Raw genomic sequence first — 72089 nt, forward strand, 5'->3', positions numbered from 1 at the left:
GACCAGACGGGGAGCAGAAACATTCTATTTTGTGGTAGACGGTGGTGCTATTTTGGTAGCCTCCAAAGTCAGCTCTCCAGGGCTATATTTGAGGGTTAGAAGAAATAGCCCAGACCAGAAAGGTTTGGCTTGGTATCCTCATGCAAAGTATAGGAGGATAAGTGTGAGGAAGTTTAGTTAGGTGGATAACATTTTAACTAAAATCATATCTTGGTGAATATCTGTCAGGAGGGCAAATAATCAGTTTGAATCTGAAGGCTACAAAATTTTAACTTCTGTTCTATTTCTGCTTTTGACAGTTTACCCCCAAGCTGTGCAGTCCCACGGTTCGTTTTTGACTCTGCAGATGGACATGAGGGTTTACACTTCACTGCTGACTTGTCAAAGCAAATCTGCTGATATTTCACAATTATCGATAATTTTTCACCTAAGTTTTTAGCAATATGTTAGGAAAACAGTAAGCATAGAACACAGGTCTTTTTTTTTTGCATTGAGTAATAAATGCAGTTTTTAATGCAGGAAGTGAGAAGGAGGGTAACTCGTGCTGAAGTGGGCACCGGGAATTATGTTTGGAATAACTGAAAAATGAGAAGGCCACTTACAAGGTGCGATTTCAAAATCGGCCACTCTGGTGGGGATGATTTCTTACGCTTTAAGAGTCCATCCTTTTCCCTCTCACACTCACTCAGGCAAATGCCAAGATAAGAATGAGACACCTGTATCACTAGATGACAACACGGAATCATTTATAGTGGAATTAATCCCAGGACAGATCATTTTCCCTTAAGTTACAAATACAGGCTTTTGATGTTTCATAAATGATAATGATGTTGCTCTCAGAAGAGAGTTTCTTTAAGAACATATTCATTGATTCGTTTATTTTTTATTTTTTGACAGGCAGAGTGGACAGTGAGAGAGAGACAGAGAGAAAGGTCTTCCTTTTCCATTGGTTCACCCTCCACTGGCCGCCATGGCCGGCGCGCTGTGGCCGGTGCACCACACCGATCCGAAGGCAGGAGCCAGGTGCTTCTCCTGGTCTCCCATGCGGGTGCAGGGCCCAAGGACTTGGGCCATCCTCCACTGCACTCCTGGGCCATAGCAGAGAGCTGGCCTGGAAGAGGGGCAACTGGGACAGAATCCGGTGCCCCAACTGGGACTAGAACCCGGGGTGCTGGCGCCCACAGGCGGAGGATTAGCCTATTGAGCCACGGTGCCGGCCTGATTCGTTTTTGTTGTTTTGCATCACACTTGTTGCTATTAAATTACACTGAAAGCATTTCATCAAATAGGAACTATAATAACAATAAAATATGTGGCAGAAATTAAGAAATTGACCAATAACATCATCATGAATAGTGTAATATTGGTACTACACACTCCAACTTGGTATGCAATAAAATCTAAAATCTCTGTGCTCATTTCTCCTTGTTTCCATCTCATCTTTGAGAAGGGACCAGCAACATGAGAGTTTAACCAAAATAATCTTCCCCTGTATCTTATGGAAGAAAGTTTTAACTTGCAAAACAGGTCTGCATAAAGCGGCCTTGAAATGTACTCCATTTCAGTGAGTGAAAGTATACAACCACACACCCTGATTGAAAAAAAGATTGTAGTATGATGACATGAGCCCATCTTCCTTCAGCTAAAAGGATTAAGATAGTTAAAATTCTCAATTCTAATATTGGACTTATGTAGGCCAGGGAGAAGATTTATGATGCCTGGTTTTCTTAATCTCCCATGTTTAGTGAAATACTTCAAAATGCCAAGGTATTTAATCATCATATATTGACTTAAGCCTTAGAGTGTTCTTCTAAGAGGGCTTTAGTTCAAGAAGTCTACCGTAAGCAGAGGTCTAGACTGAAGAACATCCTTGGCTGAGGAAATTCATTTCATAGGTATCGATTCTTAACTTTGACATTCAAAAGCCCACTTTCTATATCCATCCAAAACATTTCCAAACTGTACCGAGCAAGCAGTAGAAATAGACAAGAAGTATGCTTTAATTTTTCAGGCATATTTGAAATATGCATCAACCCACATCCTACCAAAATCTTTTAATTTAATGCTTTATTATTAAATATCACTTCATATGAAGGATGAATACTCCAAAAACATATGCAAAGAAGTACTGAATTGTTCTGTCCTGCCTGCAAGAGTCCATCTTTCATTTTCACAAATTACAAGGGAACTTCAAAAAGTTCACAGAAAATGCAGATTAAGGAAAAGCTATGGGGATAGATATTGTGGAACAAGAGATTAAACTGAGACTTGGGACACCTACATCCCATATTAGAGTGCCTGGAATTGAGTCCTGGCTCTACCTCAACTTCAATTTCCAGGTAATGTGTTTCCTGGGAGGCAAACGATGGTAACTCCAGTATTGGCTCCCTACCACTCACTTGACAGACTGGGATGGAGTTCTTGGCTCCTGGCTTTGTCCTGGCTCAGTCCTGGATGTTGCAGGTATTTGGGTAATGAACCAGTAGATGAAAGCTCTCTCTCTCTCTCTCTCTCTCTCATTCTCTCTTGCTCTCTCCCTTCAAAGAAATAAACTTAAAAAAGAAAAATCAACTGTATGTAGATTTCAAAGGTTTTGCAGAAAAATAAACTTATGTTTCAATGCCATTTTCTATGAACTTTTGGAGCATCCTCATACTTGTTGAAAGTTCCTTTTTTAAAAAATTCAACAGGAATGGAAATACTAATGTTGTGTACATTCTGGCAACATGTTCAATACCAATAGTAGCACAGCAAAAAGACTAAGAATATTAGGTATTGAAAACATAACACATTGGGGGCTGGTGCTGTAGCATAGCAGGTAAAAGCCTCAGCCTGCAGTGCCGGCATACCATATGGGCACTAATTCGAGTCCCGGCTGCTCCACTTCCAATCCAGCTTTCTGCTATGGCTTGCGAAAGCAGTAGAAGATAGCCCAAGTCCTTGGGCCCCTGCACCTGCATGGGTGACCTGGAAGAAGCTCCTCACTCCTGGCTCTGGATCTGCTCAGCTCTGGCCATTGAGGTGATTTGGGGAGTGAACCAGCGGAATGGAAGACTTCTCTCTCTCTCTCTCTCTCTCTCTCTCTCTCTGCCTCTCCTTCTCTCTGTGTGTAACTCTGACTTTCAAATAAATAAAATAATTCTTTAAAAAAGCATAGCATATTGAAAGATATTGATGGCATTCATTGCGCACCTGTATAGAATATGAAGGCTGCTATGTTACCCAAGATCTTTGTGCCCCAAGACAGATTCCTTAACTTTGGGGTGTCACTTTCTCTTCTCTAATTCCATGTAGCTATAAGGGTCAAATGGTATGACATGCAGTTAGTTCAAATTTGACAGAGTTGGTACTTGATATCCCTATATTGAGATCCTGCATTATTATCTGTTTATATTAATGTCCAAATTTATACCTATGATTTAATTGCTATTGGTGAACAAGGTATGAAGTAAATAGTCATCCTTCTCCTGAACTGAACACAGCTGAAGGTACAGAAGTCTCACAATCATGATAATTCAGTCATCAGCCAATATAATTCTTTCATTTTATCTATGGAGAAATAGATGTTTTGAGATATGAGAGACTTCCTCAATGTCAGATATTGAAGAAGGATTTGGTAATAAAAACAGTCTTTCCTCTCTGCCACCCATCCAGAAAGATCAGCATGAAAAGGAAGGCATTTGCATAGAAGGAGATCAAATTCAGCCTTTTCACTTTAGGAAGGGCAATTGGAATGACCAAAGATCAGATACCTTTTCAGCTTGCATTGGCACCTGTCTATTCTGAAATCTGTACAACTGAATACATAATGAGTTTTGCATAGCTGGCTCCTGTTCTTGCTAATTTTTTCATCTGTATGCAAACTTAATGTGAGAAACCTAGTATAGAATGAAGATTTCCAGCAGATTCCTGGATTCAAACCTGAATTCCAGTGCAGCACACCATTTCCAGAAGCAGACAGAGTAATGTTTCCCCTGCTGCATTTCCATGTTTACCAGGACTCAACACTGTTACATTGAATTGCATCAGAAAATATGGGAAGAGTTCTGGGAATGGATCCTCCCACATGGTCACGGAGGACTCTGTTCTATCACCAGGGAGTTCACCAGCACAAACAAGCTCAAATAAAGTCTGGGCTGCTGCTGGCAACTGTAGAAAGCTGAATCCATTTCCAAATTGGGATGGGAAGGTTTTGATTATGTCTCAATGAGTGTATATATGAATATCTATGAATACATCAACTGCAACATCAGATCCTCTTTCTTTGTATTCCCATGGAAAGTATTGGTTTCAGAAATGCTTGGTGTAAGCAGAAGCATCTCTCACTTCTCGGAGTACCTTTGAGACATTTGGCCGAGAGGTGGGATTTGTCTTGGCACCTTCCCTCCCCTTTTGGTGCCTCTCCTTCCCCTTCCTGGGCATTTCATTCCTCACCCCATCAGGTTTTAATCTTGCTCTCATTTTTCAAGTACTTCCCATTAGGTGTTTGTGATAATGGCTTAAAACATTCTGACTCCCAGAGGTATTAGTACAGAGGTTTTAGCATTTTAATATGAGGCTCAGAAACCTGAAAAGCCTTCAGAAAATAAATTATTTGATGACCCAGACAAGGCAATAAGAGGAAATCTATGGTTAGGTAGTTCTTGAGGGTTTCTGGTTGCCTACCAGGTCAGAGAGACCCAGTCTACTTATTCATAAGTTTGACTCTGGCTTCTTATGATGACCTCAAGGATACAAGGGGCCTGTGAATGAGTGTTTCCCTCTCCAAAGGAATGAAGATGCTAATGGAACAGTGGACTGAAAGAGCAGGAACTTGCCAAGTTTTGCATTTTCATCTATATTCAAATTTGAGTCATTGTTCTCTTGGGAGGAGTCTTAGATTGCTAATATGTTGAAAAGTAAAATAATATCCCTTTCAACCATAAGCTGAAAAGAGAGTAGATGATTGAGACAGCTTCTTTAAAAAACAAAACTCACTTAAAGTACATAAAAGCACGATTCTGTTTAAAATCTATGTGGTCTTCACAACTTCTTCCTTTCTCTTCCTTGCTTTTTTCCTCTTCATTCCCCACCTTTCTCCTCTCTCCCTCTCTTTCTCTGTCTCTCTGTCTCTCTCTTTCCCCCTCCACACAAATACACACACACACACACAATTCTCTCTCTAGTTTATCATCTAGCATCTGTCTGTCTATATATTTGACCCTTTTTTTCAGTTGTAAATATTTGATATAATCTTGAAGAAAACCTTCCAAGCAATAAATCAGACCATCTTAAGGCAGATTATGATGCAAATGAGTTGTGCAAAAGCCAAACCTTTGTGTCTGTGATTGAACATCTCTTACAAAGCTCAGTGAGCCTTAAGAGGAACTTGATGGAAGTTGCCTTTCTTCTTCTGATTTAAAATTTAAGCGCATGGGCATTTGATTTGGTAGCTCGATGCCACTTGAGATGTCCATCCTATGCCAGAGTGCCTGGGTTTAGGTCCTGGCTTTCATTCTAATTCCAGCTTTCTGCTAATGTAGACCCCAAGAGGAAGCAAATTATGGCTCAAGTAATTAGGTCCCTGCAACCCATGTAAGATACCTGGTTGGAATTCTGGACTCCTGGCTTCAGCCTGGCCCAGCCTGGCTGTTGTGGGCATTTTGGGAGTGAATTAGTGGATGGGAGATATCTCTTTCCCTCTCTTCTCTCTCTCTCGTCCAAAAAAATAAATAAATAAAAATAAAACAAATATTTTTAAAATTAGTAAATAAGTAAAATTAATCATATGCTAGTAAAAGGCATGGACTGATTGCTTACTAAATTCCAGGGCCTATTCTGTGTGCTGGAGCGACAACAACAAAACAACTGTCGATGCTCTTCCTCTCTCTGGAGAGTGAAAGAAACAAATGAGAAAAACAGTCGTGAGAGAAATGTCGTTGATTTTTTTTTTTTTTTTTAGAGAGTGAGTGGATGGTACTAAACCTTTTGACATTCAAGGGAAGCCTATCTAATGTTTCAGCTGTGATCGAATGTCCAAACAACATCGCTCACAGACTGAGGAAGAGCCGGAGCAACCTTCCCAATGCAGATTACAACTTGCTGTGTTGGAGGTGCAGCAAGAAGCCCAATGTGCTGAAGTTTATTGAGCAAAAGAAAGACTGGTGCCAAGTGAGACAGAGGCACAGTTCTGTTGGGCTTGGGTTTTGAAAGGAGAAGCAGCATGGGGCTGATTTTAATTATTGAAGGAAGTGCTTTAAAGGATTTTAAGCAGGGCAGAAGTCCGGATTATGTTCCAAAGACCATTTTGATTGCAATGAGTGGATTCAGCACAGAAGAGGAAAAGCAAGAGCCCATTTTCATGAACATTTCAGAGTTCCATGGAAAAGCTAGTGGAAATTTTGGTTAGGTATGATAAGAAAGGTGGAGAGAAGATAGGTATATTGCTGTCTACATTTTGAAGGTACAGGATGAATTGGTTGGGGGCAGAGTGGGGAGGAGAAGCAAATCAAAGAAAATTTGTATACATTTGGCTTTAGCAATAGGTAGATGACATTTGTGGTTCTTTTTAGTAGGAAATTACAAAATACTTATGATGGAATTCAAGGGAAAATATCAATAGTTTGGTACACATTAAAATAGAGATACCTATCAGGTATCAATACAGATATCATGACGGCATTTGCAGTTCTGAATAGAAGTTAGGACTGGAGCTCAAGAAATCATTTCTATTCATACTCTACTTACATTCAATGAATTGAATGCATTATCTTTCTGGAAAGTGTGTAGATGGAAGGGAAAACCATTTCCCTAGCTACTGGTCAGTTGGAAAAGGAGGAAGCCATACGAAATACTCTGGGTGCACATGTAAGGTGAGACTGAAACAGAAAGCGGTTTTATGGAAGCCAAACAGAGAAAACATTTCAAACTGGACAGCAGTTCTTGAATGCTGCTGAGAAAACAATTCATTGGGCTTGGGTACATGGAGGTCATTCACAATCTTGCAGGAGTTATCTCAGTGAAATCATGGAGTAAAAACCTAAATTGAAGTCATTGTGATAATAAGGTAAAGAGAAGACAAATTCCAAGTGACTGCGACCGTAATTTGAAATGATAATTCCAAGATTAACCATTGAGCTATTATGATCCTCTGCCTTTGAGTGACTCACTTGTTGGTAATCCACAAGCTTTGGAATTCACAAAAATTTAGAGCTTTTAATGAGACTTGATGCAAACATCAAAGGTGTTTCAGTCCATGAAAACTATGCCTATTAAGAGCTACTCTGAACTCTGTGAGATTTTAAATCTGAAATCATATTGAGTTTTCCTTTCCTTCCTCCAGACAAGCCTCCCACCAAATCAAGTCTCCAACAAAATCATAGTCTTCCAGAGAATCAAAATACAATCTGCATTAGCCTTGTACAGATGGAACTTTAAGCCATGAGAAAATGATGAAAATAGGACTCTAGGTAGAAATTCTTGCATTTTGATAAGCTTAATTTTTAAATGGAAATTTTTTTTTATTTTTTTTAAGTTATTTATTTATTTGAATGAGTTATGGAGAAAGGAGAGAGAGAGAGAGAGAGAGAAAGAGAGAGACAGACAGACAGCAAAAGATATCTTCCATCTGTTGGTTCACTTCCCAGATGATCACAGTGGTCAGGACTGGGCCAGGGTGAAACCAGGAGCCAGGTAGTGGGGGCCAAAGCACATGGGCCATCTTCCTCTGCTTTTCAAAGGCCATCAGCAGGGAGCTGGATTGGAAGTGGAGCAACCAGGACACGAACCAATGCCCATATGAAATCTCTGCTTTGCAGGTGGCATCTTTACCAGCTATGCCGCAATGCTGTCCCAAATGGAAACATTTTTATGAGCTAGAAATTAAAGGCAAAGAATGTTAAAGAGATAAATGTAAGAATGCTGATGACCAGAGTTTGAAATGATAAAACAAACAAAATAAATTATGTAGAGAAGAGAGAACATGGATTTATCTTCACCCAATTTTTAATCTTAAAAATAGTTGTTTCTGACTTTTATAAATTACAAAACTTCTGAGGCCTGGGAGACGGCAAATGATGCCTCCATTTTTGGAGTTAATTGATTTTTGAACATGGTGGCTGGATTTTAATTGATGATTATCAGTTATCAACTCTTTTATTAATTGTTCATTTTTCATTGCTGTTTTAGACCTCCCAGAGTAGCTTGCACAAAGGTGCATAGAATGCTGAACATTGTGGCATCATGGTATATCAATGGATTTTGTTCTGATTCTGCAGTACTTTGGAAGTAATTTTTCTGTGGTATTCTCAGGGTTGTAACCCAGTCCCTGGTTGATAAAAACATGCTGTAAAGTGTTGTTGTGCCATCAAGTTTTAAACAAATCCTCATGATTTCTCACCATCTACCTGATCTGGAAATGGGCAGCTTTGCATTCTTATGATGGAGGCTTATGATGGTTAAGTAGCACCTGCTGATAGCATCCAATGTCATAGAGACAGCCCCAGACATTTGTGGAGCTTTAGTCTATCTTGGTCCTAACTATTTCATTTCATGGAAGCTCCAGAGAAGCAGAACTACTTTAAAGATGGTCCATGGGGGCCGGCCCTGTGGTGCAGCAGGTTAAAGCTGCGGTCTGCAGCACTGTCATCCCATATGGGCGCCAGTTCAAGTCCTGGCTGCTTCACTTCTGATCCAGCTGTCTGCTATGACCTGGGAAAGCAGTGGAGGATGGCTCAAGTCCTTGGGCCCCTGAACCCATGTAGCAAACCTTGAAGAAGCTCCTGGCTTCGAATAGGTGCAGTTCCAGCCATTGTGGCCATCTGGGGAATGAACCAGCAGATGAAAGACCTTTCTCTCTCTCTCTCTCTCTTTCTTTCTCTCTCCCCCCTGCATCTGCCTCCCTCTAACTCTGCCTTTCAAATAAATAAATAAATCTTTTTTAAAAAATAAAAAAGATGGTCCATGATCTGAATCGTCCAAAGGAGCTAACTAATGTCCTTAAGTTCCTTAGGAGATTCTCTTTTTTAACTTCTAATTATCTACCTTCTTACTTTTTACTTCATTGCCACAGTCACTGGATTCATTAAAATTCATGAATGCCTTTACTTTTTCTGTAAATAGTACTTGACAAAAATTAATTTCTAACAGAAGAGACATGACTCATTTTCTCAGGGAAAAATAACAACCACTCATTAAACCATGACATCAAATCTAGGCTGTCAATGGGATTATTAAAAGCCACACAATGCTTTTGGTGACTCTTATTTCTATTATTACTGCAATTATTTTTCATTCACAACTAAACTACAATAGTGAAATATGTTTGGAATTCTGTATGACAAGGAAATAAAATCTTGTTAAAAGCAGTTTTACTGGTATGAACCTTGTATCAGGGCTCATGTGTAACCAAACAACACACAAACAATCCCAACAGCCACTTGTCTGATGAGGATATGTTCTATTCAGATGCAAAAACAGACCTTTCTTTAACTTTCTAAATTTGAATTATTATAACAATAATGATAAATTATGAAAAGATTCTTATAAAACTGAGACCACCAAATGTACTCATCTGATTTATTTAGAACCATGTCTAGCCCTCCAACCTCCACTTCCTCTCTATTTACTGCCTGGGATGGAACTTTGTCTTCAAAGCTTGCCTAACACTGGTTCATCATTTCTTCCTGGAACTATTCTCTGTGTCCATATTTATAGAAAGTGCTTGGCAGCAGAACAAAATGGTCCAAGTCCTTGGGCCCCTGCATCCGCATGGCAGCCCAGGAAGAAGCTCCTGGCTCCTGGCTTTGGATCGGTGCAGCTCCGGCCGTTGCAGCCAATTGGGGAGTGAAGTAATGGATGGAAGACCTTTCTCTGTTTTTCTGTGTCTCCATCTCTCTATGTGTAACTCTGACTTTCAAATAAATAAAGAAATTTTTTTTTAAAAGAAAGTGCATGGAGTTCTTGTTTCTGCCCAATGACTTTCCTTCTAGAACCATGATTCTCTAAATCACAAAGGAAAATGCTATTAACTGGACATTAGAAACAGGTATAAACCATGGGAGAAATGAACAATTCATTGGAGCACTCCTAGACACAGCAGTGGACCCGAAAACTTTCTTCAGCACCACGCTGTAGCAGTTGTATTTGGAGGGTGGGAGCAAGGAGGTGCCATCCTGCTTATATGCACCTATTGCAGTGTCACACAGTGACTCCCACTCTTGTCATTGCAGGCCCTGCATGAAGTTAAAATTTGCCACCTCTATGATTTTTGATTATAGCTCACTCCCACAGGAAGTAATCCATCAATAGCCTCCCATTCCTAAAGCTTTCTATTCCAAACTTACTTTCCTTTCCATACTAAAACACCACTGAGCACTTTTGAATAAATGATGCAGAAGTCCCTTCGAGTAGGTAACTCTTAGATGGTATATATAGGTCATTAATTTTTCCATTTCTAGAACTTCCATTTTATTGTCTTGTTCAGTACTCAAATCTTTAGCAATGTAAATAGCTATATTGTGAAGATTGGGCAAAGGTATGGCTTGGTGGCATTCAGGTCCTCAGAAAACAACTGGAACTGGGTTAGAATAAAATGTTTCGCCCAAACTACACTCTGCTGGTGGGCATAGGGTTGCTAATGTGGGCAGGGGCTTTTTAACATCTGCTCCTGCCTGGCCCAGCTCAGCAAAGTTGGAGAGTGCTGCAGCTGATGTGGTCATGCATCAAACTGTGTGCTCAGCTTCTCGGGTGCTAAACCCAGGCTCTATCTGAAATACTGAGTTTTTGGGAGTCCATTGTGAGCCTTTACATTTACCACAATAAGTTTTTTCTTATTGTATCATGATCTTTTGAAATGAGTGTGAAGCTGGGCTTCATTGTTTATTGTCTATGATCTCATTATATGTAGAGGTGGTAAAACCTCATGGCTAATGGCAAAGATCCTGGCGCAAGACTACCTCAGCTCATAGTGAAGATCCAGGCTTAGCAACTGTGTGACCTTGGGCCGGCTACTTCACCTCTCTGCACTTCAATTTCCCTTCAGTTATGACAATGATAGGGTTTTGTGATTATGAATCAAATTAATTAGTAATTTATTCCATGATTTAAATAATTTGTTATTTAATAATTGTAACTTTTTGAAAAATTATTACTTATATAAAAATGATACAAATATTCCACAGCATAGAGTTTACATAATTCACTAAATGTAATTTTTTTACTTGGACTTATTTGATATTTTGATACTACCCATCAGTCAGAGATATATCTGCTTATTGATATTAATTTGTATAAATATCTCTATCTTATCTATAGAAGTAAATACAACCTGGAAACATATTGAATATTTTGTTGAATAAAAGTTTTTCTCCATGTATTTCATTAAAGTGTAAAGTGAAGTTTCTGTGAATGATTTATTCTTTGGGACTGTTATTAACTAGCAGTAATGATTATGATTTCCTGTCTGTTGCTGAGATGTTTGATTATGTGTTCTAGAACTTTCTGAAGGAAAGACAATCTGACTGAAGTCTGCATTTATAAGAGGATATTTAATGTCCTTCCTTTCAATAAGATTGATTTTGTTTGTTCTCTGTTTTTCATGATTCTAAAAATTTCTCATAGTTGCATTGAGATAGATCACATCTCTGTATGCTACAGTGTATTTTGATCCAGATATTCAGGAAGTCATTTATGAAATCACTATTTTCTTTATGTTTTTCAATGTCTTTAGGGGCCAAAGTGCCTCCTTTTGAGAACAACTGATGCACATTGTACTTGCATACAATAGAACATTTTTGAAAAAATACACAAGAAATTGTGATTACTTCTATGCACTGAGAGCCGAGGATGAAGAGTAGCACGTATGCAACCTGAAGTTTTACACGTTCATGAATATGTAAAATGTTTTACAGATGTATTCTAGATGTTCTTCTCCCTGATGATGTTCTTGCACAGTTTTACAAATATTTCTGGTTGTGCTTGACCATATCTTCTTTGTCCCACTTTTGTTACAGTTCCCTTTTTCTTTCCAACCTTGTGAGTGAACAGCCAAGACCTGTGCATTGATGTCCTTGGTTTCTATGTCACCCACGATTGTGGGATTGGTTACTGCATGATAAATGTTTTTTTCTCCTTTTTGGCACTCTAATATTCTCATTCTCTCTCTCTCTCTCCCTCTCTCTCTCTCTCTCTCTCTCTCCCTGTGCCTCTCCAATTAATACTCATTAATCAGACTCTAACGATGGAATTATACCTGTATTTTCAAAATGCTTTTAAAATCACATTCTGAAGTCTATATTACTCATTCAAATATGCACTGCTTCTTGTAGCTGCAGACTTCATATGGTTCAACCAAAAATGCCTTTTAACTGGGCACAGTAGAGCTTCCAGCTGGCGACAGTCAGTAAAATAGCAGTTTCTACTGAGAACAGAACCTGGCGGCGAGGGAACCCCAGAGTAGCAATCCTCCTTTCTAAAAATGGCTGTGATATTCCATTTAAAATATGCAGTGTATTTTTATTTAGAAAATATTTATTTAGCTGTCAGAAGCACTTCAACTAATCACTACTCTTTTCGAGGGCTGGAATCTGGTTACACCCTCAGACATCACCAGAGCTCTGGTTCTACAAAGCTGAGTATGGTAAACTAAAGTTGAAAAACTCTTTATAGTTTCCCCTTGTGGAATTTTCTTGTCACCTACTGTATACACAACAGAAATCTCTAAATCCTCGCATCTTCTAAGGTTCTATTCTTGCTTTGTCTGCACCCCCTTATCTTGCATAGTAAACAGAGACACGCCTTCAACAAGGGGAAGCAGAAGAGATCAAGGGAACCCAGTGACTCAGCTTAATCTCCTTATGTACCCAGACTGAACGATTTCAACAACTAGAACTCAGACATCTCTTAATGGAGGAAATTGGGAAGCCCTGATAAGATAAGTTGAAGGGGTAGTAACTGATTAGGGGTAAGGACCTCCAGAACAGTCTGACCATGAGAAAAATCAATGACCATTTTTGTTTGCTGTCTCCAAAGCAAGTGCCATCCAGGACAGAGGTCAGGATCAGAGCTAAAGCAGTAGTCTAGGAAAAGAAATACTGGTTAGGGGATCCATAATCAACTAGGCAAAGCCAGACCATGGCTGAGTTAATATTTCTTTTTTTTCTCTGCTTTTTTATCTGCTCTACCAGTTTTTGGTTTTGTCTTAGAAAGTGTGCTTTCCAGATACCTGCTTTGACCAGTTCCTCCTAGAATTATTGCACACACACACAATGCATGGTAACACGTGGCAATATATATTCCTATGTGTATTTTTATGCACATTCCCATATACACAAAAACTTTGTCTTCCTATTGCTTTGGCTGTAGTGTACTTTGAGAATCCATTTGACTTAATCATGTTTTTCAAGGCTAGCTAATTCATGTGTGTGTTCCAAGCTCTGGATCCTCCTCCTAGTCCACGTTCTTTTCCCAGCTCTCTTTACCCTCCCCAGTGAGCCTTCTTTTTTGCACTTTGTACGGCCACATATGCTTGCTTTTGCCACAGTCAGGATAGGGCCATGTAATCATAGCGTTGAGTACAAAATGCTTAATTCATCCCCGACCTACTAAAATTTCTTAAGGATATTAGGCAAATAATAATAAAGTTTTAAAAATACCAGGAAGTGTAGACATTAAAACACCCAAAAATCCTTATCCATGAATTGCTAGCATGTATTTCCTCAGACTCATCAGCTATCACAAATTACAAAACTTCTAAAAAGCCTTGCATCTAGATTGGAATAAGGAGTGGCCTAACTTACTTTTTTATTATGAGAGCTTGGGAATAAGACATAAATTTGTCTCTCATAACAAATGAAAAATCTTAATGTTTAGGGCTTGAGAGGTTTTGGTCCAATCTAATCATTTCTTCTGTAAGATCAACCTGATGATCATTTTACATGTGGGTACTAATCCACTGAATAATATGGTCATTGTTATTTTGTAATTCCCAGACGAAAGTGAATTCAACCATCTCAGGGAAGAAATTTATATAATTTGTATTCACCATTGCTGAAGAGCTGCTAACATGCACATTGAAAGAGGTGCTCTTTTGACAATTTGCCAAAGTTGTTTTCTTTGAGATTGATCTTGCTCCAACTGGCCTGATTTTCAGATGGCTAATGTGAAGAGCCCCTGTCTACATCCTTTCTTGGTTCGGCACTTGTCAGAGTAGGATTAGCCTGTTAACATGCTTGGAAAATATTTTTTTCTTCCTTGTTTCAGAGAAATCTTCAATCAGTTGACTGAAGCTGTTGGTAATGGAATTAGCCATACAAACAGTTTAGGCAGTTTATTCTGCCTGTATTGGCTACTTTGAAGTATTAGATAACATTTTGGCGATCTGGAAAAGTGATACAAAGAGAAATGTTGGCTAGCCAATGTGAATGTTTGCTCAAAACAGTGAGTCACATAAACTGGGATTTCCTCTTTGGGCTACTTGTTACTGGCACCTTATCTGAGTCTCAGTATAAGCTGATGCAATAATCCTTGTTTTGAATGTGGGAGAATGCCTTGTCCAGGCCGAGGGGAGGACTCTATTTGTCTTGATTATTCCTACTGGACAGATTACTTTGGATGCATTTGAGGGAATAAGTGATCTCAACCACTACTGGTGAAGCTGTCTGCTTTTCTTCTTCTTCTCACGTTGCTACCCATCCATGACATGTGTTGACACATTGGCTCATGTGTCATTCTCAGAAATTAGTCACTTCTCTGCCTTATTTCAAACAAGGAGCACCCATTTCAGAAGGAAGTTCAAAAAGTGAGCTTCAATTACAAAATACATCAGGAGAGGTAGAGGAAGTGCTTGTCAAAGGGTACACAGTTTCAATTAATTTCGATAATTCCAGTGATCTACTGGAATTATCTATGTTACAGTATGGTAACATAGACAGTAATAATGTATTAGATGGCAAAAAAGTAGATTTTAAATTTCATTGCAACCACAAAATGAATTAAATGATAGATATTTTAATTAGCTTTATTTAATTGTTCTACCCTATATCCATGTATCAAAATGTCACATTGCACTCCAGAAACATAAACCATTATTATTTAATAAAATGAAAGTTTTAGTTGCTAATAGAAGGGCCCTAGACTGATATCTGATGCGAAGAAACAAAAATGAATCATTTTCTCTCTTACAAAAATCAGTGAGATCCATATATTCTGTCTGTTTTCCTGGATTTAGCTTTTTCATAATTCCAATGGTTTCTTTGAATCTCAGAGTTTATAATTTGCTATATTATCATATCAACTGCTTATTGCTCTAGTGTACCTTATCTGTAAATTGATCACCTATCTCATACAAGAATTCAAAGTGATATGATTTGTAAGGTATCTAAGCAAATGCCTATTATAAAGTGAATGACATGTTTTTAGTTGCTATTATAGAGCACGGAATTATTATTTGCTCTGGCGATTCCATTTCTAGGTACAAGTATGCTTCTCAAAGAATTGAAAGCAGGGACTCAAACAGGTATTTGTGCATCCATACTCATAGTAGCCAAAGGTCAAAACAACACAACTATCTATTTGACAAAGAGTGGAGAAACACATTGTGATATGTAGGTATTAGGAATTCAGCCCTAAAAACAAAAGAAATTCTGGCATGCTACAACATGGATGAGCTTTGATGACATTATGTTAAGTTAAATTAGCAGATACAAAGGGAAATTTGTGGTATGAATCTACTCATATGAGATATGTAGTGTAGATAAATACATAGAGAAGGCTTTCAGGATGTGAAAGGAGATGGGAGGGGGAGTTAATGTTTAAAATGGGGATAGAGCTTCTGTGTAAGGCAATGAAAATATTTTGGGAATGGATGGTAATGACAGTAGTACAATATTGTGACTGTCCTTAAAGTCACCGCACTATAGACTTAAATTAGTCAAAAAGATAAAATTTTATGTTATAAATACATAGAAATACACATGTATATACTTCATTATAATAAGAATTGTTTTTTTTTAATTTATTTTTTATTTATTTGAAAGCTAGAGTTACAGAGAGAGGGATCTTCCATCCATGGATTCACTCTTCAAATGGCTGCAATGGCCTGGGCTGGGCCACGCTGGCTGAAACCAGGATCCAGGAGCTTCTTCTGGGTCTCCAGGATAGGTGCAGGAGCTCAAGGACTTGAGCTATCTTCTTCTGCTTTCCCAGGCACATTAGCAGGGAGTCGGATTGGAAGTGTAGTAGCCAGATCTTGAACTGGTGCCCATAAGGGATACTGGCATCATAGACACAGGCTTAACCTGCTGTGCCACAATGCCAATTCCAATTCTTATAATGAGTAAATTTGTTAGTCATCTGTAATCAAAAACATCCTATTCGTATGAGATGCTCTTACAATCCCATATACTTCATCGTGCTTGTTGCATTATTGATTGTTAATCACTTTTGATTCTTTGTTGTTCAACCATAGAAGAGTATGTGGTAACAGAGAAAAAGAAGCACATTAGTCTGTAGGCCTACACAATAAAGTGCCACAGACCAGGAGGCTGAAACAACAGAAGTCTGTATTCTTACATTTCTGGAGGCTGGATGTCCAAGATCAAGGTGCCAGCAGGGATGGCTTCCTCTAAGGGCCCAAGCGAAAATGAGTTTTAAACCTTTCTCCTTGGCTTGCAGGTGGCCTCTCTTCTGCTGCCTCATCACAGCGTGGTCTCTCCATGCACACACTTATGATAGCTGTCCATGTATCTAGACGCCTCCTTTTTTTTTTCTAAAAGAATTTATTTATTTATTTGCAAGAGTTACATAGAAGAGAGGCAGAGAGAGAGAGAGAGGTCTTCCATCCAATGGATCACTCCTCAGTTGGTTGCAACAGCTGGAACTGTGCCTATCGGAAGCCAGGAGCCAGGAGCCAGGAGCTTCTTCCAGGTCTCCCAGGCGTTAACCCATTGTGCCATAGCGCCGGCCCCAGCTTCTCCTCTTAAAAAGACACCATTCAGATTGTATTAAGGCATACCTCAATGGCCAACATCTTAACTTAACCATATCTTGTTTTTGTTTTTGTTTTTGACAGGCAGAGTGGACAGTGAGAGAGAGAGACAGAGAAAAAGGTCTTCCTTTGCCGTTGGTTCACCCTCCAATGGCTGCCACGGCTGGTGCACCGCACCGATCCGAAGGCAGGAGCCAGGTGCCTCTCCTGGTCTCCCATGCGGGTGCAGGGCCCAAGGACTTGGGCCATCCTCCACTGCACTCCCTGGCCACAGCAGAGAGCTGGCCTGGAAGAGGGGCAACTGGGACAGAATCTGGTGCCTCGACCAGGACTAGAACCCAGTGTGCCGGCGCCGCTAGGCGGAGGACTAGCCTGTTGAGCCATGGCACTGGCCCTTAATCATCTCTTTTAAAAGCTCATCTGTAAAAGGTTCAAATACAGTCACATTCCGAGGTACTTAGAGGTGGGATTTCAAGCCTGATTTCTTTTGTGGAGACATAATCTAATTCATAATAAGAGGTGGTAATAAGAGCATATATTTTACTACAACTTTAAGAAAGAAATCAACCTAATTATTCAGTAATTTATACGGACTCACTAATTTTTTTCAGAAATAGATGTTGAGAGTCTACTCTGTCCTAAGCATTCTTCTAAGCACGCTCCATGACTATTTAATAAGATAGAGATAGACAGCAGCCAACATAGAAATATAATTCTGGGTAGCGATCAGTGGAATGAAAACAATTGACATAGGGTCACGGTACTCTTGGTAGAATGGTAAAAGGATAGCAGTTAATGTGGTTTAGGAATATCTCTCCAAGAAGTGTTATTTAATGGACCCAAATGAAATGAGGGATAGTAATTGCAAAAATCTAAAGGAAGAAGATTCTAGAGTCAATGAACAACATAGGAGGAGTCTTTGAGGAGACACAAATTTGACCTATTCTAGAAACAGAAAGAGGCCAGCAGTGCAGAAAAGTCAGCAAAGGGGAGGAAGGTTGGGAGATGACTTTAGGGAGTCACCAAGGGTCAGAAACTTTAGAACCTGGGATGCTTGGCATAATCAGATTCTTGACATAATTTGATGTGTAGGATGAGATAACTAGACTGTCAAGCAAGCATGTCTGCTAACAAAATCAAATCCTCTGTGTCTTATCATCACTTCCTTAAAATTTAGTCCATGGAAATTATTTTTCCCTGATTCTAGATGAAAACTCTGACAGGCAAGCAACACTTCTGCTCATTTTTTGCTGTAGAAAGTTTCATTATTAGGTTCAGTTGTAAAAAGAGCTTTAAGAGAATGTGCGATTCTGTGTTACAATCAAAATCCTCAATTTGACCTGGTGGTCAGTCTCCTTCTCTCTCTCTCCACCAGGAGAGAACCTGTGTGAAGCCTGCCCTCATGCGAAAGGGGACAAAATGGACTTCTCTCCCAAGATCTAGCACTGTCCCTCCATGCTGTTGTTGCAGATGGACAAGTCTTGGCCAGTGGCTTTCCATTCTCTGAGTCTTAAACATGATTAAACAGAAACTTTCTCCGTGAGATATCATTGTATTTCCTGTGTACCCTTTGACTTACCTATTTTCTTTCCTAATTCAAATAACCTTCAAGAAATTCTGGTTAGGTTCCTCAGCACCCGGAGGTGCACATTCTGGATCTTTATGTTGAAAATTTCCTGTCCTGGAGAAAAGGCAAAGACATCTTTTGTTCCCATTTTTCTTCCAAAATTTTTCTTCTTTTGGAGTCTTTCTCAGAATGAGCGAGGGAGATTTGGGATCCTTCGTACAGGTTCTTGAGTACTTCTTTTTAAATTTTGCTACTGATGATTTGATATTTGAAAATAACACCTCAACAAAACCAAGGCAGAGAGAGTGTCTTCTTTATATTATATCGTGTATCTCCAGCTTTGTGCAGAAGACAAGAGAGGAAGGAAAGAGGCCAGGTGGGCAACAGTATCAGTTTAGTCTAAGCCAGAAGACATTCTCTGAGCAGCATGAAATTTCAGACTACGGCATCTACCCTTCAGATATGGATGTGTTAAAAGGGAGATTTATGAATCAATTGTTCCATTCTGTGCATTTTATGTTTTAGAGTTGGATTTATGAGTCTGGAGTTCAGGGAGGGCTCAGGACTAGCGATATACATTTCAAACGCATCAGCACATAGAAGATCTTTGCATTGGTGTAATTGGATGAGATTTCTTAAGAAAAAATTGATATTTAGTAAAAAGAGGAAATTCTATGGTTAAATCCTTAAGCCCTAATATTTAGAGTTTCATAGAAGGCAGAGCAATGAGGAAAGTAGAATGAAAGGTTATGTTCTGTGCAATGAACAGTACACAAGCAAGTGTAGCAGGTGGAGCATGCCAAAACCCAGTAACAAGAAGCCAGAGGATTGGTTTGTGGAATTGGCAATGAGCTATGGATGATTATGTCAAGAGTGGTTTCATTGGAGTGTAGAAGCAAGTGGCATGGGAGTGGGTGACAGAGAGAGGGAGAGAGAGACAGAGATAAAGAGGAGAGAAATTCGATATGCTAAGTCAGTTGAAGATTTCATCAGTTTTTTTTTTTTTTTTTTGCTTTATTTTCATCTGTACTCCTGATAAAAATGCTCAATAGAACTAGCTGGCCATTAGAGGCTATTACAGACTCCCTCTTGGGTGGCAAGGAGTAGAGCTCCATGTGTATCAATGCTTTTAGCCCTCTTGCTGAAAACAAGTAAAAGTGTTAAGAAAGAAATCTGGCAAAACTATTTCATGTCATTTCTGAAGCTATACTGTTTTGTTTTGTATTTCTTTGTAAGATTTTTATTTATTTGTGAGGTAGAGTTACAGTCAGAGAGAGGGAGAGGCAGAGAAAACAATCTTCCATTTGTTGCTTCACTCTCCAAATTGCCCCAATGGCTGGAGCTAGGCTCATTCGAAGCCAGGAGCCAGGAAAATCTTCCAGGTCTCCCATGTGGGTTTAGGGGCCCCAACACTTGGGCCATCTTTCACTGCTTTCTCAGGCCATAGCAGAAAGCTGGATCAGAAGAGTAGCGACCAGGACTTGAATGAGCTCCCATATGGGATGCCACCGCAGGCAGAAGCTTTGACCACTATACTACGGTGCTGGCCCCTGTTCTTTTTTTTAATAAAAATAATTATTAATCCTAGACATCTATTAAAATAACAAAAACACAGATAATAGCAAATACTAGCAAATATGCAGAACAATAACAACTCTTCATGGTTGATGTTAATGCAAAATAGTAGAGCCATGTTGCAAGACAGTTTGGTAGCTTCTTGAAAAATTAAACATACTTTTACCACATGAGCCAATAAACTATGTCCACACAAAAAAAGTCCATGCTTATGTCGATTGCAGCTATATTTATAATTGCCAAAATTTGAAGCACCTAAGACTCTTCATTAGGTGAGTGAATAAATAAACAGTGGCAATCCAGATAATGGAATGCTATTTGTGTTAAAAAGAAAAAAAAAAACTATTTAACAAACTATGAGAGGGCATGGAAAAAATTTGAATGCATATCATAAGTGAAAGAAGCCAATGTTTAAGGCAACACACTATAGAATTCCAGATACATGACATTCTAGAAAAAGTAAATATATGAAGACAGTAAAAAATCAGTGGTTTCCATGGGTGGGCAGGAGGGAAGAATGACTAGGTAGAACATAGGGTATTTAGGCTAAAGGGATTATTCTGTATAATTACTATAATGATAGATACAAGCCATTACATATGTGTCCAAAGTCATGGAATGTGCAGCACCATGACTACAGCGTAATGTAATATATGGGCTTTGGATGTTAGTAGGGTGTTCATTTAGGTACATCGGTTGTAACCAGGGCATCAATCTGCAGAAAATGTCAAAGCAGGAGGCTGTGCATGCAGTCTTAAGGGGTATATGGGAACTTTCTGCATTTTCCTCTAAATCATATTGTGAAACTAAAATTGCTCTAAAAATAAAGTTTATTTAAAAATTAGCAGTATTTAAAGAATGGATGGAAGCCGGCACTGTGGCACAGCGGGTTAAAGCCCTGGCGTGAAGTGCTGGCATCCCATATGGGCACCGGTTCATGTCCTGGCTGCTCCACTTATGATCCAGCTCTCTGCTGTGGCCTGAGGAAGCAGTAGAGGATGGCCCAAGTCCTTGGGCTCCTGCACCAGCATGGGAAAACCCGGAGGAGGCTCCTGGTTCCTGGCTTTGTATCGGCGCAGCTCTGGCCGTTGTGGCCAATTGAGGAGTGAACCATTGGATGGAAGACCTCTCTCTCTCTCTCTCTCTCTCTCTCTCTCTCTCTGCCTCTCCTCTCTCTGTGTAACTCTGACTTTCAAATAAATAAATACATCTTTTAAAAAAAAAGGAATGGATGGGGTGAACAGATATTCAGCTTGCTGGAATTTAAGTCCATTCATTTTGACATTGCCAAATTTTGGAGATGAAAATACTGTACATAGTTCCAACAATTTCATTTGAATTATCCATTTGTTTTTGCTTAAATTCAGTGATTCAAATATATGTTAAACCTCAGTGCAGAAAACCTTTTCCGTTCTAATATAATTTTCTCAGTTATTCAACACTGACATATAATGAAAATTAAGTAACAACTAAATACTTGGACATTGAATGTTTTTAGGCATTATGAATTGTGCTATAGACTCTTTAAAAATGCAAAGTAACTTTAAGTAAAAAAATACAGAAAAGGAAATGACTGTCACTGTAGAGATGTACAAATCTAGATAACAACTTGCAGAAAAATAAAAATCAGCGATATTTTCCCTCTCTGTGTTACTATTGCTACATAGAATTTTTATATTGGATTTTTTAAATTAAATGACTTGTTCTGTTGTATTTAGCTGATTTTGTTTCTATTGAGAAGTAACTGTAGTCACTTTATGGTTAAAAAAAGAGCTCACTGTTATGAAAAATTTGGGTTACTTGCAAGTATTTATATGTGGCTCTCAATGCACCAGATATTCACTACATACACGGATGGCAGGTGCACAAATACTTGGGCCATCCTCCAGGCACGTTAGCAGGGAGCTGGCTGGGAAGTAGAATGGCCAGATCTCAGACCAGCACTCTGATATGGATTGCCAGAGACACAAACCTACAGAGCCACAGTGCTGGCCCGCAGCACATGAATTTTTAAACCCTTCTTGTGTTAATCAAACCCCTCCTCCCAGAATTATTAATTGCTTCTATTGCATTCATGTCCTATGCTATAACTATATTGATAGATTTTACTTCCCTCAAACATGTCTCACTGATTTTACTCAAAACATTTATGCTATCCCTGCTGCCTGGAAGACCCTTTTGCACTGGGTTTCCTCCACCCTCTAGCTCCACATTACCTTGACCAACACATATGCAGTGTTCAATATTTGGTTAGAAACCAACTTCTAACGTTTTCCCAGTCTCTGCTGAAGTTAATCGATTACCTATCAATCTAACATCTATGTTTTAGGTTTAAGCTCTGTTCAGGCTGATCCCCACGTGCTTTGTGCAGTGCTACATTCCATGTGCCTCTCACAATGCCTGTCATAGATGCTCAAAAATATTTTTATTGAGGGGTTGACATTGTGGTTCAGCAGATTAAGCCACAGCTTGGGATACTGACATCCCAAATGAGTACAGCTTTGAGAACCAGTTGCCCTGCTTCCTACCCAGTTTCTTATTAATGTGCCTGGAAAAGAAGCAGAAAATGGCCCAAGTACAGGGGCCCCTGCCACTCGTGTGGGAGGTCTGGACAGAGTTCTGGATTCCTGGCTTCAGCCTAGCTCAGCCATGGTTGTTGTGGCCATTTGGTAGTGTACCAGTAGATGAAAGATCTCTCTCTCTCTCTCTCTTTGTCTTTTAAATTTATCATTTGAAGGACAGAGTTACATAGAAAGAGGGAGAGACAGAGAGAGAGAAAGATCTTCCGTCTGATGCATCACTCCCTGAATGGCCACAAAGCCCAGGGATGGGTCAGGCCAAAGCCAGGAGCCTGGAACACCACCCAGTCTCCCACACGGGTGGCAGGGTTTCAAGCACTTGGACCATCTTTCACTGCTTTCTGAGCACATTAGCAGGGAAAGGAAGTGGAGCAGGCGAGACTCAACTGTTGCTCGTATGGGCTGTTGGCAGCACAGGCATTGGCTTAACCTGCTGTGCCAACAGTAAGCACTCAGACATATTGCCTAGAGAGGTCACCACAAAAAAACTGGTGGACACTTCTATTATATATGTTCAAGATATCTGTAACCATATTCAATCACACGTGCACTTAGACTTAATTTCTTAGCACTTGTTATTTCAACTCAAGATGTTAACTGATACATTCCAAAAGTTCCTTTTTTGAAAACTTATTTTCCAGCTAGAATTTTCTTCATGAATTCACCATTGCTGAATCTAATAAAAATAATTTATCTATTTTGGAGTTCAACTTGGAGAAATTTCTGGAACCCACCAGATTTTAGCTATTTCTTGAATACTATCGATGTCTCACTTAAAACAGAACAAAACAAAACAAAACACAAATTACACTACCATATGTGCTCTGTTCCCATGAGTAGGTTTCAGGGAAGTTTTAACAGCTAAGGTTGGTTTTGTCTTCCGTTTGAAATCTAGCATGTAGGTTTAGTGCTTATTAAAGTGAGAGACTGAGTGAGGTGCCTTGATTTAGGATTAGAAAAAGGAGCTGCACTAAAAGCTTAGTTCCACAACTCTGCCAAGAGCCCTTCACTGCACGACTCTCAGGCTTAGTGAAGATTGCTGATACGTCATTGTACAATGTTTTACCATTAGGTCACGTAGGCCTATGGAAGCTCAAGCCATCATTATTCCCATCAAGAGAGTTGTGTTCAAATGCTATTAAATAAGGGTCTATTGAAAAGATGAATATGTTTACTATTTGAATCATTCATTCCCTCTTTCCATGACACAAACCCTCTGAAACTACCAAATGCAAGCCTTTAATTTTTAAAAATCCAAACTGTGTGGCAGAGTACACCCAACTATTAAAAACATAAACCAAGTAGCCACAGACATGTTGTGCAAACAAATCTATGTGTGAAGCCTAGCACGGCCCAGCCACTCTTCGTAACTAAGACAATATCTTCCTGAAAATGACCTAAATCATTCTTTCTTAAGAAAAACACTACACTAATTATTTTTCATGACATCAGAAACTACCCAAAGATGAAACATTTTCCCAGACAGTTTAGGGAGACATTCAAAGAGAATACTAAAAATAGTAATGGTAGGTGATCTTTGGACGTGTTGGCCAAAAATAGGAGGATGAGTTACTTGCGTAACTTGTAGGAAAGAACAGGGCTCTGTGGCTACAATGAAGACTCTGTTCATCAGATGACAATACCCCCTGACTACGTGACTGTGAAGAAGGGTAAAGGGTCCCACAAAAACAAAGCGAAACAATACTGGCACCAGAATGATCCGAAAACCACGTGCTCATAGGCCAAATCTGGCCCACTGCCTGTGTCTAGTATAAATAAAGTTTTGTTAGAATTCCATCACACTTTTCTGTGTATATTTAGTTCATGGCTGGTTTTGCACTACAAACAGTAGTGATAACAGAGATTGCATGACTTGCAAAGCAGAAAGAAACTACTTTTCATCTGACTTCTTGCATAAAGCATTTATCAACCTCTGCTCAAGACTAAGAATAGCCAATCTTTCCAATTATGTTCTCATGCTGTTCTAGTTTACTTGCTATCCAGGGGAAAAATATCAGCTCACATGAGGTAGAGTGGGAATGAAGAAGCCTCTAAAAATATATTCAAGTCAGGGCAGGTATTTAGCTTGGTGGTTAAGATGCCACATCCCACATTAGAGTACCTGGGTTCAATCCCTGGCTCAAGCTTCCTGCTAAAGCAGTTCCTGGGAGGCGGTGGTGATGGCTCAAATAATTGGGTTGCTGCTACTCATGTGGGAGACTTGGATGGAGTTCCCAGTAACTGGCTTTGGCCCCAGCCCAGCTCTGCTTATTGCAGATATTTGAAGAGTAAACCGGTGGATAATCTGTCTCTGTCTATCTCTTCGCCTCTTAAATATATAGATAAATAAATAATTTTCTAATAATATATTAAAGTGGGAAGCATGTATATGGTGGTGGTGGTAACCACATCAGATGATCCCCAAAATTGCCCCACAGAAAATTTTTGGTATATGGGAATCACCAAAAAGGTTGCAAAAGTTGGCACATAGAATATGAACTGTGTGTCAAGGACTCACTAACTGTTACCCCTCATCTTTTTACCCCTCTTTCCTCCTGCCATAACATAGCTGTTCACTGGCCAAAATTCTTCCTTGTTCCCATGGAAACAAATTGGGACTGCTGGTTTTCAGGGCTGTTCTAAGTCCCCGCTCTGTGCCTCATAGGTATTTTGCCTTTTATTATTTCACTCTTCTTACTGCCTAAGGTTTTAAACTGGGATTTCTTTCTAACTTTTTAAAAAAGATTTATTTAATTTATTTGAAAGAGTTACAGAGATAGAGAAGGAGAGACACAAGAGAGTAAGAGCAATCTTCCATCCGCTGGTTCACTCTTCAATTGGCAACATGGCTGGAGCTGGGCCAATCCAAAGCCAGGAGCCACGAGCTTCTTCTGGGTCTGCCACATGAATGCAGGAACCCAAGGACTTGGGCCATCTTGTACTACTTTCCCAGGTGCATTAGCAGGGAAGTGGATCAGAAGTAGAACAGCCAGGTCTCAAACTGGCACCCATATGGGATGCTGGCACTAAAGGCTGTGGCTTTAACCTGCCACACCACAGCGCTGGACCCTTAACTTTTTATACACACAAGAGTACTTCAAAATATTCATAGAAAAGTGGAACTAAAGAGTATTTTGGTGTAAAAAAGTTTTGAAGTCAATAGAGAGTTTTTCTATAATATTCATTTTTGGTAAACTTTTGAAGACTTCCTCAGGTGCATGAATGTAACTATTTTTGCAACAATATAAACTTAGCTTTTCATTTCATTTTCCATGAACTTTACTAAGTACCCTAATATCTATATGTCTATCTATATAGAAAATGTATTTATATATATATATTTTTTTGATAGGGAGAAAGAAAGAGAAAGAAAGAGTGAGAGAAAGAGCACTCTATCTTATGGTTAATTTCTCCAATACTCACACAGCAAGGGCAGGACTGGGGTCAGAGCCAGATGCATGGAACTCAGATCTCTCAGGAGGGTGGCAGGAACCCAACCACCTGAGCCACCATTGCTGCCTTCTAGGGTATGTTTCAACAAGAACTAAAGCTGGGAGTCGAACTCAGATACTTTGCTGTGGGACACAATCATCTTAATTGCTACACTAAACACCTGCCCTAAAAAGTATTTCTAAGAGTGTTGTTACCTTTCCTACACACACACACACACACACATATAAAGAGCCAGCATCTTTTAAAGTAATACTCTATATGTGCTTCTCCACAAAATCTCTATTGTTTCATATGAAAAATTCTAGGCAGTAGAGACATTAATTTCTGTCTGTGCTTATAATTCAAAAAGGTATCTAATAATGCTTTTAGTGTATTTAAATGGGTGGGTCAGAGTCTTATTCTTTAGTACTAATGAAAGATGACCAAAGATGGTGAAGAACAATGCTTCCATTTACTGACTATAGGTAAAATTTTAGCTTTTCTGCATCTCAGACTCCTTACCTAATTCAGCACTGGTCGAGCCAATGAATGAGAAAATTCACATAACAGTCTTGAAGCATTCTGAGAGATATTAACAAACTATTATTAGCTATTTTATTACAATGATCAAGTCACTTTCACAACTTTAAAGTTCAGTCGTATGACAAGAAAAGAACATCAGGATATTTGCCACGTAACTGTGCGTCAGTATAAATGGAACATTTCCCACCAAAAGTGAAAATAGCTCAGTCTGGCATTTCTCTGGGTTGGGAAGGAAAAAAACAATCATTTGTCAGAGACACTATTTTATGAGGATTTAACTGAGCACAAATTGAATATGTGGCTTGGCCAAGGAGAGAAATATTTGTACAACATCTCAAAGATGACGGGGACATCCACATTGCTCATGGTAGCAGTTTAAAAATGATAACATTTCATGGGGCCGGCGCTGTGGCGCAGCAGGTTAATGCCAAAGCCTGAAGTGCTGGCATCCCATATGGGCACCGGTTCGAGACCCGGCTGCTCCACTTCAGATCCAGCTCTCTGCTATGGCCTGGGAAAGCAGTAGAAAGTGGCCCAAGTCCTTGGACTTCTGAACCCACGTGGGAGACCTGGAAGAAGCTCCTGGCTCCTGGTTTCAGATCAGCAAAGCTTGGGCCGTTGTGGCCAACTGGGGAGTGAACCACTGGATGGAAGACCTCCCTCTCTCTGCCTCTCCTCTTTTTATGTAACTCTGACTTTCAAATAAATAAGTAAATCTTAAAATCTTTAAAAAAAGAAATAAAAAAGATAACATTTCTGAGGAAATTATAAATATTTGAGAGAGAGTGAACCCCCTTTTCCTATTATATACATCTCCCCCCCTCATCTCTCAAAAAGTTCTGAGTGATCAGAGTCATGTTAACTCTTTCTCAGCACCACATGGGAAACTCTTTTGTACGTAATAAAGTGGCTTGGTACAGCAAAACATTCTTCCTGCTTCAGGTTTATTGCCTGAACCATTCTCTCAGGTGTTCCGTTTCAGTGCCATGTCAAGTTTACTTTTAAATAAAGGGATCTTCCTTGTCAAAAGAAAACATATCCAGTAAGTTAAAAAATTAAAGCCAGGGTATTCTTTGGCATGTTTCATAGATTGTGTTGGTATAAGAAAAACATAGACTTAAAAGAGATTTGTCACTATTTCTATTAACAATGAGATGCATGAAATTTAGGCCAAAAGTGATCAAAATCTTAAAATCACTCCAGTCAAGTTCAAATGAAGGTTGCTTATGGGAACGTCAGGTAAGTTGGATCTTAATTTACCGGAACTGGTTTCCCCAGTCCTTTTGTTCTCATGATCTTTAAAGGATATTTAATTCACAGTGACTGGACAACACAATATTTTGAAATAATCCATCACATTCATGTGTGCCAGGATGTATTTGAAATGCATAGGACACTTCCTAGAGAAAACAAAGGTGTTTTGTAGAGAAGATATCTGACTACGTGTCAATTTTGATATGCTTCCAACTAGGTCCAATAACATTGCTCAATTTCTTGAAGATGGATGTTTCTCCTTTTCTTTAAAAAAGAAAAATAATAAGACTGATAGTATAATTTTAGCCTCATTTTACTGATAGTTCAAGACAGATAGACCTCAAAAGTATGCCAAATGGCAAAAAGGCAGGTGTAAATGGCTACATCTTTATATGAAATGTCTAGAATAGGCAACTCCATGGACACAAAAAGTAGAATAATGGTTACCTGAAACCGGAGATAGGAATAAGAATTGACCTCAAAAGTTCATGAAGAATCACTTCAGGGGTAGAATGTGAAAACATTCTAAAGTTGGACTGTGGCATTGGTTGTATAATGTAATTTTATTAAAAATAAATTATACCTCAATAAAATTGCTAAAAAAAGAGAACTTGATAATTATGGGGTACTTACCTGAGCCAGGAACTAGCTACTAGTTACATTTGTGTATTTCAATTTCATATTCCAAACAACCATCTTTGACAGGCACTATTATTCCTTTAGTGAATCAGAACTTGGTCATTTTTTCCAGGCTTTCACTTAAAATTAAGAGTAGTGGAAGTATTTCAAGTCAGGAATGCCGATGTCAGCTTCTCTAGATTGTGTTGCAATTCAAATTTCCAGGGTAGTAAAATGTGTGTAGTAAATTCACTTCAGAATTCAGTGGTAAATATTGAGTCTGCTCTATGTTTAGCACTTTAGCACTTTTTGGAGAGGGAGGGCTTATAATATAGGATAAGATCTGCCCTCAAAGAGTTAACATTTTGGAAAAGTAATAAACAATTAAAAAGTACCACAATAAGTCCTGCAAGAATTCAGAGGATTGCTAGTGGCAGAAGCAATGAGTAAAGACAAAAGATTTGTGAAGATATACTGAATTTGTAGCACCGAAATAAGGGGTAAGGCTTCCCCATGGATGGGCAGGAAACAATTCAGAGTCACATTGAAGCCAAAACAGAGATGGCAGCAAAGTTTGTGTTGGCACAAGTACACCCAACTTAGATTTATGAGATAGAATGTCTGGTGATGCCCACAGTAGATTTGTGGAAGAAAGACTAAGTAGGAATGTATTGCAGAAAATAAAGGACAGAATTGTTGACTTCATGGGGACAAATAGGAACAGCTAAATCAAAATATAAAAGACAGACCAAATATTCACTATTTAATAATAATTTATTTAATTTGGTCCTTTCCACATCTTCCAAGATAGGCACCTGAGAAATAGGAAGACTAAGACTGTGATGCCCAACCTCATACATTGTAGAAGCTGCAGAGTTTGCCTCATGATTTCAAACCTAGGGAGCTTTGTGTATGGAGATGCAAAATCAAAGTTATCTAGGAGTCAGGCTGCCAATGTAAATAAGCAAAGAATATTAGGTCGAAGAAAAAATGCTATACACATGATGAACTTGGCCACTGACATTTGACTCTATTTATCAGGAATATTAGGGAGTAGTGGGGACTGTGGCAAATGTCTCAGCTGGAGGGAAGTCACTATTAGGTCCCCAAAGGAGAAGGTCCAGACTTTCAGTTATGAATGCCAAACAATCAGTCAAAATCGTGGACACTCTCCCTTCAAAATCGAACCAAAATGTGATCATATTCTCACAGTGTCTCCACTGCCTCCACGTCACCATCTTGTCTCACACATAGAGTATTACAATATTGCCCTAGCTGTTCTCTTTGGTCTTACTCTTGATTGTCTAGGGTTTCTCAGATGTAATTTTGCAGGTTTATCAAAAAAGCACTGACTCCTCATGTGGGATCTGTCCTTAATGTGTTGTTCAATGTGAATTAATGCTATAACTAGTACCCAAACAGTATTTTACACTTTATGTTCTGTGTGAGTACAAACCGTTGAAATCTTTACTTAATATATACTAAATAGATCTTCTGTATACAAAGATAATTGAAAATGAATTTTGATGTGAATGGAATGGGAGAGGGAGCGGGAGATGGGAGGGTTGCAGGAGGGAGGGAAGTTATGGGGAAAAAAGCCATTGTAATCCATAAGCTGTACTTTGGAAATTTATATTTCTTAAATAAAAGTTAAAAAAAGCACTTAAAAAGTAAAAAAAAAAGCCAGCCATGAACTGGGAGAAAATATTTTCATCACATGAATTAGAAAAAGAGCTCTTAAGTAGATTTTTTTTAATTACTATGATTCAATAGTAATAATAATGTAAGGTAATCCAACTGAAAATACAGACAAAATGATTGAAAAAAAAATCTCACACTAAAGATAATCAATAGCCCAACATATCAAAAGCAGCATTAGCTAAATGCAAATTAAAACCACACTGAAATAACACCGCATGTCCATCACTGTGACAACTTACACAATTTTTACTGCTTGTATATTTTTTATTGATACATAATACATTATGACATTTATTATCTCAGAATTTCCATGTGACAGGAGGTTGGACATGATCTAGCTAGATTTTCAGCTTTAGAATCTCTCAGAATGCTATCATCAATGTTTCAACCAGCCCTAGCATGCTGTGTAAAAGCTGGACATGGATGAGGTCTGGCTGTAAGCTCACACAACAATTGCATTCCTCAACTGATGTCGTATCAAAGACTTCGATCACCTTCCGTCCTTTGCATGTGATTCTTTCAAGCATGAAAATTCATAAAATTGGCAAGCTTTTGCCCTCTGTTGATTGGCATGGATCACACCAGCACTCACAGAAGTGGCTAGATTGCACAACTGTGGGACTATAAAAAGGTGAGCATCACTGTGGATCCTCTTCAGAGCTGCATACCACAACATGGTCTGGCCAAGGACCTATATCCAGAACATCAATGAGTTTCTACCACCCAACAATAGAAAGATAATAACTCAATTAAAAAACAAGAAAACCACTCAGGTAAGCACTTCTCAAGAGAATATATCTGATAACTAATAAGTATATAAAATGTTCCACAACATTAGTCATCAAGGAAATTCAAATTAAAAGCACCAAGAAATTCTACCACAAATCCACCAGAAAGGCTAATTTTATGACAATACAAACTATTGTCAAAGAAGTTGAGTGACTAAACTCTCCTTACTTTTAGTAGAAGTGTTAAATGGTCCAACCACATTGGAAAACACCTTGGCAATTTCTAATAAAGTGAAACACATACCTACCCATGAGCCAACACTTCTACTTGTAATTATTTCTTCTCTATGAGAAGAGAATACATGTGTTCATATGCACAGAAAAATAATTCAGGGGCCAGTGTTGTGGCATAGTGGGCAAAGCCACAACCTACAATGCTGGCATCCCATAGGGGCACCAGTTAATATCCCAGCTGTTCCAGTTCCAATCCAGCTCCCTGCTTATGGTCTGAGAAAAACAGTGAGAGATGGCCCAAGTGTATGGTTCTCCTGGTTTCAGCCTGGCCCAGTGATGGCCATTGTAGCCAAATGAACCAACAGATGGAAGATCTCCCTTTCTTTCTCTCTCTCTCTTCCTCTCTCTCTCTCTCTCTCTCTCTCTCTCTCTCTCTCTCTCCATTTCTCTCCGTAATTCTGAATTTCAAAATAAATAAATGTTTAAAAAATTCATCCATAGGCCGGCGCCACGGCTCACTTGGCTAATCCTCTGCCTGCGACGCCAGCACCCTGGGTTCTAGTCCCGGTTGGGGAGCTGGATTCTGTCCCAGTTGCTCCTCTTCCAGTCCAGCTCTCTGCTATGGCCCGGGAAGGCAGTGGAGGATGGCCCAAGTGCTTGGGCCCTGCACTCGCATGGGATACCAGGAGGAAGCACCTGGCTCCTGGCTTCGGATTGGCATAACACACCAGTCATAGCAGCCATTTGGCAGGTGAACCAATGGAAGGAAGACCTTTCTCTCTGTCTCTCTTTCTCTCACTGTCTAACTCAGCCCGTCAAAAAAAATACATATATCCATAATAGATCCAAATTAGGAAACACCAAATGTCAGCCAATAGAATAGAATTTTAAAAGTGGAATATGTATGTGAAACACTATACAATTTTGAAAAGACAAGCCAGTGATAGATACATCATCAATTAATTTTAAAAACAGTAAGCTGAGCAATGAAAGCCAGAAAGCAAATAAACTAAATTCAAACTGAATAATTCCATTTTTGTGAAATCGAAGAACAGGGTATTTTAATAGGTGGTGACAGAAGTCGATAAAGTGGTTCTGTCTGGAAGGGGGGTGAGAGAGAAGTTGCTGACTCAGAACAGGAATATGGAATTTGCTAGGTAGGAGGGGAGTGTTTTATAGGTTCATCTGGGTGATGGTTGTACAGGTGTATGTGTGCATATGTAAACAGTCACTTAAGATTTCCACATTTTCCCATAAGTTTATTTTAGCTCAATAAATTAAAACAGATTGAGAAACACACTTTAATGTGCATTCACATCACCTGGGGATCCTGTTAAAATTCAAAAACTGATTTAGTGGGCCTGAAATACGGTTGGGATTCTGCATCATTAACCAGCCTCCAGGCGACATTGATGCCGCCGGTGTTGTTGGCACTTTTAGTAGCGTGGTCCTAAAACCTATTTCTCACTGTTCCAATTACTGCTGCTATATAACAAGCACCCCTAGGCTTAACGGTGGAAAATAATCATTTTATGTTGCTACAGTTCTGTAGGTCAGTGATTTGAACAGCCACAACAGGTGTTATAGCTCTCTCTTCTCTATGAGGTGCCATGATATCTATGGTCTCAGATGGGAAGAGCCAAAGGCGGGGACTTGACACCTGGACTGGAATCACTTAACTATGTTTTTGTTCACATTGCTGGCACCTGCATTGGGCTACCAGGATGCAAAAGTTAGGACAGCTCCAGGGAGTGCCTCTAGGTGGTCCCGCTGGGTGTCTTAGATCTCTTGTTCTCAGGCCTGCAAACAGGTGGATAAAATGGTGGATAAAAAGAAAGAAGCTGTACTGCGTTTTCTGACCTAGGTTTGGAAGTCACAGAATTGCAAACTTGCCCAGATTTGAGGAAGGGGAAATAGACACTGTCTTCCAATCACAACAAGCTAATGCCATACTATAGCAAAGTATGCGAGACAGCAGGTACACCTAGAGTCCTACTTGGGAAATACTATTTTCCACGTCCATGGAGCCTTAACCTAAGTCCAGCCGAGTTAACTCTCAGTTCAAAGTCTTAGATCACCCTCCTATTCCACTCTGATTAAATCCCAAAGCCGTTTTCAAGGTCTGAAAATGCTGGCTTTTTGGGTCTCAGGCTAATTGCACAGTCTTGTCTCTATTCCAGGGTCACTTGCTAGAAAATATTCCTTTCATATTCACAGTGTTTATCATCAATAGTATATATTTTTCTGTTTGTGTGTTTATTGATTTCCACTGAGAATATACATTTTGTAAGAAAAATGATGTTTTTCTTGTTGAATCCTTAGACTCGGGAGCTATGTATAGCATGTAAATACTCAAGACATATTTATTCAAAAAAGTGATGATTGGATGGTACAAAATTTTAGCTTTTGGGGCAGGCTCTGTGACCTACCATTTAAAGCTTCCTCCTGTAGTGCCAGCATCCCATATGGGCACTGATTCGAGTCTTGGCTGCTCCACTTCTGACCCAGCTCCCTGCTAATGTGCCTGGGAAAGCAGTGAAAGATGGCCCAAGTGCTTGGGCCCCTGCACCCATGTGGGAAATCCAGAATAAGCTCCTGGCCTCTGGCTTCAGATTGGCACAACTCAGTCATTGTGGCCTTTTGAGGAACAAACCAGAGGATGGAAGATCTCTCTCTCTCTCTCTGCCTCTGCCTTTCTGTAACTCTGCCTTTCAAATAAATAGATAAATCTTTTGAAAAATTAATGAACTTAATGGCATAGAATTTTAGCTTCTAATCTATTGACATCTACTCAGGAGAGAAGATTTCAAGATTCCTGCTGCCACACTTGTGCCGTTACATCACAATTAAAAGCATGATGTGGTTCTGATATGTTGTTGTCAACTGGACTATACATTGTAATCTCCTCCAGGTCTTGTTAAAACTAGGTGACTGGGCTGTATCCTGGAGAGTTTCTGATTCAATAGATCTGGGGTGGACCTGAGAAGCTTCACTTTAACAAGTCCCAGGTGGTAAAGCTGCTGACAACTACCAGTAATGTTGACGTACTGTCAAATGGAGTCGTGACATTGATGCTGTTTTTTTTTTTTTTTTTTTTTGTCGCTTTTGCTATTGTTCTTTTCTTTCCTGATTATCAGATGGATTGTTTCTTTCATTCTGATCTCTTGGAGTTTCTTCTGGAAGCCTTCCTCAGATGATGTCCGGCGATCCTGCAGTGGACATTCATATTTAAGGGTCGAGGCTTAATAGATAGAAAATGGATATATCTGTGTGTTTGGTGCTTTTCTGGATACAGATGGCAAGGCATACAGGATCAGGTTCTTCAAAAAGCAGTTCTAAGAGCAGGGTCTTAGGAAAACGCTGTACTAAGTCAGTGCCCTGGTGACATCACTATAGGAGGTAGTATGGCAGAGAAGGGGAAGAGGCCATGCCAGGGTGAGATCCCAGGCAAAATCCAGCTCCAGTCCAACTGCAGGTGCAATGCATGAAGTGGCCTCTCACCTGCCCTCTCTGTCAATCACTGCTCAAGGGCCACTTGAGGAGGTGATGAACTCCCGGACACCTCCAGTTGTCTCTTTGGAATGCGAGATAAAGAAGTTCTAGTAGCAAGGAGCACACTCCAAAGAGTGTCCCAGGCACCAGCTCTTAGAAACAAGAGTACAGAAGACTTGGGGATGGGTGCGCGGATGGGATAAAGGAGCTGAGGAGGTGGCAGGGCAGGTGAACACTAACCAAGTCACCTCTAGAGGTGCTGGGAGGTTTTCCTGGTGGAGTTCTATAGGAATTTGCTCAGCATGAGCATGGGAGAGCTGGGCAGGGGCGTAAATTTTAGTGGTCACAGTGCAGAATTCCCTTTAGTCTCCTGGTCCTCTACTGTGTCTGGAATTGAATCTAGAGACTTACCTTTCTATTTTCCTATAATATAAATCTTTTGGCTCCTGCTGCATATTGCCTGAGTTTAGTGGTTTAAGTAGGGATAGAGCAGGCCAATAACCCAGTGGTTTGGAAGAGAGGAAAGAACAACCTCTTCCACGCCAGAGGTTGTTGAGGGGATGGGAAAAAACCTGGTCTTAGCAAAAGCCCTGGGGTAGATTGTCTTTGACTCACAGCACAGGGCCCAAGGCACATTACCTAAGTGGAACAAGCTTAACAAAGGCTGAGTCTCTTACGTGATGAAATCTTAATTTGTGGCTTCACACAGCTCTGTGACATGAACCCGGACCTGAACTTGGCAAGGCACAGTCATCCTATCTTTTTTTTTTTTTTTTTTTTTTAAAGCTGGGAAGGTGTTTCAAGGCCTAGAGGTCAACTTGGATGCTGATTGTTAAGCAGAGTTTCTACTGTGGGTTATAAAGAGTGAACTGGAAACTTGGTAAGGGATAGACATGTTTTCCCTCTGGCTCTCTGAAAGGCTGAAACATGGCTAGCTCATACAGCGAAAGCCTCTTGCTCAGATCCTCCTTCAAGTTGTGGCTCTCTGATTGTTTTTGATGGTTTATTTTCTTAACTTGATCTTTTTGGCTTCCTATGTGAATAAGCCACTCTTCTCAATAGCTGGAAATTCTCTTAGTTGGAATAATTATTCCTTAAAATAGGTTACATGATTTTTCTCTTAACAAAATATGCTATTTGCTGGAATTTGAACAAAGATATACTTATTGGATAGATTAATTAATATTATTGATATAATAGTTTCCTATATGAAAAAGTATGAAGATTCAAATCAGAGTTAACAGTTATGCCATTTAGGCAAGGTATTTATCTACGAAATGGAAATCATAAAACCACCCTATAGTACTGCTAAATAAGGCAATATTTGTAAAACATGAACTGTAATGCCAAACATGTTATAGGCACTTAATAAATATCAATGCCCTTTTCTTAATTCAACCTCAAATCTATCCAGAGCACTAATCTCTAACCATCTTTATTGCCCATGAAAATTGTTGTTCAAAGCATTTGTCTCATAATTCTATAAGAAACTAGGTATCATCAAATATTATATGATATTTATAAACTACCATATCCTTTTGGTTAATACCAGAAATCAGAATAAGTATAGTGCAGTCAGAAGAACAAGAAAGAATACATGTAGTGTCGAAATATTATCCTCAATATTTTAAAAAATAATCATTAAAATAAGTTCAAATTTCTCTATTTCTCTTAGGAAATCAAATGTATTTCATAATGATGTGATCATCCTGCTCATGGGACATTTATGAAAAATGAAAATCTTAAGTTCCCCTTTTCTGGTCTTGTTAATACCTTCAGGTTGGCCTCCTCTCTGCTTTTTGCATTTTCCAGAAATTTTTGCTGTTTTCGAGAGATCAGGGCTGGAGGCAGGGTGGGAGAAATCTCCCTCCACATATGTGGGCACTCAAAGTAAAATAAAAACAAAAACCCCAACATCCGCAGTGAGTAGTCACTCAGCAATTCTAAAGGAGTTTTCACAGAAAGAGAGGGAAGGAAGACATCATAGCCAAGATAACCAATGAGTGATGGTGAGGAACAAAGGGAGGGTTAAGAGATTATTGTCCTCAAATAGACAGTTGCTTATGTGAAGAGAAGATTAAATTTGGGGATTAACATGTCTGAGAGTGAAGTTGCTGGTTGTTGAAATGTGTTGTTTCTTTTTCAAAATAATATTTTTTTCTTAATAGCAAAGGATTTTGTTGCAAAATTGAAGACAAGTCAATAAAAAATTACACAATCCAAAAATCATTGGTGCCAAAAACTTTCTATAACTTTTAGGCCTTGTATTTTGTTGTCATTCAGGGTCCTGGCTGGAAACAGAGACATTCACAATAGGGACACAATCCCTAATACATGAGAAGTTTCCTTTTCAAAGGTACTTATTACAAAGGTTTGCTGAATGTAAGGGAGACACAGGGCAAACACTTGGGCTGACTGGGATGGGCAGTTGCCAGAGGAGAGGAGAGGAAAGGTTACGGGAAGCCAGGAGGGAAAGTCTTATAGAACAGGATGCGTTGTAGGGGCATTAAGCCCTCTGACCTTCAGAAACACAACAGGCTTAAGACGCTTTCTCATGGGACTAGAACCAGGATTATGAATCTTGAACTCTCTTTTCTATGTTACTCCAGTGTTCTGTAGCACTGTCCCATTGCTTGAAGCAAGCAGTTAAGTCAGAGGAAATACGGGCCCATTAAGATCATCTGGGGAGCCTGAGAAGTCCTCAAGATGACCTTCACATGCACAAATTTGCTAGGCGGACTCGCAGAATTGAGAAGCTGCTAGTTCATGATTCCAGTTTATTTCACTAACAGAGTGCAAGTCGATATCTGCAAAGGGAAGAGGTACTTTGGGAATGGCCTAGGAGAGGCCCCAGTTGGAGATTCTAGTTGTCTTCTTCCAGTGGAGTCAAGTGAAAGGCATTTATTCCACTTCACTATGATTCTTGACAATATGCAGATAGAAAATATTGTTCAACAGGAAATTCCTCTGAGTTATGGCTTCCAGAGCTGATATTAAACATTGCTCACTTAGATGCAGCTTCTGGCCCATGTGTTGACTTTAGACTCCAGTGTCCCTATAGGTTGAGCTGATACTGTGTGGCCCAAGGTACCCACATCAATAACACTGCTACCATAGACTGTCTGTCACAACCCAAATGTTCCTGGGGTAAGCAAAGATGCTCTTATCAGGTAGGGCATACCAAGGGCTTAGAGGTTACCTCCCACGAGTTGGGGACAAAAAGGGACAAAGCTCCTTTGCATATATTCTTTACTGCACACACCTATAAAATTTAGCACCTTTGGCTGGCTGCATAAATTCTGGGGTCTTAAGCAATAAAAGTCGTTGACTGTGGCAGAGATAAATAACTAATCTTCTTAAAAGTAAATGCATAGATCTTACTAGAATGCCGGATTTTGCATTGTGGGAAATTTTGTATGACCCTAAATATGGGAAAAGAAATTCCATAATTAATCTAACCTACCAATCTCTAGATTGTTCTTTTGTTTAATCCATTTTTTTTGTGACTATTGCTTTTCTGTACATACAGGTTATATGAAGTTACTGTTGCCTCCAGGATTTAAAAAAAATACTTCTTCTAGGAAACCAAAGATTACCAGGTACTACAAGTTATAGGATTTCTTTATGGTATGAAACAGAGAGCATCTGCATTTTGACAAAAACAACTTAGAATCATTGAATTTAGATGCTGTTATATTTACTATGTTTATAGGAGCATTTTATTTTGAGAAATAGCTATGTAACATCAATTGATAAACTACTGATCTTTTATAATGACATATTATGGGACCCATCCTAACACTATAAATAGTGATCTGTTCAAATTTTATTATTAAAAATATATAAAAAAATTACACCCAGTACTCTACAACCTCAGTTTCTTTAAAACTAATGAAATCATCTAGTGATTGTTTTATTTTGTAATTGGACTTTAATACAATATGTGACTTCTTTTACTATCAGATTTTGCAAGAATTTATTCTAGGGTTGTGTTTATTTGTCTTTATCTGCTTCTGCTGTTGTTTTACTTTCTTGCTTGTATGGGTGCTTGCATGCTTTGAGGTTGTGTGAGGGCATGAATGTTTTTAAAAAACTCCTCAGCCAGGTGTTTGGCCTAGCAGTTTAGATGATAGTTGGGACACCTAGCATGCATCTCATATTGGAATGCCTGGGGTAAAGTCCTGGCTCTGCTTCCAGTAGCAGTTTGCTACTGAAGTGCACCTTGGGAGGCAACAGGTAACATTTCAAGTAGTTGGGTCCTTGCCACCCATGTGAGAGATATAGATTGTAGAGCTTTGGCCTGGTGCCAGCTCTGCATGTTGTGGGCATTTGGGAAGTGAATTAGCAGATGGGAGCGTGTTCTCTCCCTTTCTCTCTCTCCTATCTTCTAAAATAAATGAGATCCAAAGAAGAATTCTCTTTGAGAGGATTGTCTTCTACTCAGCATCAGGGTCACCCTCAGACCCCTGGTGAAGCCCAAGATCATCAAACAGAGGACCAAGAATTTTATCCAGTACCAGTCCGACCCACAAGTCAAGATTAAGTGTAACTGGTGGAAACCCACAGGCATTGACAAGAAGGTACACAAAAGACTCAAGGGTCAGATCTTGATGGCCAACATTGATTACTGGAACAACAAGAAAACCAAGCACATGCTGCCCAGTGGCTTCTGGAAGTTGCTAGTAAACAATGTCCAGGAGCCGGAGGTGCTGCTGATGTGCAACAAGTATTACTGTGCAGAGACTGCTCACAACGCTTCTTCTAAGAACTCCGGTAGTGGAAAGAGCAGCTCAGCTGGCCATCTGAGTAAACCAACCACAATGCTAGACTGTGTAGTGAAGAAAATGAGTAGATAGCTCGAGTGCACATTTTATTTGTGCTTGAATAAAACCTTGAAAACTGCCAAAAAAAAATTCTCTTTGTGAGACTTGGAAAGTGACAGAGGATGGTTTGTTAGGGAATTACTCCAACTAATTGTTGAAAAAAGGTGAAAATAGTTTTGGTCTTTACCTGGAATACCAGCTATAATGAAAAAAAAAATGACACCTGAATGCAACCTTTCTGAAGAAGGTATTTTAATGCATAAGTAGCATTCCTCTTACACAGTCATACATATTCATACATATTGAAAGTAGGTTTCCATCTAGAATATACATCTCCCATTCAACTAAAGTAAGGCATTTTAATCTTTTATTATATGTATCCAAATTGGTCCTAGGTAAATTCTATGTAAGTACAAATTATTACTACTTTATAATTCACTATACACTAATTTTTATAAGTGAAACCTTATTTATATTGCCAAAACAAACTCAATTTTGAAACTAAACTTAAGCACATATATAATTTATATTATATAAATTTAAATTAAGATTTCTTTTAAAATTTAAGTTAAAAGCTTCACTTAATTTAAATTGAATATGTATAGATATATCCCCAGTTTTCCATTAAAATGGTCTACATGTTTATATATGAATAACCTAAGAGAAGTTGAAGTATTTGCCATTATTCCTAAATTCAATATGATGCTTACTTAATTTTATAATGGCATAGGCTTCTTAAATTTAATACTTCTCTTACTTTAGCAAAATGATGCATTTCCTTTTATTTATTAAATGTGGCAAAGGCTTCCCAAAATGGAAGGTGTGATTCAAAATTTGGATGTTGAAATCAATGTTGCATAATTTGGCTTTATTTGGTTCCTTTCTTCTCCTGGAAATTACCTTTCCTCCCCCCTCACTCTGGTAGATCAGTTCTACCAATGGCTGAAATCCACTGGCCTTCCTTGTTTCTCTGCCCTTGTCCTTATATGCTGCAGTTCTCCACTTCTTATGTGAGCCTGAACAGGTGCCTTGCTTTGGCTGATGGAATGATTGCATTTGTGCTTATATCACTCTTATTCTTGTATCTTTTCCACTGACTGAAACAAATTTCTATGCTCGAGAATGGGATACAGATAGGATAGACAACAGTCAACCCACCCTCCAAGCTCAACAGAGGCACTCAGGAACCTTTTCCAGACTTGAGTTTCTGTGGTTGTTAAGAGTATGAGCGTCATCCTGACCATATGGCAGCATCTCCACACTCACCAAATGCCATAGTTCAAGAAATTAATTATATTTGCAGCTTGGACAGGTTGGCCAATACCTTTGTGAATTGAGACTGCAGAGAAGATACTTTTACCTTCGATTTCCTCAGTTGTGCGATAAAACAATCAAAACACATCAGCTTCTGGTTCTGTCTACATATACAATGTTTGATGGACTGATTTTTAGGGCAATGATTTATTTTTAGATGCCTTAAGCAAAAATAAGTGTATAGTTCTCCATTGCTGGCATAAGCCTGAGGTATTTGGGATGATTCTAGTTTTCATTTCACTAAAATTTGCCTACACAGAACTCCCTACTCCAACACTTGGTGTATAACTTTGATCTCATAGATAGGCAGTTTTAATGGTAGGTAAGCTTGCTTCCTCTAGAATTAAATGACCTTTCTTCACTGCTCTCCTCTACAACTCAAAGTTATTTAAATTTTGGCAAGTCAGGTCAGGTCTCACTACTAACACTTTCCTTCGTGGTTTGCTTTCTTAACCTGTTTGAGCTCATCTGTTGAATTTAATATATACATTCAAAATTATAGAATGGTGCCTGGAACACCTAATATAATTACACCTTGGTTATTGATCCTTTCAATTCCCTTAGCTAAAGCATCTGGCTAAGAAATACAATAGCTCCATGTCTGAGAAGAAAGTGGGCACTTTCCATAGCACCCCAGGAAGGGCAGCATGCTAATGATTGATGGCTTATTCTACCAATGATGAAGCCACGAGGCATTCCCTTGATGGGAACCATCACAGTAGAGATTTCAAACATGCCACTACCCCATCTCCCCATGTAGACAGGAGGTAGTGTGGCACAGTTGAAAGAGCAGAAGGAAAAGTAGTCAGAAAATTTACATTTTACTCAGTTATTTCTAACTATAGTCATGACCAGTTACATATATATTTCTAAGTTTTCCCCTTTCTAATATGAAACGGATGCTGATGTGGCTTTGGACATACCCTGTTTGAACACTGATTTCATCTCCTGTAAAAATGGCAATGAGGGAGCTGTGGTTAAGGTACCACTGAGACACTGGTAAACTCCCATCTGCAAGCCCTGTGCTGCTTAAATCCGGTGTCCATAGCATCTTTCAGATTCATGGTAAAAATACAGCTTGTGCCAGAGAGCCCAGTGTAGTGAGTCTCTGCAGAGGTGAGGCCATCTGCATGTTTGACAAGGTAATTAGAATGTGGGCTGAGGGCCACACTATGGGACTTACTTTGCTGCTTCTCTTCTTTGCTAAGGAGGAATAACACCTGCCATTCCTTGTAGGACATAGCAGTGTGTGCATCCAAAGAGACAATATGTGGGGAGGCATTTTATGTGCAGCAAGACATGAGAAACTTTTATCAGTCGTCTTGTTAAATAAACAGTGCCTCAGAACTCCCTTATCCTAAGAGCATTTGGGGTTGTGTGGAATCCTGATTCCCCACCTCATAAGTAACAAAGCTTTGGACTGTTTCTTAAGCAGGTGGTTTATGAGCTGATGGATGCGTTCTTACATGGCCCGCAGCGGCTACATGAAAAGGAAACTAAAGGCACCAGCAGGTTCTGCAAGAGCGTGTTTTCCCTTACGGGGTCTCTGATCACATCCTTGCATCCACCATTCTGAACATGCTCACAATCATTATGTTACCTGATCAGCCTCTTGGTAAGTGCTCAGTTCCAACTTGCTTCCAAATACCTTTGTGCACCATATTTCCTGTTAGGGAACAGACAAAGCAAACGAAGCAACACCAGACTGGGTTGGATCCCAGGCTATTTGCATAGGTTTGCAAGGGCTGTGGGACTTCACTCTGGTGAGCCCAGGCCAGTTTTAGTTGAGCAAGTTAGGATGAAGCAATTAACACAGCTCCATCAAAGTGGGAGCTCACACCCAGCAGAGTCTGGCTGCGGATGGCACAGGCACATGAGGAGCTGGGGGTTCACGGGTGTTGTTCTCCACCCTTGGCTCTGCTCCTCTATCTCCGTTCTTCCCCTTAAGGTCTCTTGTTTTTGTGCTCTGCTTTCTTGTCCTCACGTCATCACCCTTTTTCTGTTTTAGGTTTCCTGGTCTTCCTTCAAATCTATTTTAAGTCTCCGGGCTTGCCTCCTTCTCCACCCTGTCTCACGCCCCCTCCCTCCTCCTGCCACCGCCCCCTCAACTCTCCAAACTCCCTGCTGATTTTATAGCTCCCCTGGATGGTCTGAAGTTTATGGTAGGTTGAGGGAGGGCACCTCCACCCTCGGGTTGGTGTTTCCTCCGTGGGGTTCCCCAGCCATTACAGAAGGGGCAGACAGCTTGCTGGCTCCCGTCTCTAGAATCCCAAGCAGAGCTGCTGTGGGTGTCTAAAAGCCACCTTTGGGCAAAAAGGATAATAAAAAACGCTCAGGCAGACATTCGAGGCAGCATTCCAAACTGCTAGCTGCCAATTCCCCAGTTAAGAGAGGCCTGGTTCCAAGCCTCTCAAATTAACCCATTTTCCTCTGGATCTCCATGGAGGTTGTTCTACTGTGATGCCCAGGACTTAGAGGGGACAAGTGAAGATCTTTGAGATGAAGGAGAACTTCAGGCAGAATCCAAAGTCCCATTTGCACAATTTTATTCCATTTGGACAACTTGTGCTTCACTAAGTAAAATGCTGTGAAGGGAAGGTAGTCAATGTGTTTGAAAGCAAAGTGCCATAGGTGCGACTCAGCTTTCCATGGCTTTTTAACAGCCATGAACTCTTTGATATTTTTGGCTTGAATATATATGTGAGTGCGTGTGTGCGCGCGTGTGTATATTTTTTTCTTTTTAAAAATATGAGGTATTAGGCTCTCTCCCAAAGCACATTCAAGTGAGGCTGCCTCTGAGCCACAGTTCTCTATTATGGCAATGTTTCCTGTAAAATGGAAAAAAAATAGGAAGGAAGGAAGGGGACTCCCTTCCAATGACACATTCACCTACATCCTGATGGTGTCTCTGCTTATTGTCCTCTGTCCTTCCAGGTCAATCCATTTAGGCTGATCACGTTTGGAATGCTGATATTGTGGCATGAGCCATAGCAAAGACCATAAACATGATATGATCAGAGAACCCAATTTGAAAGAGGTAGGTTTTGAGATCGAAAAATAGAGCTACGGACTCAGAAATCACGTAATGTTCAACTTGGTTTGCCATCTGCCTAATGGCCTGAAGTGGAATCCTATCCCTACAACATTCTGGCTCTGTTATTTAATTCCCATTTTCTCACAAGTTAAATGGTGTTAATAGTAGCAACTACTTAGCGGAGTCCTTGTGAAGACTAAATGAGATTATACATGCAACAAGTATTTGTAGAAGTACCTGATGCAGGCTGGTGTGGATAAACAACTGTTATTTTTAAATGCTATTTATTTTTACAGCAATTACTTTTTATCAAGGTTGTTAGAATGAGTGGTTCGTGGGTCCCTCAGAAGCCTGTTGCTACAGAAAGGAGTCGAGATTTCACTCCAACATGTTACCAGGTTGTTGTTCAGCAGAACCCTCCCCTCGTGCCTTTGCACAAATGTTTGCCTTCACCTTCATTCCAAAGAAGACGTGGACATCAACAATGAAAGCTGAAGATGCAGTGATTATATAAGAAAGCTGTTAGGGCCAATGTTGTGGTGCAGAGGGTTAAGCCTCTGCTTGTGATACTGCCATCCCTCATGAGAGCACTAGTTCATGTCCCAGGTGCTCTGTTTCTGAAATTAGAACTTGAAGGGGCCAGTATCTAATCATGGCGGAGTGGGCTAAACCGTCACTTGTGACACAGGCATCCCATATCGGAGGACTCGTTCAAATCCCTGCTGCTCCACTTTTGACCTGGCTCCCTACTAATGTGCCTTGGAAAGCAACAGAAGCCACTGCCACTCATGTGAGAGACCCGGTTGCAGTTCCTGGCTCCTGGCTTGGGCTTAGTTTGGCTCTGGCTGTGGCAGCTATTTGTGGAATGAACCAGTGGATGGAAAATCTTTTTTCTTTCTGAGTCTCCCTCTCAGTCTGTCACTCTGCTTACTAATAAATAAATAAATAAATAAATAAATAGGGGCCGGCGCCGCGGCTCACTTGGTTAATCCTCCACCTGCAGCACCGGCATCCCATATGGGCGCCGGGTTCTAGTCCCAGTTGCTCCTCTTCCAGTCCAGCTCTCTGCTGTGGCCCGGGAGTGCAGTGGAGGATGACCCAAGTGCTTGGGTCCTTGCACCCACATGGGAGACCAGGAAGAAGCACCTGGCTCCTGGCTTCGGATCAGCGCAGTGCCGGTTGTAGCGGCCGTTTGGGGAGTGAACCAATGGAAGGAAGACCTTTCTCTCTCTCTCTCTCTCACTGTCTGTAACTCTACCTGTAAAATAAAAAAAAGAAAAATAAATAAATAAACATCTTTGCAAAAAACCACCCCTTTTATATTAAAGGAGAATATGTCCATTAAATTATTGTAACATAGAATGAGCTAACTATGTAGCAATATCTTATTAAGTATTTTCTAGAGAATAAGAATGTTAAATGTATGCCTCTATCTGAACCCTAACTGATTATTCATTTTAATATAAGTCTGGTTTATGTTCATCCCACAAACATCTCCTAAATGCCCAGGACTGTCATGCTGGTATTGAACTTTCTAAGACCATAATTTTGTTCTCTACTTGTTCCTAAGGCAATGTTTTTCAGTCTTCTTAACTATTTTTTTTTCCTTTCAATTTATCTGGCTTATAAGCAAAACAGTGATTTGAAAAAGACATTGGCTTAGTGTTTTCTTTGAATATTAGTTTTCAACAGATTAAAAAAAAAACCCTTATATTTAGTAACTGATTATAAAAGTGAGAGCATCTAACATCAAATTGGGAAACAATAGGTATTTACACAGATTTCTAGTTGGTCCCACAGTCTTGCCACTTGTGATTTTTAAAAATTGTATTCATTAATTTATTAATTTATTCATCTGAAAGGTAGAGGGAGACAGAGGGAGAAGAGAGAGACTTTCAGCATTCTATCAGCTGATTCACTCCTCAAATGCCTGTAACAACCCAGGCTTTGCCAAGCTGAAGCAAGGAGCCAGGAATTCCATGAGGGTCTCTCATGTGTGTGACAGAAACCCAGGTACTTGGGGTATCATCTACTACCTCTTAGAAGCACTAGCAGGAAACTGGATCAGAAGTCAGGTTGGAACTTTAGCCCTGGCACTCAGATCTGGGACGTGGGCCTCCCAAGTGGTGGCTTAATCTATAGTGCCATCATACCTGCTCTCTTGCCACCATTTTAAATAACAAAATATTTAACCAAGAAGCTGTTTATCTTAAAAACTATATTTATCACCTTGCCATGAAACTAGAAAAATCCAGACCACCAGCTTTTTTTAAAAAAAAATATTTTTTTAAAAAAATATTATGTAGGATCTCTGTCTTTAATGTGCTGTACAATGTTATTTAATGCTATAACTAGTACTCCAACAGTATTTTTTCACTTTGTGTTGTTATATAGGGGCAAACTGTTGAAATCTTTACCTAATATATACTAAACTGATCTTCTGTATATAAAGATAACTGAAAATGAAAAAAAAAATTGTTAAATCAACAACAGGAGTCACTATGAACTTACTCCCCATGTAGATCCTCTGTCCTTAATGAGTTGTATTATGAGAATTAATGGTAAAACTTGTCTTCAAGAGGTACTTTATACTTTGTGTGTCTGCATTGGTGCAAACTGTTGAAATCTTTACTTAGGATAGAGTTGGTCTTCTGTATTTAAAGATAATTAAAAATGAATCTTAATGAAGAATGGGATGGGAGAAGGAGTAGAAGGTGGGACAGGAATTGGGGTGGGAGGGCAGGTTTGGGGGAAGAACTGCTATATTCCAAAAGTTGTACCTATGAAATTTATATTTATTAAATAAAAGCTTTCTAAAAAAATTATTTGAAAGGCAGAGGGACAGAGAAACAGATAGATATGAAATCTTTCATCCACGGGTTTACCCCCTAAATGCCCCTAGCAGCCATGGCTGTGATAGGCTACATCCAGCAGCCTGGATCTCAGTCTAGGTCTCCCACCTAGGGGACTGGGACTGAAGTACTTGAGCCATTCCTTGCTGCCTCCAGGACTGTGCACTAGCAGGAGGCTGGGTCAGAAGTGGAATAGCTGGGACTCAATCTGTGCACTCTGATAAGGCATGCGGGCAGCCCCAGTGGCATCTTAACCACTGCACCACGTGCCTGCCCACAGAGGACTAGGCTTTTGTCAATAAAATGTAAGCAGATCTCTCTCCTTCAAAGAGAATGAGTATGTCTTTCTTCTATGTCTCCTCCTTCTTCATGCCTGGAATATGGATACAATGGCTGGATCTCCAACACATATCTTGGAGTTCAATGACATTCTGAGTATGTTTTTTTCCAATGATATATGACTTCACAGTAAGCCTCTCCAAGCTCAGTAATGTCAAATAGTATCTATCTTATAATACTTGATGTTTCTTGATGGCTAGAATTTCAGAGAGATCAGTGGGATGGCTTGTCTCAGTCCTATAAGGTTTCATAATGTCTGGAGACTTGGCTGTGAAGATTTGCATGGGTGAGCACTGGGATTACCTGGAAGCATATTTAACAAAATGTCCAGTGCTATAGGATGGTTTAGAGATAGAGTCAGCAAGGACAATTAACCAGGACACCTACAGGTAGCCTCTCTGTGTGCTTGAGATTCTCACTGTGTGAGTGTCAGCTTCTGAGTGGAAGTTTCCCCAGAAAACTAAACAAAGCTACAGGGTCTTTGATGACCAAACTTCGGAAGGTATATGGCATCTCTTCTGCTCTGGTTCATTTTATTGCTAATATGGAAATCCTTGAGGCCAGCTTGGAGAGAAGGGGGCAGATGACTTTTCTCCACCTCTTTCTTGGAGATTGGCAAGGACGTATTGCAGAAGAACATGTGGTATGGAATCACAGTCACGTCAATCAGCCAATGGAATGGGATAAAATGACAGGAAAGCAGGTCTCTAATAACCCTGTAGAGTCATCATAAGTGTCCTAAATTGCCAGGCCAATGCACAGGTGTGTGTGTGTGTGTGTGTGTGTGTGAGAGAGAGAGAGAGAGAGAGAGAGAGAGAGAGAGAATTTTATCTTGTTTAAACTACCATTGATTTTTGTAATACGTAGACAAACAAATACTAACTTATACAGTAGCCAGTGACCTCAGATTTTATCATATCAGTAGTGCATCTGTGTACAGGAGCAGTTTAAATATCAGCTACCAAGAAAATCAATGTAAAATAGTAGACAAAAATTTAATACAAAATCCACTGCAGTCACTAGATTAATAGCATTCACTTTTGCTCCATTGATTACATTTTTTTATCCCAGATATTTATCTTAGTGGAGAGCAGCAGTAACCTCTCTGTCTAAATGGCTTGGTGGTATTTCCCATCTAATGGTGTTGCCGATGCTACACCAGCACGTTCTGATCCCATTTTTGGAGCTGGAACAACCTAAACTTGTATAGAGAAAGCCTTCATGGGTTTTTGTTGGCATGGGAGAAGTCTAATTACACAGATCCAAATACATGAGAGAGAAATGGAAGGTTTTTCCCCATTGACTTGGAAAAGTTGGTGATTTTGACCTACAGTGCTTAAATGAGAGATCCAGCCTAATTGGGGATTGCATGTTTAAACAGTTATTTCTTACAGAATACTCACTCACATTTGTAACTCTGATTTTATGTTGAAACTGTGGTTTCCATGGACTTTCTGCACAGAGTTCTTTCAATTCAAGAAGGCTCATCTGCGTTTTTTTAAAAATATGAATAGTCTTGAATTATATATGTGTATGTTTTGATAGACTGAAAGCCTTGCTTTGCATTTATTTTTAAAACTAATTTCTTGGTTTATTTTTAAGATATCTTAAAGATAATCAACTGCTATTTTAATATTTGAATCCAGGCTGCTCCACTTCCAATCCAGTTCCCTGCTAATGGCCTGGGAAAGCAGCAGAGGATGGTCCAAGTGCTTGGGTCCTGGTATCCATGTGGGAGATCCAGAAAAAATTCCTGGCTCCCGGAGTGGCAATTTGGGGAGTGAACAGTGGATGGAAGACCGCTCTCTCTTTGTGTCTCATCCTCTCTCTCTGTAACTCTGCCTTAAAAAACAAAAATAAAAAAAAAAAACCCACAATTGTTCTACTTGCATGTGTATTTGGTAATTTATAGCTCAAATAATCATAGTGCTGAAAAGTGTCAGTGCTTTTTTTAAAATCAGGATATAAATATGGCTACAACTTTGTTCATGTTTATGCAGACATGTAACAGAACTGCAGCCATAATATCTGCCTTAATGATAGCAGTGCCATTCAAACAATGTCTTTGTTTTAATATATGACAACATGACCCCAATTCAAAGTGAAGAGGTAGCTCTTTATCGACACATAAAAATCATTAACAAGATATATTTAGGTGCATAGATAGATGATAGACACATAGTAGATGGATGATAGATAAGTAGATGACAGATAGACAGAAAATAGATATGGTGTGTTCACTGCAGAAAGGAGTTTTTAAATGTGCATTTTTTCTTATTTGAATTTTCTTTCTGATTTTTAATCCTCCACAAACTTTTATCAAGAAACAGAGAAACTGGTAAAGTTAAAGGAACTAAGACTTTAACTTCTTGCTCAGAGTCAAAGAAATTGAACACAGTATTTCCTGATTCCAATTCCAATATATTTTATGACAAGTCTACATGTTTTGCAAACTAACAGCATCAAGATCAATTGGACATTTAATTGAATTTGATTTTCTGTACCTGGGTATCACCCCAGGAGTTCCAAATCAAAATGAGGTTGGGAGGGAGCCTTCCTTAGTCTGTGTTTTTCAAGAATTCATGTTGATCTTCATTCACCATCTTTAAAAGATAGTAGTCTAGTGAGTATGTATCAAAAGCAGAACAAGTGGTATGAAACAACTTCACGGATGAAAACCTAATGTAGAAATATATCTAATTTTCTGGAGCTCTACTTATGTAGAACCTTGCAGTTCCAAATTCCCAATTGAGAGTATAGCAGGCATGGAAAGCCAAGATATCACGGAACAAAAAAAAAAAAAAAGACCTAAATGAAAGATCTCTGTGAGTGAGATCCCAGTGGAAAGAACGGGGCCATCAAAGAAGGAGGTACCCTTCTCCGAAGGGAGGAGAGAACCTCCACTTTGACTATGACCCTATCGGAATAAGATCAAAATCAGCGAACCCTAAAGGCTTCCATAGCCCTGGCAACTCATGACTAGAGCCTAGGGAGATTACTGACGCCATGAACAGGAGTGTCAAATTGTTAAATCAGCAACAGGAGTCACTGTGTACTTACACCCCATGTGGGATCTGTCCCTAATGTGTCGTCTAAAGCGAAGTGATGCTATAACTAGTACTGAAACAGTATTTTTATACTATGTGTTTCTGTGTGGGCACAAACTGATGAGGTCTTTACTAATTATATACCGAATTGATCTTCTGTACATAAAGAGAATTGGAAATGAAAAAAAAAAAAAAAACAACCTGGTGTTAAAATGGAAATGGCATAGAAAATTAATTAATTTGAAAAAAAAAATTATGTAGGATCTCTGTCTTTAATGTGCTGTACATTGCTATTTAATGCTATAATTAGTAATCCAATGGTAGTTTATTCACTTTACGTTGCTATGTGGGCAAAATGTTGAAATCTTTACCTAATATATACTAAACTGATCTTCTGTATATAAAGAGAATTGAAAATGAATCTTGATGTGAATGGAAGGGGAGAGGGAGCGGGAAAGGGGAGGGTTGCGGGCGGGAGGGAAGTTATGGGAGGGGGGAAGCCATTGTAACCCACAAGCTATACTTTGGAAATTTATACTCATTAAATAAAAGTTTAATAAAAAAAACAACATAGAATTTTAAGCATATAATAAGTCTAACTTTTTAAATATATGTGGTAAATTATTCGATTTTTTTTCCAGTGGGAAAGAAAGAGAACTCTTCCTCTCAAAAATTCAGAGTAGTATATAAACTACTTTCAAGTTTCAGCAAGAATATCATTGCCTTTAAAATGACATTAAAATATTTAATATAAAGAATGATGGGGCTGGTGTAGTGGTATAGCAGGTAAAGCCACTGAAAGGTTTTAATTATGACCTCAGAGTGGCCTTTTTTTAAAAAAAAAAAAAAGATTTATTTATTTATTTGAAAGAGTTACACAGAGAGAAAAAGGAGAGGGGGAGAGAGAGAGAGAGAATCTTCCATCTGCTGGTTCACTCCCCAACTGTCCACAAAAGCCAGAACTGGGCTTACCCAAAGCCAGGGGCCAGGAGCTTCTTCTGGGTCTCCCACGTGGGTGCAAGGGCCCAAAGACTTGAGCCATGCTCTACTGCTTTCCCAAGCCATAGCAGAAAGCTGGATTAGAAGTGGAGCATCCAGGTCTTGAACAGGTGCCCATATGGGATGCCAGCACTGCAGGTGGCGACTTTACCTGCCACACCACAGTGCTGGCCCTAGAGTGGCCTTATAACAATCACAATTAAGGAAAAAAAAATTACATCTACAGTGTGAAAATTAGTTAAAAAGCTGATTTTGTTGCATGAATCACTAGTAGTAAGGACCAGTTATATTTTCTTTCTTTTTAAACTTTTATTTAGTGAATATAAATTTCCAAAGTACAGTTTATGGATTACAATGGCTTTTTCCCCCCATAACTTCCCTCCCACCCACAACCCTCACATCTCCCGCTCCCTCTCCCATTCCATTCACATCAAGATTCATTTCAATTATCTTTATAAACAGAAGATCGATTTAGTATATATTAAGTAAAGATTTCAACGGTTTGCACCCACAAAGAACATAAAGTGTAAAATACTGTTTCAGTTCTAGTTATAGCATTAATTCACATTGAACAACACATTAAGGACAGAGATCCTACATGAGGAGTAAGTACACAGTGACTCTTGTTGTTGACTTATCAATTTGACACTCTTGTTTATGGCGTCAGTAATCTCCCTAGGCTCTAGTCATGAGTTTCCAAGGCTATGGAAGCCTTTTGAGTTCACCGACTCTGATCTTATTTAGACAAGGTCATAGTCAAAGTGGAAGTTCTCTTCTCCCTTCAGAGAAAGGTACCTCCTTCTTTGATGGCCCATTCTTTCTACTGGGATCTCACTCGCAGAGATCTTTTTTATTTAATAAATATAAATTTACAAAGTACAACTTTTGTATTGTAGTGGCTTTTTCCCCCATAACTCTCTCCCACCCGCAACCATCCCATCTCCCACTCCCTCTCCCATCCCATTCTTCATCAAGATTCATTTTCAATTATCTTTATATACAGAAGATCAACTTAGTACATACTAAGTAAATATTTCAACAGAGTGCACCCACATAGACACACAAAATATAGAGTACTGTTTCAGTAGTAGTTTTACCGTTAATTCTCATAGAACAACACATTAAGGAAAGAGATCCTGCATGGGGAGCAGGTGCACAGTAACTCCTGTTGTTTATTTAAGAATTGACACTCTGGGGCCAGCGCTGTGGTGCAGTGGGTTAACACTCTGGCCTGAAGCGCTGGCATCCAATGTGGGCACTGGTTCTAGTCCCGGCTGTTCTACTTCTGATCCAGTTCTCTGCTATGGCCTGGGAAAGCAGTAGAAGATGGCTCAAGTCCTTGGGCCCCTGCACCTCAATGGGAGACCTAGAAGAAGCTCCTGGCTCCTGGCTTTGGATTGGCTCAGCCCTGGCCATTGCGGCCAACTGGCGAGCGAGCCAGCAGATGGAAGATCTTCCTCTCTCTCTCTGCCTCTCCTCTCTCTGTGTAACTCTGCCTTTCAAATAAATAAATAAATATTTTTTTTTAAAAAAAAAGAGTTAAATTATCTTAACCTAAAGTAGTTAATACATTGGGCTTCTTAAAAAAAAAAATGACACTCTTATTTATGACGTCAGTAATCACCTGAGGCTCTTGTCATGAGCTGAACTGCCAAGACTATGGACACATCTTAAGTTCACCAACTCTGATCTTATTTAGACAAGGCCATACCAAAGTGGAATTCCTTCCTCCCTTCAGAGGAAGGTACCTCCTTCTCTGATGGCCCGTTCTTTCTGCCGGGAGTTGGGGATCTCATTCATTCAGGTTTTTTTTTTTTTTTTTCCATAGTGTCTTGGCTTTCCATGCCTGATAACTCTCTTGGGCCTTTTAGCCAGATCTGAATGCCTTAAGGGCTGATTCTGAGGCCAGAGTGCTATTTAGGGCATTTGCCATTCTATGAGTCTGCTGTGTATCCTGCTTCCCCTGTAGGATCATTCTCACCCTTTTAATTCTATCATTCATTTTTTGGAGACACTGAAAGGACCAGTTATATTTTCATGAACAGTGAAGATCTTAGTCTTGTTTCTACTTCCATACTTGTAAATTAGCCTGCCACCAATTGATGATGCTGGGTGGGAAGAGGCACCCAACTTTTAAAGTCAGAGATGAAAGACAGTTCCTAGCTCACAGAACTGATGAGTTGGCCAGTGCCACAGCTCGCTAGGCTAATCCTCCACCTGCGGCGCCAGTACCCCAGATTCTAGTCCTAGTTGGGGCGCCGGATTCTGTCCAGTTGCTCCTATTCCAGTCCAGCTGTCTACTGTGGCCCGGGAAGGCAGTGGAGGATGGCCCAAGTGCTTGGGCACTGAACCCACATGGGAGGCTAGGAGGAAGCACCTGAATCCTGGCTTCGGATGGGCCCAATGCACTGGCTGTAGCGGCCATTTGGGGAATGAACCAACAAAAGGAAGACCTTTCTCTCTCTCTCTCTCTCACTGTCAAACTCTGCCTGTCAAAACAAACAAACAAACAAACAAACAAACACCTGATGTAGTCATCCTATCAGCAGTTTTGTACTAGTTTTTTGAACTTCAAATCACAAAAGAGTTCACAGAGAAAGCCAGACAACCCATTCAGTGGGTCGGATTACACGTGAAGGATTCCGTGTTGAGGGACTTTAAAAAATATTATGTAGGATCTCTGTCTTTAATGTGCTGTACACTATTATTTAATGCTATAACTAGTACTCCATCGGTAGTTTTTTCACTTTGTGTGGCTATATGGGGGCAAACTGTTGAAATCATTACCTAATATATACTAAACTGATCTTCTGTATATAAAGAGAATTGAAAATGAATCTTGATGTGAATGGAAGGGGAGAGGGAGCGGGAAAGGGGAGGGTTGCGGGTGGGAGGGAAGTTATGGGAGGGGGGAAGCCATTGTAACCCATAAGCTGTACTTTGGAAATTTATATTCATTAAATAAAAGTTTAATAAATGAAAAAAAAGAAAAAAAAAAGAAGTGAAAAAAAAAAAAAGAGTTCACAGAGAAAGCCAGACAACCCATTCAGTGGGTTGGATTACACGTGAAGGATTCCGTGTTGAGGGACTCTGAATATTTTATAATTGGCAATAAGCAAATCTGTTTTTTGCTGCAGAGAGAGGCATTATATTTATTGTACTGGACAAACACAAACCTGCCCAATGCTACACACAAACCTGCCCAATGCTCCAGTGGTGAACATCATCTCGGTATTCTGACTGCTCTCTGTGCATACGTGCACCCTTGGAAAACAGTTCAGAACAAAGTGCCTGTGCTTGCAAGACATGAAGAAATGTGAGAGCCATGGAAAATTGCCCTCCAACACACACCAGTAACATTCTTTCTGATAACTAATTGTTTCTCTATCATGATACAACAGATTGTTTCCAGAGACAAATAAGCATTTATAAAACACCTTTTAAGACAGGGTAAATAGTTCTTTCAAGCCCTCATATGCGTTCCAACAATTGAGGAAGGAGAAAAAGTCATTATAATTCCAAAGATTGCACTTTTATGGAATAAAAGAAGAACCTCATGCTTTACATTAATTATTTTGTTAAGGATTCATTTCTCTCCTTTCTTCATTTCCTTATAAAATAATAAAGCAGGAGATACAACACTGACACGTTAGATAATGAAGAATTTTGCAAACAACAGCAGTGTCAGAAATGAGAAAGCTGGGTTTTTGAATCACAAATAGCTCAGCTCAAATTCAAACTTAGATATTTCCTGGGTAGGAGTTAGTAAAGTTTACTAATCTGCAAGTTCAACATCTTTACTAGACTTATGATAGCATCTATTTTGTCATATATATGAATTCTGTATGCAAAACAGTTATCTAATCGCATTACATCTCATGCTCAACAAATGATAGTATTCCAGGAAGTGCATAACAGATGTCATTTCTTCACAGACAGGATTGGATGAGGCCACTCCAATCTATTTTGTGTAATGTAGATAAGAAAATGGATTTACAGAGAAGTTAAAGGGACTGTCTAATAATGAATTAGAGTGTAAGTCTTTGGAACTAAGAGTCTATCTGGACCACACATATACCTTACTTGGTTTTTCCCTGATGAATTATTTATGTGCCAAGGACTGTGGTGTGACTCAAACTCTGTACAATGTCCACACCAATGTGGGAGAGCAATTAAGGGGAACCCATGAGGCAACCTGTGAACATGAGCCAGTACAACAGGATGCTAAGCCAATCAAAGAGTTTGTGGTACTCTGTTTTAACTGACCAGACTTTAAAGATTTATCCTTAAAAAAAAAAAATAAAAACAGTTCAAAACAAAGTGCAACAGCTTGAAGTTGATAAAATCTAGGTATCTCAAAATAAGCTCCATGATTTTTAATTGTCTCAAAAATTAGGAAAGAATACATCTAATCTTTCTGAAATAGTTCCTATTTTATTTTCTCTGTTTTTACTCTACCCTCTCACATACATACTTTTTAATGAATTTGTGCTTGTTTTATCTTAAGTAATGTTGGAAGTGACACTTTGAACGGCAGCAGGTTTCCAGGAAGTTTTATCCCTATTCCCTTGCATTAAAATTGTAGTAATGTGTTTGTGCTAGTTTGTGCATATCATAGTTTTAGTAGCCATAGTAGAAAGGGTATGTATGTGTGTGTGTGTGTGTGCCCGCATACACTCAGCTGTCCACTGCCTGCTAGTTGAGACTCACTAACGTAGGGTAGGCGGATTTTGGCACACTTTCTTCTAAAGAAAACATAGCCTGGTTTGAGGAGTGCCTACCTCTTACAAGGCCTCGATTGTGTGAGAATGCCAAAAAAGAAACAAATGCAGTTTAATTGCGTCGGATGCTTAGTGACTAGTTCACAAATCTTTTATTTGTTTTTAGAAGTGCTGCAGTGGCACTAAATTTTGTGTGTGTTCAGGGAGATGCAGACATAACTTACAGTAGGACTTAGAAGCCAGCATAATTACCTGGGCTCCTGTCAAGCTCATAAACTAATAGAGGGCTTAAATAAAATGAGGAAAGGCCAAGGATTTGGGAAACTTAAAGAAGGACACCAGACATTGAGTCCTGTTATGTTTCCTAATGCATGTATTTGAGAGGCCAATGGCCCCATAGAATATGGACTATATATGGAAAACATTAACACAATTTTAAAAATATCTTTGTAGGGGGATTTGGGGGCTTGAGAATCAATGTGCTCCTCTTCTTATATTTTGTTCTGGTTACATAGAAACCTCAATAACACCTTTCCCATGGAAAAGGAAACCATTCAGGTTTCTTCATCATAATAGGTACAATGCCCTTGTCCATTTAGAGATACCCATGGACCCAAGTGTATTTGCAATAATAGGAAATAATAGGAAAATCTAAGAAAATCTGATACCTGTGCATAGGTATTGAAAATAATCTTTTGATACAATGAAGAATTTGCTTGGGTTGTATTCTCCCTAAAGTTGGAAGCTTATGGCACATTTCCCATATGATAATATCAGCTTTCAAATAAATTATTTTATCTATTTGAGAGGCAGATATACATAGAGAGGAGGTAACAGCTCTCATCCACTGTTTTATTCCCCAAATGCCCACGACTGATAGAGCTGAGTCAAATCAAAACTAAGAAACAAGAACTCCATCCAGGTTTCCCAAAAGGCAGGAACCCAACCTCTGGAAGCCAGCACAATAGCCTCATGGGGTGCGTGATAGCAGAAAGCTGAAGTAGGAAGCAGAACTGAGTACTGAACCCAGGCACTTCAATTTGGGATACAGGAGTGTTAACCAGCATTCTAATCATTAGGCAAAATGCTCCTTTGCAAACATATTTTCTCTATTTGGGATATATTTAAAACTTTTAGCACACAGCATTGACAACTATTCAGTATTCTTTTTTTTTTTTTTTGACAGGCAGAGTGGACAGTGAGAGACAGAGAGACAGGGAGGAAGGTCTTCCTTTACTGTTGGTTCACCCTCCAATGGCCGCTGTGGTTGGCGCACTGCGCTGATCCGAAGGCCGGAGCCAGGTGCTTCTCCTGGTCTCCCATGGGGTGCAGGGCCCAAGGACTTGGGCCATCCTCCACTGCACTCCCTGGCCACAGCAGAGAGTTGGCCTGGAAGAGGGGCAACCGGGACAGAATCCAGCGCCCCGACCGGGACTAGACCCCGGGGTGCCGGAGCCACAGGTGGAAGATTAGCCTATTGAGCCGTGGCGCCGGACAACTATTCAGTATTCTAAACATGGTTCCTTAAATGTAGCTTGAAAAGAAGCCTTTTAGGAAATTGTGCAATGGCGTGGAGGAAAGGGTACATAAATGACTGATTGCACAAGTGTATATATTTGTCCAAGTGAGTCCAAACATCAGCTTCTCATTGTTTTTCTGACTTGCACTGTCCGTGTCACTAATAACCAAGCAAAGTACACATGAGAAATTTCTTATATAGAGAATATAACGAATCTATTTAGAGGGAAATTCTTAAATCCATTTGTTTAATGCAGTTGAGATTGAAACTGTGGTATATTTTTGTCTTTCTCCATTTCCCTTTTTGGTAATAGCATCATTTATCCAATCACCCATTCATTCAGTAACATTTAAGTGATTTGTGCATATGTCCTAGGCAATATATTCAGTATTGGGAATAAAAATAGCAACAGGATGTAGGGCCTTCCTTTGGAAATGTCGGTGGTTAAGAGGAGACTCTCAGGTATAAGTTGATTAATTGAAGCATAGTGTCAATAAACACATTTCCAATATATGATGGAAATTGATAGAGAAATTTCACCCAAGCATGATGTAAACAAGACTTCACTGTAGAGATGATCTATCGATTAGCTTTTGATTTACCAGTGCACGTTTGCCAAAGGAAGAAAGGAGGAAACTACATCATGCACACAAAATTGGAAAGGTTCACTGTGTTCAATGTGTGTGAACTATTTTTTGAAGATGCATGATTATGCCTAATTGATTTTGTGTCTCTCATATACACCACTATGTGTACCATTACAGCAGGAGCTAAGAAATGATATGTTCAGTGAAGGAATAAAAGAATGGGAGTTACATATCGCTCATATTTGTATATAGGAGGGGTTTCTATTCAGAACAGAAAAATGATTGGGTATGTGGCTCAAGTGTAGTTTTGAAGCTTTTTGCTTAGCAACTAGGTTGGTTTTCTGTAGAGTGTAGCTTTGGGGAACTAGAAACAATGGGGAATGAGGTCTTTTGTTTTTAACAAAGGATTATTTATTTATTTATTTTATTTGATAGGTAGAGTTACAGACAGAGAGAGAGATAGAGACAGAGAGAAAGGTCTTCCTTCCGTTGGTTCACTCCCCAAATGGCCATCACGGCCAGTGCTACGCCGATCCAAAGCCAGGAGCCAGGTACCTCTTTCTGGTCTCCCATGTGGGTGCAGGGGTCCAAGCACTTGGGCCATCCTCCACTGCCCTCTGGGGCCACAGCAGAGAGCTGGACTGGAAGAGGAACAGCCGGGAGTAGAACCCGGCGCCCATATGGGATACCGGTGCTGCAGGCGGAGGATTAACCAAGTGAGCCACGGCACCAGCCCTGGAAATGAGGTCTTACTCCAGGAGTATTTTAGCTTTGCCATTGAAATACACTAAAGATTGAGTTAATAAATATATATGGGTTCTTTTACATTTTTGAAATATGGAATCTAGAAACAGGATCTCTTAAAGTATACAGGGAATGAAAATTAATGGAGATGTTTTCATCAATATTCACTAAATTAGTGCAAAACCAAATACAAAATTGCAAATCATAAACAGTGTCCCTTAGCATTCCTGAAAAACTTTCTGGAGCTCTCTGATTAATCCCCTCATTCATTGACTGTGCACGAGGCAAATGAATTGTTCTTGTCACTACGTAGAGTGGGGCTGAGCCATCTAGCCAACTTAGCCAGCCTAAAGTACACTTGGAGTTCAGAATTTTGCCAAGGTTGTAAGTGAAAGTATCCAGGATAAAAGCCATATATAGGAAAGAAGTTTTTCATCCAAATTTCATGTAAAACCATAGATCATTAAAGCAAAAGGAATTTTAAAATCTAATTTGCTTTTCACAAGGGATTGGGAAGCCTGGCAGAATTCTGGGTTCTTCGAGTGTCTTGAGTTATTTCTTAAATATTTTGGGTTCAATAAAATCCAAAATGCATTTTGCCCTGAGCACTTTTCCCCTTAATTTTGAAACCCATGTGTAATCTAAAGGAAATGTAATCCATATGTTTCTGATTCATTTACACTTAACTCATCAAAATATTTTTCTAGGAGCTATTTGATGTTGAAGAAGCATTTTGAGACTTTTTAATAAGCTTTTTAAAACCTCCTCCCACCCCTTAAAACTGAAGGCCATGTTTTGCCAAAGTGAAATAAGTCCCAATACCAAAATATTTGGGTTCAATTCCAAACTCTGAACCACAGAACTTAAGGTGGGTTCTCAACTTATGCAGTTCTTGGGTCCCACTTTCTGGATCAGATTCAGTGTGTAAAATCCAGCAAAGTTGCCTAGGATGAAAATGGGGCTCCCGTGACTTTGCCACACGGTGAAGCTGAAAGATTAAAGCAGGGAGGTAGCAAGGTTGTGATGTTAATACAAAAAAATTAAAGGTTGCCTCACATCGGCTATTGCTTCATTCACAGGACAAATGAAGAGTTGAGACAAGAGACTTCAGGAAGAATCACACTAAAGGTGACGAAACCTGGTCATGTTGGAGTAAAAATCATCAGTGATTGTCCAAAGATTCCACAGAAGAAAGGAAAGTTTCCTGAGCAACTGGTCTTTGCCATAGATTGATCCTGTTCTCCAAATTCCCCATCCTTGGTTGCAATGCTTGAACATCTGGAGTTTCATAGTTCCACATTCAAACCCTGCCGTAGCCCCAGCCCACAGTGCACTCTGGCTTAAGTGCCTGTTGATATCTATCACAATCACAACTTCAAGATCATCAACACCTTCTTCCATCCCTTCACCAAATGCTGATCAATGCTGCATTTGCTCATGCCATGCTTACTACCTTCAGTCCAGTTGTGTGCATGCATGGAAGCTTCCTTTGGCCACCAGAGGAAGATGTGTTCCCAATTTTGACTGCATCATTTTAGACCATGATTTCTCAGCTGTGGGGAGGATTGATATTTTGGGCCAGATTCTTCTTTTCACCTTGGCATTCTAGTTGTCAGTCCTCTGCGTCATAAGATTCAGCATCCTTGCCCTCCTCATCCATTAGGAACATCACAGCAGCTGAAAATATCTCCAGATATTGCCAAGTATCCCTGGAGACAGAGAGTAAAATTGTCCCAGTAGAGAACCATTACTCTGGAACTTTGGTATCATTCTTATTCACGATCATGGCTGTCTTCCCTGTAAATGAATCAGCTGGAGTGTATTTTAAACTTCCAGAAGGCAAGAGCATGATCATGCTCAAATCTGAGCCAAGCAGAGTGCATTTATCAGTGATTTGTATCAACCCTGGTTTTGTGTACTCACTATTTGTTGCATAAAGTGCTACAGAGAAAAAAAAAAAGAAAGCAGCACACAGCCTTATTACTTTCTGGCTTAGAACAGTAACTGAGTTTTCTTGAAAATATCTAAGTGGTAGTCCTGCTCCCGCAAAGCTCCTCTTCCTACTCCTGCTTTGCTGAGTGATTATCTTAAAGTTGACTACTTCAGGCCTTGGTTATTCTGTGAAAACCACTTCCTGGTCTTCATTCCCCCAAGATGTTCTGCAATAAAGGAAGGAAAAGTATAAAACATAATAGGTGCCCTTTGAGAAGTTAAAATCTAAATGATTTGCAAAAACTTGAACAATATACAACTAAAGAACAGAGAGTAAGATGGATGTTATTGGTAGGGTTGCCAGATTCCAGTACAATAAAATGAAGGATGATAACTTAAATTTGAATTTTGTTATTAATAACTAATGCTTTTATTAGCATGTCCCATACAATATTTAGGAGATGTGCATTATAAAATTATTCACTGTTTGCCTGAAATTCAAATTAAACGGATTGTCTTGTATTTCATTTGGCAACTCCAGCTATCAGTGTAGAATTTCCAAGAAGGGCTACAATAAGGACAGCAAGGTACAGGGACAGGAAAAGCCATGGTTTTCTTGTAACAATTAGAGATGGAAGTGTGCATTTGGCTTGGCAGTTAGTTCAGACCCTCATGAGTGCCTGGGTTTTGATTCCTGGCACTGGCCTCTGGGAGGCTGCAGGTGATGGCGCAAGTGACAAGAGTTCCCTCCACCTAGGTGGAGGGTTTGGGATTGAGTTCCCAGCTCCCTGCAATAGCCTGGTCCAGTCTTGGCCTTTGCAAGCAACTGCAGAATGAACTACAAGTAGATGGGAGCTCTCTCTGTTTTAATTTCTTGTATCTCTGTCTCCAAACTGCAAGAAGGAAAGAAGGAAGGAAGGAAGGAAGGGAGGGAGGGAGGGAGGGAGGGAGGGAGGAAGGAAGGAAGGAAGGGAGGGAGGGAGGAAGAATTAGAGATTTGAGATTAAGAAATAATATAAATATAATTACCTCTAGAGGGTTAAGCCTTGTACTTGAAACACATGCAAATTCATTTACATCTGACAGAGAAAACTACAGGAATCTACCAAAGCATATTTCTCTCCTCTTATTCTCACTGTCTATGGCTTTTCATGTGCTGTTCCCCTCATATGCACTCTCTTCTCACAGCCTCTAGATGCCACACCTTGTATCATATATTTGCACTTGTTCATTATTTATAAATTCTTCTCTACTTTTAAAACTTTATGAAGGTATAAAAGGCAAATTAAGATTGTGTATGTTTATGGTAGATAGTACAATGTTTTGATATGCACTTACAGAAGCATACTTCATAGAAAATATAATTAAAAATAAGTTTATTTTGATGCAAAAAATTTGAAATCCATGCATTTTCTTTTCTTTTTTTTTCCTTTATATTTGGAACTCGCCACCTCCTCTCTTATTTTTTCCCAGAAAACTTTTATTTAAGGAACACAAATTTCATGTATTTCATAAATACAATTTTAGCCCTTTTTGACCCCCTTTTGGCCTTTTGCCTTTTCTGCCACTGCGGGCGCTTCCTGTCTCCGCACCTTTGGGCCACCTGCCCCATGCTTTCTGGCCTTCATGCTCCTCCCCATGGTTGGCTCCTGGTACTTGGTATGAATCCAGATTTCCCCCTCTTTCTAAGATAGGGCCCTCACTCTCCTATACACTGAATAAAAAGCTTAAAAACTTATGCTGCCTCCTTCATTTGTGCCAGTATTCAGAATTCTTCTCTGACTATGACTTTAGGAATATAGTGATTCTTCCCATCTTACCCACCCTCCCACCCATGCATTTTCACAGATACATACTTTCCATGAGCACTTTGGGACTGCTTGTGTGTGTGTGTGTGTGTACACAAAATATTGTGAAATACTTATATCAAGATAATCAAAATAGCCATCATCTCACATACTTAGCATTTTTGAGGTCAGAACATTTAAGATCTGGTAGTGATTTGAAAATATACATAGCATTATATGTAAGAAATGACACCAGGATTCAATTCTGGAAGAGACATCTGAATGCTGGAAACCAATCAGGAGGCAGCTGATACATTGCAGCACATAAATGTTCTTGGGTGATTTTGTGATTTGGCCTTTGGCTCCTTCTCCATACTCACCTCAGAGTACTCCTGCTTCCCTCCGTGTGTTCTGGTTAACACTGCTTTTTGTTGTTTTACACGCATACGGAGGACATCCTCACTTTTGAGCATATGCACTTCTTATTCTTTATCCTTGAATATTCGTTCCCTAATTTTTCACAGGCCTTTTGCTCTTCCTTCATCAGCTCTCTGCACAAATGCACCCTTTTCAGAGAGGCCAGATAGATATAGATCATAACAGATGGCTAGATACCTAATTAGAGGTAATATTATGATGTAAGAGACTTTGTCTAACTTATCCACTACTGAATTCTCTGTCTTTTTAAACTCAATGGAATTTTTATCAGCTTAAATATTGTTATTTGTAATCCATGAGACAAGTCTAAATTTCCACACTGCTTTTGAAGAGGTTGATGAGTCAATTTAACCTGGTTTATCCAACCTATCCTTCCACTGAGCTCTAAATGAACTCTTCTTCCATAATCAAATAGGTCTTCATAGTCTCCACCCAGTCTCACCTCCGCTTTGCTCAGCATTTTCTCCAGGTTAAATTCTCTTACTTTTCCTCCCCTCCCCTTGCCTCCTCTCCCCTCTCCTTCCTTTCTCTCTCTCTCTCTCCCTCTCCTCAAACCCAGATTCTCTCTGACATCAGGAATCAGTATGTTCATTTTTCCCCCAGAAATCAGTTCCAATTTCTTAGACCAAGGATTTTGTTGAGTGGCCAAAGTTGCACCAATGCTCCCTGTTCTGGATTTTGTACTGACTTGAAGGGAAACTCCTACTATTTGCTTTTATTTTACTTTAACAACTCTTCTTGGCTTTATCAGCATAATTTTATCTTTCTAATTATAATATTCTTAACCACAAAGAGAGCTTATAAAATACTTTTATGTCTCCCATGATGCATACCATGCTTCTGGTCACACAGCAAATGATCAAGAAATGCTTTTTGGTTTCAATTGCATTAGCATCCAGGGAAAACAATTTAGAAAGCAGTATATAATTCATATCAAATGTTCAAAAGTTTCTTAAAGAAACTTGTAGGAAAACCTGTTCAAAAATGAACCCTTCTTACTTTCTTTCAAGTCGAAGAATCAACAGTTTTGGAAGGTCCTTATGGGAATGGTATTTAAAAGTCATACTGCACCAGTCACTCCCAGCCTAAGCAACTGAAATGATTCTTGTAGTCAATTACTGCCTTGAGTACCTACTATGTTCTGGGCGTTGTGTTAAGCAGTTTGTAGCTTATTGTCTCATTTAATCTATCCACACAGTGATTGTGATGAATTTCATTTTTCTTTTGAATAATAAAATTGAGGGCAAGGAAGGTAAAATAAATTAGTCAGAGGATTACATCTGAGAAATAACTACCCTGGAGTAAAGATTTAGGTTGATCTGATTCTGAAATCTATTCTCTACCAGCGTACCTTTGTCCATTTTCTAGGAAAGAAGAAAGAATCCCTAACTCCTAAATGTAATATGACTGAAAGCCAGTGGACAAATCATAAAAACAAGAAATTTTCTCATCCGACATATTCTTCAAAAACCACCCCAAAATCTTTACTTTATTCATCTCATGTGATACGGCCTGCAAATTCCATTTTACCCCTCCTTACTCTCATTGTATCTATTGTCATTTTCTTAGCCTTTTCTTTTGTTTAAATGATTGTGGTATCCCACTAACTGCTCTGGTGCCTTCCGCCTCTTTCTATTCAACATGTCCACATATCCTACAAAGAATTAGCACATAAAAGATACTTTTCAGCAAGACTTTCCAAGGTTAAAATAACCTTTAATGGCATCAAATAAGACTGGTGAAAAGATTTCTCATTGTTAAGTTTATTTAAGTTTCTCTATTTGTCATCTTCTACTACAATGAGACGTTTTAGAACAGTTTTCGATTCAATTACTTTTCATTTTTTAGTCTCTCAGCTAATTTAGTGTACCGTCTGAACTTCGTAGATACTCAGTAAATATTTACCAAATGGACAAACACAAGATTGAAAATCTAGGATTAATTTTCAGATTCTAGGGTTATTACCTCCTGTTTACTAACCTGTAAATTTTTAGATTACTCATGATTTTTTTGTATGTAATCCTGGAGTCCAATTTGAAAAAATTATGTCATTCTTAGTTTTCTCATTTTTGTGAAAGGAGTCTCTCTGAGATTTATAAGGATTCTTTAAGATAACCAATGATTCCAGAAAATAGTGAAAATGACACACGTAATATTCAAATATTGCCTTCTCATACTTTCACTCTCTTCTACTAGTCTTCCTTTAATGATAATTGCCTGTCTGAATATAGTAGAGAAACTACCTGTGTATGAGAAGATTATTGAGCTTTTGGACATTTGTGATTTTAAATGATACCCAAAGGAATATCTATAGATTTAAGGTTTGGTGCTTTCATGCATGGAAGATAATTGCACTGACATATTTACTCGTGCCAGGAATGAGAATATTCAATGATGGAACACAATTCTACCGTGATTATAAGTATAAGCATTTGGTATTCCATTTAGCCCCAAATAAAATTCAAATTTGCAACACTTCATTTAGCAGAATATTAATCCCCTAAGAGTGGAAAGGAGAGCTAGTGTGAACAAAGATTTGCAGGGTGGATCAAGTTAAAAACACACATGTACCCATATATTTGCACACGCCTACACATGCATATGGCAAAGGAAACAGTTATGAATAGTTATTGAAGTCCCCAGCTCTATGCTTATAAGTTTACCTGTATTTTGGCCATTTATTTACTTGTTTAGATAGACTAAGGTCTACTGCAATGAATAATTATTTAATCAAATAATTGCTCCATGCCTCCAATATCACTCCTTAAAGAACCATCATAAAAAAAAATAAAAATATCAGCAAATATGTAAATTGGAACTGATTAGGGGATTAAGTTTCACTGAAAAAAATTAAAAATTGGAATAAAAACAACCTGCAAATCCCTCTAAGCCAAGCCCTGTCTCCAAATTACAACACTAGCGCCTGTCGGCTGTGATAATTTCACTTCATTAAGTTCCAGATATAAATAGAGAGCCTTTTTTCCATGCACCACGTTAAATAGGCATGGACTGAAAACACAGGGGTTATTGATCCACTCAGCTGTTTGTTATTGGGTCTTTGGTCTTGCTTCATTGTTGCATTAGAAACTTTCAAACACCTATATCATGAAGTCAGGGACAATTCACCTCTGTGAAAGTCATTTTAAAGCTATTATTTCCACTGCCAGAAAATATTAAAAGAATAAAACTCATCAATTATGCTACATGCTGAAATGTGAAACAGACATGTGTCTGTACAGCATATAAAGAATGCAGAGAAAGAGAAATTAATAAGAAAACTTGATTAAATATCAGTGTTTTGGGTACTAGTACCAGATTACATTCCACAATAAGAAAATATAAAATACATAATTTTCCCTGGTTATTTAAAGGCTCGTAGTTGAAATTTTTTTTTATTGTAAATCAGACTTCCATACTATAGATTTTTCAGCAAATGTATAAAACAGGTTTTTAAAATTCACTGTAATTTTGTTCCTCCGCACTACTGAAAAATAAAATTTATTATATGGAATATCAGTAGTTTTAATTTTTGAAACTAAAGTCTTATGACAAGTGAATTTGGATGTTGTCTCTTAATAACTTAAGGTTGCGATCCACAAACATTTTCAAGCAAAATTGAAAATATTAAGTTGATACTTATATAATCATTTGAAATGTAACCCTTTAAATAATGGAAAAAAAAAAAACTGTTCTTAGCTTTCAGGCTTTGCAAAAACAGGTGGTGTACTGGATTTGGCCCATAAGCCATAACTTGTTCACCCCAGCTTAAGAGATATTTTGCTTTACCATTTTATTTGTTATTTATATTTGCTAGGTTCAAATCTGGCCACTGAGTATAGGTGTTTAATGGGTTTCAGCTTTAACCTTTTATCTCCGAGAATTCAGCTTTTAAAATGTTTTAAGTCATGAAGGAAAATGATTTTGCAAAAGCCTTAGTCTAACGTCAATGGGCATGTGTCCATATAATAAAACTAGTTGGCAATGCTTGGTACCAACAAACATGATTGGGCAGCTGGAGTTGGCAGCAATTTACCAGGGAATAACAGAGTGAGGCTGTAGATCAACACTGAGGAGCAAAGTCTACGCTATGGGGTGGAGGTACAGAGGTGTTGCTCAGGGTTTGGCAAGGGTTGTGCTTCACTCAAATAATTTAATTCTATAAATCCCTTATTTTTTTTGAGCATAGTTTAGAAAACAGTTTTGCGTTCAGTTCCATGGACAAAGTGATTCAGGGAATTCCGTCTAGGCTTCTCAACCTCATCAGTTTGGTTCGTACTGATCAAGTGGATATTATTTTCCAAGAATTGAATGAATTTTACAAAAATCAACCATGACTCTTGCTGGCTTTATGTTACACTCCCATAATCACCAATGCTTGTCTAGTTGAGAAGGAAAGAAATTTCTTGAGCATATTTTCAACTCCGTCAGGTCTAAATGTCACTAGCCAACTAGCCAAAAGAAAATATGAACTTTATTCTAAATTACCAACGTTTCAAATCATGGGGAAAGTTGCTTTAAAGTCTGCAAACACAGCTCACATAAAGCAACTGAAAAATGCGCATTTTAAATATCTAAGTCAGGAACCATCCCGCACTGGAAACTGGGATATTTGGAACTATATTTATCTACTTCTGATTCAAGATTCTTCAGGAGCCATGACATTAATAGTAGGTTTCTGAGAATTTATGTGTTTAAAGCACTACTTGTAGATAGCATATGCCTGCCATGGAAAAGTCAGAGTAAGAGTGAAAAAAATAAAAATATGAATTTGACTTCTAAACAGATTCTATCAAGTTCAAGATACCTTTTTTTAAGTGATTATATGAATCATTTAGTTTATTCTGGGAATTTGATCATGTTAATATTATCATTTTTATAATATCAACTAAGGAAATGGATGCCCTTTAAAGATTTTTTTTTTTAAGATCAAGAAACAAACTAAAAAGTCTAAAGGAGCCTAATTTGTCTCTCAAAGGATCTGGAACTTCCATGCCATTGGATTATCAAAATAACCTATGAGAGATCTACCTGTTGAAATCAAAACAATCCCTGGTGACTCTGTCTCAGGCCTGTAACATTCTGGACTAGTTGTCAACTACTAGTTCAACTAGTAGTTGAATGTAACACATGTGTAATAAAGCAGCTCTTCTGCTGTCTTACTTGAAGAATAAAATTATGAAAGAGAAAAGGAAACCTATGCAGAACTTATTTATAATATGCATTTTTCCATGAGCTTTTTGAAGATCCCATGTGTATATACACAACACACACATTGGAAACATGCTGTTATGATATAATTGATGTCAAAAGAATTGTTTAATTATAAAAATAATAGCTATGTGTATGAAGTACCTGTATTATATCAGATGCTATGAAAAGCATTTTATCAATACTAAGCCACTTAACCATCACAATACTAAGCCACTTAACCATCAGAAGTTAAGCACTAATCCCAAAGTCTGAGGACAAAACACAGTCAAAGAGACAGACAATGGGGTGTTTATAATTTTCACACTGAAGTTTTTCTTTTTTAAGAAAAATTATTGGCTGGCGCTGAGGCTCAATAGGCTAATCCTCTGCCTTGCGGCGCCAGCACACCGGGTTCTAGTCCCGGTTGGGGAGCCAGATTCTGTCCTGGTTGCCCTCTTCAAGGCCAGCTCTCTGCTATGGCCCGGGAGTGCACTGGAGGATGGCCCAAGTCCTTGGGCCCTGCACCCCATGGGAGACCAGGAGAAGCACCTGGTTCCTGCCTTCGGATCAGCACAGTGCACCGGCTGCAGTGCGCCGGCCGCGGCAGCCATTGGAGGGTGAACCAACGGCAAAAGGAAGACCTTTCTCTCTGTCTCTCTCTCTCACTATCCACTCTGCCTGTCCAAAAAAATTATTTATTTATTTATTTAAAAGTCAGAGTTACAGAAAGAGAGACAGATCTTCTATCTGCTGTTTCACTACCCAAATGGCCTCAATGACCAGGGTTGGGCCAGACAGAAGCCAGGACCCAGGAGCTTCCTGTGTACCTCCCACATAGGTGCAGGAGTCCAAGTACTTAGGCCATCTTTCACTGCTTTCCCAGGCCACTAGCAGGGAGCTGGATTGTAAGTGGAGCAGCTGGGACTTGAATAGACACCCATATGGGATGTTGGCGGGCAGTGCCAGCCCCTCACACTGGATCTTCTATAAATGACAAAGTCCCATTAACAGATATGAGAATGTATTTTGGTGGGGTTATGTACATTGAAGAAGGAATGTTTAAAATCTTGGCTCTAATAAACTTCATTTAGATTTTTAATTTAGTAGCTTCTTAGATGACTTGCCTATGATTGCAGGATGTCTTGAATTCTCTTCTCCGTGAACACTTCTTCATTTTTTTTTTTGACAGGCAGAGTGGACAGTGAGAGCGAGACAGAAAGAAAGGTCTTCCTTTTTGCCGTTGGTTCACCCTCCAATGGCTGCCGCGGCTGGTGCGCTGTGACAGGCGCACTGCACTGATCCGAAGGCAGGAGCCAGGTGCTTCTCCTGGTCTCCCATGGGGTGCAGGGCCCAAGCACTTGGGCCATCCTCCAGTGCACTCCCGGGCCATAGCAGAGAGCTGGCCTGGAAGAGGGGCAACCGGGACAGAATCCGGCGCCCCGACCGGGACTAGAACCTTGTGTGCCGGCGCCGCAAGGCGGAAGATTAGCCTGTTGAGCCACGGCGCTGGCCTCAGTGAACACTTCTACATCACACTGATACAACATCCACACCGTATTACCTCATTTTGTTCTACCATATCAGAACACCATAGTCTAAGTAAGTTATAAAGAAAAATGTGTTTCTCATAGTAGTAGTGAATGTTGAGAAGTCCAACATCAAAGTCTTTCAAGGCCCTTCTTGCTGCGTCAGCTCATGACAGATGGTAGAGGGAAATTGCAGAACTACATGTAAGTGTGTGGAAGAGAGAGAGAGAAAGAGAGAGAGAGCGAGAGAGAGAGAGAGAGAGAGAGAGAGAGGACAGGCAAATGGAAGGAGGCCAAATAAATCCTTTTGGAACCTACTCTGTGATAGCTGCACTGACTCAATCCCTTTCGGAAAGTCTAATCACCACTTGAAAGTCTCACCCCTTAGCACGGTTGCATTGGGAATTAAGTTTTCAATACAAGAACTTGAGTGACCTGTTCAAACCATAACACACACACACACACACACTCATATACACACCCACATACAAGTTTTTAGTGGTTTGTTTTTGTTTTTGAGCCCGTTTCCCAGGGGCTATTCCTTTTGGCATCTCTTGGTGGGTTTACATTTGTTATTTAGAGAAATGGGTAACCATTTTCTGAAATTTATTCATCAAATCATGAACTGCTGTCATCTTCTAGGGCTGTACTGACCGACAGAAATATGACACAAGCCAAATATATTGTTCAAATTTTCTAGCAGTGATATCTTAAAAGTAAAAATAAATGAATTAGATTAATCTCAATAATATGTCTTATTTTGTCCCAAGTATTATCATTTCAACATGTACTTAAATAGAAATTAATGTTATTTTATTTTTTGTGCTGAGTTTTCAGAATATGGTATGCATTTCATATGTATAGCACATCTCAATTGAGAGGCTAAATTACTTTGGAAATAGTTGATCTGTATTTTTATTCCATAAAACCTGCTGTTGAAAAGTGGATTCACATCCAAAGCTGTTCCAAGTATACCTAAAAGTTTTCCATTTATTAAAACCAATGTTAGACTTGGACTTTTCTTAAAAATTAAAATTAAATAAAATTTAAAACAGTTCATTCATCACATTGGATGCATTTTTGAAGAACTCAATGTCCTCTTATGGCCAGTGGCTATCCAACTGGAGAGGGCAGCCAAGGTTATAGTTTTGAAATCTTGGCAATACATCGTAATCACCTGTAAGGCTCATTGAGCATTCAAATAGTAAGTTGTGATGAAGAAAACAGGTGACATCTCCTAAGTACTTCCTACGTCAAGCACTAGAGGTGTTTTGGCTTTGTGATTGTTCCTATCATCATTTTACAGATCAGAAAAATGAAGCCTAGAGAGGTTAGGTAATGTGCTCCAAAACATATAACTAAGAAATGACAGAATCTCCTCAAAGCCTGTGGCTTCAAACACTACTAGAGAGGTCAACCCCCTAGAAACAGTAATTTACTCTATTTTAATTGAGGTCCTCTTTTCATATGACCCGGAGCTGATTTTGAAATGCATTGCCACTATACATGACACTACTGTCTGCTTGCTACAAAACTGAAAATCAAGAGATAAACATCAGTTTATTTTTTAAAAACTATCCTTCAAAAATCTTTATTGAGAATTTAACCATTGTTGCTTAAACAGATACATGCATCTGGTTATATCTTTGGGGAAATAATACCATGGATTCAAGGTATAATCCTTATTGTTGTGGTTCATAAAAGTTTTTATATTTTTTATTTGAGAGGCAGAAATAGAGAGAGAGAGAGAAGAGAGATCCCATCTGGTGGTCCAATCCCAGCAATGGCTGAGACAACGTAGAACTGGAACCTGGAACAGGGAACTCAATCTATGTCTCCTACAAGGGTGGCAGGAACCCACTTATGTGAGATCTTATTGCTGCCTCCCAAGGTCTACCTTGGAAGGAAGCTGGAGCCAAGAGCCAGTGCCAGGAGTTAAGCCCAGGCACTACAATATGTGACATGGACATCTTAACTGCTAGGTTCAACAAGGGGATTAACTAAACCCTAAAATAGCATTAATCAATAATCTAGTACTTTTAAGAATATAGTTATTCCCAACTATTCTGCTGATACTATGAGGAGGATATTGTTACTGAGTTATGTAATTAAAGGTTGAGATGAAAATAAAAAAAGATTTTTAAAAAAGAATTTCTCAATAGGCTATCCATGAGAAACCCTGCTAGGTTTGCTTGAAATTGAGGTTGCCAAGCAGAACATAACTTTCCTTTATTCAGCAACAATTGGAAACTGTGCATGTTTCCATGGAGACAGGTAAGCCATTTCCTTTCCCACATTATGAGAACAGGCCTTTCTACCCAGTTTGATTTCCGTCCCTTCACCCAAGAGTTTGGTGAGATTGGGAAGTTTGATCCTAGGGTCTGGCATGGGTCCAGGCAGAACAATAAAAAGAGACATAAATCATGGGGAAAAGAGGTTAACACCAGTGGTAGGTGTGAAGGTGGAGAGTTGAAATATGGTGACCACGGCACATCTGCAGGACAAAGGGCGTGCTTCATAGAAAAGTGCATCTTAATGAAAGATGTGTATG

General features: G+C 39.3%; 1 pseudogene; it reads left to right on the forward strand.

Annotated features, from left to right (window-relative positions):
- Positions 1-27872: 27872 nt before the first annotated feature.
- On the forward strand, positions 27873-39538 carry LOC133776931 (large ribosomal subunit protein eL32-like; annotated as a pseudogene).
- Positions 39539-72089: the final 32551 nt, after the last annotated feature.

The sequence above is a fragment of the Lepus europaeus genome, chromosome 18 (assembly GCF_033115175.1).
Source record: "Lepus europaeus isolate LE1 chromosome 18, mLepTim1.pri, whole genome shotgun sequence".
Lineage (NCBI taxonomy): Eukaryota > Metazoa > Chordata > Mammalia > Lagomorpha > Leporidae > Lepus > Lepus europaeus.